Here is a 67,547-nt window from a genome sequence, read left to right on the forward strand (position 1 = left end):
GGCGGGTTAGCTGTTGTATGACAGGTAAGGTACAAGGGACAGAGACACCAAGATACTGTACAGTACTACAGTATTTAAAAGAAGAAACATAGTCAATAGTGTTGTTACCTATCTTGAACTTGGCGGGGCCGCATTTGCGGTTACCAGCTTGTTTGTTGAACCCCTTAGTTTTCTCCGTGGAGATAATAAGACCGAGGGTTCTCACAGGCTGCGTATACATGGTTCAGGGTGGTTTGCATTTCACGATTAATTTAATATGTACAAGAATATAATCAGCATAGCTGATTGTGATATTGCTGGGGTTGTCTGGTATTAAATTTAATAATGCATTCATAAGAACATTGAACAAAGTGGGGCTAAGTACTCCACCTTGAGGGATACCAAGTTGCATATCTTTAACTTCACTTTGTAACCGTGAAACAGTGCAACAGCCCTTCTGTTGGTTTGATAACCACTTACCCAGTGTAACAGCCGACTTCCTATATCCATTTTGGCTAGTTTGTACAATATCAGTTGTCTATTGGCAATATCAAATGCAGCTTTTAGGTCAAGAAATGTGGTGTATCAGTGCCTTTATCACCATGAACAGTTAGGAATGCGGTGATGCAATGATGTACACCTTTACCATGGGTGAAGCCAATAATGGATTGCCCTGCACACGCCTTAGTAGTCTAATGATGTTGTAGGTGACTCCGTCCTCTCCAAGGGAAGTAGACCTACCCCTGGCGAGGGCGGCATGAAGCTCCCACTCAGTATATGGAACATAACACTCATCGTGCTGTTTGCCCGGCATAAAGTTAATAAGAGTACTTCTCTCTACAGACTTCACATCAAGGAGTCCCCAAGTCCTAGCTGGTAACATGTCATAGCTAGACACATAAGCCCACTTTGTTATTAGCTCATTCGACTTTTGCAGAGGGTTTGGATGGGAGACGTGTCTACTGTTTTTACCTCTGATTGTGTTTATGTCTTTCCAGGCTTTGCTGAGGGATGTGTGTTTGTTCAGGCTGTTGACATATGTCTCCCAAGCATTTTGTCTGAGTCCGTTTACACGTTCCCTGGCGACAGCAAGGGATGCTTGATGCAATTGTAACATTTGAGGTGTTCTAATTTGTTTGTAACCCTTACCCACCCTCCTGACTCTAGCCCTGAGTTTTTTTTTTTTCAGTTTAGGGTCATCATAGCACTGCTGTTGCCTGCTCCCATGATGCTGACCATGTTTACTCCTTTTTTATTTTGTGGAAGCATTGTTGGTGAAGTATGTATAAGTCCTATCTATCAGATCATCATGGAAACTTTGGTAGTTGTCAGGCTTGTAGTCCTTGTACCAGTCATGGATGAAGTCTGTGAACTGGCTTTCACGTTCTTGCTTGGGGGTGTCATTGGCTACATGTATACTAGCTTGGATTGGGCTGTGGTCAGACATAAGATCAGTGACAACATCAGAGCTATGAGTTGTGTATGATAGATTAAAACCAGTACACTTGTATAGAGCCCCGCCATAGATGTGTGTTGGTTCATTATTACCTATAATTTGAACATCTTCATATGGGCTGAGAAGTGAGATAAGTCTCCTACCATTGGTGTTAGTGGTGGAGTCACCTAATTTCTTGTGTCTAGTATTCAGGTCACCCATCAGGACAGTGGGCTCAGTGTGTAAAAAGTCTGGGAGATCTGTGTATTGAAGCTGATCTGAGGGAGCATAGGCATTTAGCACATTGAGTGCGGAGTTGTCCAGGTGGATAGTGATCCCATGATACAAAAAGTTGGTAGTCTTTTTGGATACAAGAGGTACATGCAGTAGTAACTTCTTAACATACATCAAACATAAATGAGTATAACTAGGATCATAATACACTTAATTGAGCAGACTGGGTGCGGGCTTACCATTAGGTGTGAGACACTCCTGCAGACACACAATATCGATGTCCTCAGTCACAATTTTGTGGTGTAGGTCAGGGTTTCGTTTTCTGGGGGATGAGATGTTCCAACTCATCACCTTCACCACTCTGTATCTTTGTCTGGTATTAACACTGGCCATTACGAACTATATTTGGAAAGAAACAAAAGGCACTGTATGATACTGTTTTTTTTTCCACGCTGCCTGTCCCTTCGGCAGGCAGTAGGCCATTTAATCTTTTTTAAACATTTCTGGAGCATGTACTGCTCAACAGTTGTTGTATTTCAGTGACAGACAACGACACACTTTGGTTACACTCGACATCATCACCATTTTCAGTTTGTTTTTGTTCATCTTCACTGACCATGTCCACAGAGGCATCAGTAGAACTGTTACCAGTATCACTATTTGCCACTGTGTGGACACTAGTTCCTGGTGGATCTTGAGTTTCCACATCTGGTACTGACATCTGAATGTCTTCAGTTTGACTGCAATCTTTCTGTAGCTGCTGCACTGTGTTGGTGGTGGTCTTTTATCTGTAGTACATCACAGAAGGTCTTTAACAAAGCTGCAAATTGAGCTTTGAGATTTTTAATTTCATTTTTCAAATCATTGATCTCTTCACTTTGTTGTGTCAGTTCGTCTGTGTTGCCCCATGTTGATCTTTCGTTGACTGCTGATGATGATCCTGGAGCTTTGGTGGGGAGGGTGGGGTTGGCCGTAGGGAGTATACTAGCAGCAGTAGTGTTTCTTGAGACCTGCCTGGGTGGCGGGTCTGGGCGCTGAAGGGGTGTAGGAGCTCTAGGACAGTCAGGGTGCCATACAGGAACCCCAACTGTTTTGCAGTTAATACACTTCTGTTGAATGACACCCCCTTGTGCAACTGTATCTCTGCAAGTCTGTGTTGCATGTTGCCTTGAGCAGAGACCACACCGCGGTTTAGTAGAGGGGCATAATCGGGCCACATGGCCCCAGTGTTGGCAATTGTAACACCTCTGGGTAGGGGGCTGATAGAGAGTTACCTTCAGAGTCCGAAAAGCACCACGGACTCGAAGGGTCTTGGGTGGGTCCCCCGAGCCAACCCAGTCTGCAATGACTGCGTTCTTTCCCCTGAGTCGCTTCGTCCTTCTGATGTCGGGATGAGCTTCTAGTAGTGTAGGGGTCTGGTACTGGTCGAGCCCTCTGATTAAGATGGTTTTCTTGCTCGATGGTTGGGATGATTGTTCCATGGTTATTCCCCTTATGCTATTGGTGAGGAGATCCTGTACGCCTGCTGGGTCGCTTCTAATCAGAACATGATCTTGTGTACCGACTCTGAACTGAAACTCACAATCTGGGTGTTTATCTTCTGCATCGTCCAGCCATCGATACTTGACTTCAGGTGGTGTACCTACAGGAAAGTTTAATCTTATTCTCATGGGGGTTTGAGGTTGTAATTGATGGTCTCTTAAGTTTTTCTGCCTTCCTCCATTCTTAATGTTTTAATAAAAGATTTGCAAATAAACAAGTGTAATGCTATTTGACTAATATATTTATCTTCAGTTAACTTTTTTTTTAATTTACTGTGGATTTATTTTAATATTTGAGCCAATTAATAATTTTGGTTTTATTTTTTTACTTTCAGTACTGTACTTGAGTACTTTGTGAATGAGACACTTATTTCTACTTAAGTACATTGAACTTTGGATAATTTTACTTCTACTTGAGTAACATTTTGTCAGTGTAACAAAACTTTTACTTAAGTAACAAAATTTGGTACTTTTTACCACTCTGGTCTTAGGCCAATAACTAACTACGTACTCCAAACCCTTTAATGCAGTAAAGACAAGGTTATGTAAGTCAACATATACCGTATATTGCGGCTTATAAGTAGACCTGGTGTATAAGACAACCTAAATTATTTCAATTGAAATTGTTGATCTAGGCTTATACCTGGCAGGTAAGTCAACCTCCTAAACTGTGTCCTCAATGTCAGCTAAACTTGCCAACATATACCTTTTAACAGTTCTCCCATTTGTTTTGTTTTTCAGGGGGGGGGGGTAATTGTTATTGAGAATTATATGAATATATTGGAACTGCATTTTTAAACAATTTAACAACAAATATTACTTGTTAATGCACCAGTAACGTTTGTTTGTAAGAAACTGTAGATAACACCAAAAGATATTTTAATGTTTTGAAAAGTGTCGGTAAGTGTAGGGGGTTCCCATAATATGACATGTGTAAACACTGACCTTACGCTGAGTTCAGTAACAATTACCCTTCTGGAAAATTGCTTGAATTAAGTAAAATTAGTTTGCGAGTGCTGAAAATTAAGTTGCAACCCAGTAATGATTGACAGACCTAACTATACAGTAAATTTAATGTCCGATAGCATTAGTGGCAGAGCCATACTTAGAGGTTGACATTTTATACCCGTTGTACAAGATGGCCCCTAATTAAAAAAAAAAGAAAAAATGAGCTTCAAAAGTTGACTTATAGCCTGTAATACAGGTAGTCCCCGACTTACGACTGCTTGGATTTAAGTCCATCGGTACTTACGATCTGCTCTGACCTTACGACCGTCGGGACATACGACCGCGGCAGTCGTGACCAAAAATATTTTCAAATGACGCGTGCATTTTCTATACCGAAACGTTTCTGTCCCGGGCGAGAGCGTGGCTCGGGTCGCCGCGTGGGTACACTCACTCAAAGGAGCGCTGAGTTGGTGTTTGGCTATTGTATCCTATACTGATCGCGCTGTGAACTTTCGTTATCGTATTTAATTGACTTTATAATGACTGGAGAGCATAAAAGTGAGAGTGCTGGTGGTGCTCCAAAGAAAAGGAGACAGGCAATTACTTTTGAGATGAAAATGAAGATAATAACTCAGCATGAGAATGGTATAACTCAGCATGAGAATGGAAAGACTGTAGCAACAGTCTCACGTGACCTAGGTTTCTCACACTCGACCATATCCACTATTCTGAAGGACAAGGAACGTATTCGTGATGTAGTGAAAGGAACAACACCTATAAAGGGAACTATAATTTCAAAGAAAAGACAAGGTCCTATTCACGATATGGAAAAATTATTGGTGATATGGATAGAAGACCAGATACAGAAGCGTGTACCCTTAAGCCTTCTAACCATACAGGCTAAAGCAAGAAGCCTATTCCAAAGCCTGAAGGAGCAGGCAGGAGATGAGTGTGATCAAAGCTTTACAGGAAGTCATGGGTGGTTTGATAAATTAAAAAAATGCTACAGTCTACACAATGTTAAGGTGAGTGGAGAGGCAGCTAGTGCCGATGTTGGTGCTGCCGAAGCTTTTAAGGAGGAGTTAGATGAAGTGATTGTGGAAGGGAATTATTTGCCTGAGCAAATATTCAATGTGGATGAGACTGGATTATTGTGGAAGCTCATGCCCAAACGGACATACATCCACAAAGAGGTGAAAACAATGCCAGGACTCAAGGCATTCAAGGACAGAATTACACTTCCGTTGGGGAATGTTGCTGGTTTCAAGCTAAAGCCCTTCATGATCTATCAATCAGAGAACCCCAGGGCTTTTAAACATGTCAGCAAGCACACACTGCCAGTGTTTTATCGCAGTAATAAGAATGCCTGGATGACCTTAGCACTGTTTGAGGATTGGTTCATGACTTGTTTCATTCCACGAGCCAAGGAGTATTGTCTGCAACAACGGATTCCATTCAAGATTTTGCTGATTTTGGATAATGCTCCGGGACACCCACCACACCTGGACGATATGCACCCTGATGTTAAGATAATCTACATTCCACCTAACACTACCTCCATCATCCAGCCCATGGATCAAGGTGCTATTGCTGCCTTTAAAGCGTATTATTTACGCACGACCTTCGCTCAGGCTGTTCCTGCTACTGAAGGTGAGAAAACGCTCAGAGAGTTTTGGAAGGAGTACAACGTTTTGTCATGTAAAAAGAACATTAGTGCAGCATGGGATCATGTTACAAAACATTGCATGAATGGAATATGGAAGAAAATCTTGAAAAGATATGTGAACAGTTTCAAAGGGTTTAATGAAAATTAAGTTATTTCGGATATTAGTAACAAGATAGTGGAGTTAGGTAAACAGCTGGAGTTAGAAATTGATAATGAAGATGTTGAACAGTTGGTTGAAAGTGTAGCAGAAGAGCTCAGTAACGAGGATCTTATTGAACTAGATGCACAGAAAATTGCAGGGGAAGAAGAGAGACAAAATGTAGAAGAAGAACCTGCACCCCCCAAAAAGTATTTGCTACAATTAATAAAGGAATGCAAATGTTTGATGGCATGGATCAAAATTATGAGCATTATGCCAAAGTTGACAGAATGATCCAAGATGCACTTGCTTGCTAGAGAGAAATTTATAATGAAAAGGAAAAACAAACTGTGCAGTCTAAATTGGACATCTATTTTAAGAAGTTCCCCAGTGCTGTCTCCTCACGCCCCACCAGTGCTGCCTCTTCACTCCCTCAAGATGATCCAATACCTTCAACCAGCAAGTTTCCACAGTACATAAACCTGTCTGAAGAAAGCGACATTGATGACCCACCCAGCCCTGTCTCCTCCTCTGCTTCATCCAATTAATATAGTCTCTATGTATCCTGTAAATAGAAAACTATGGGGGCCCTGTGTGCATTCAGCTGACTACATTAAAGGTAAGTGCTCAGTCACACTGTATCCATTCCTCATTATTTATTACTTTTACTGTACTGTATCCATTCCTCATTATTTTTTACTTTTACTGTACTGTATTTCATTGTAGATTTTTTTTTTAATGTATTTTTTTTTTATCCATGTCGGATTTACGACCTGGATTTGGGTCCCTAACCCCGTCGTAAGTCGGGGAGCACCTGTATATGGAACTGTACCTGTAAAATGCACAGATGATAAAACACTTCAGTCTTATACAATACAGTATATCCTGTTAAACTAGACCAAAATTATTAACATTAGAGTGATGCAAAGGTAATGACAATCACCAAGAAATTACTGTACCTTGTAATGAAGTATAAACAATAGACTTGAAACCCCAGACATAACAAGTCACTCTACACACTTCATATAAATCAGTTAAGGGAATAATTGAAAATCTCAAGGGTGTCATGTCTTTCTGTTAATACAGCTCCTCCCCGACTTACGACGGGGTTAGGGACCCAAATCCAGGTCGTAAGTCGAAATGGTCTTAAGTCGAAAAAGCTTAAATAATACATAGAAAATCTAAAATGGGTGTCTCTTTATCTTCTCAGCACCACAAAACTCTCGCTTTTAAGCCTGCCAGCCATTTTAAAGTGAATTACAAACTAAAATTTTGTCAGTACACAGCGCAATCACTGACGTTGGGACTGAGGCGGTCGTATGTCCGGGTGGTCGTAAGTCGAGTAGGTAATAAGTCAGGGAGGAGCTGTAATCAGAGATTTTCAAATACCTGTACAGTGCAGTATCAGTAACTCTTACATGTATATTATCAAACAAAGAATACAATCATTATTCACCTTCTTGCTGTCAATAAGATCAAGGGCATTTACTAGTGACTGGCCATGGATAGTGTGAAGGGAGTGGAGGACTCCGGGTGAGAGCTGACCTGATGCCTGATACTCTGTCTTCACTATCTGGAGGAGCCCAGCCATCACTGACACACCATTAGGTACACTCATCCTACACCTGGAACATTGACATTACCGTATGTATGTATATTATGTATGCTGGATTATGTATTATGTATGTATTTATATTTATTCAGCCTAGCTAGCAGCGTGTGGCAATGTTATTACCATATCCCACACATGCTTAATTAATGTGCCTGGCGACGTATGGAAGCTGCTAATGTATCACTTGCCATACGTCGTCTATGGTAGTTGACCAGGACCTTAGCTAGGGAGCAGTGCTACCCACCTCTGTGTACATACTCTTATCCAGTAAACCGAACCTACAAAACTATACAGGTGTTTGTGTTCTCTCCTGTATATAGAACTTATTACCCAGAACATCTAACATGGCGCAGTGCGTAGTTTTACTGGATTATTACGAGTGATTAGTGCAAGTTTGTGGAAAGCCGGCTGATGGATCCCCGCCTTGGGTCAACCCCGCGTCATCCCTCGAAGAATTTCGCAACTTTGAGCAGTGTCAGTGACAGTGATTTTCTGTGAAGTGTTTAGTGCATTGTGTGTTTCGTGCCATTCATGTGTGACCTTGTTCGAACGGATTTCCAAGGTATACGGCATGTTCTGGGCATTTGTGGGGTGTAGAGCTCAGCGCACCCTCCTCTGACCGTTTACAGAGAGCGACTGAGCTACTCCTATCTCCACCCCCCTCCCTCACAGCGCCGCCTCCACCCCCCCTCACAGCTGGGGCGAGACGCTCTGCCTGCCTGGGACACACACACATACATGTACTAACACTTGCTGACCGCGCGGTTTCTTATATATATTTTATATATATAACCTACTTATCTGTGTATTTAATTAAATTTTTTGTCTGAAATCTTGTTGATACGACGGGCTGACCGGTCAACACTGATTTAAGACACAGTACACAGATAAAGTAGTTATGTCTCATGCCTTACGTAGCCGTGGACCCAGCGCCTGGATGAGTCAAGCGGATGATAGTCCCCCAGAGATGGATGACCAGGCCGGCCCAGCTCCCACAACATCGCGCAGCCCTTCACCTCAACATTCAGCGTTATCTCCAGAGATAATTGCCTTAATGAAGTTTATGAGAGATGAGAGACGCGAGGATGAAGCTCACAGACGTTTGGCGGATGAGCACAGAAGGCAAGCAGAGGCAGAACGAGACCACCAACGGAGAATGGAAGACAGTGCACGGTTTGAAGCCTTGATATCTCGCCTCACTGTTAACCAAGCCCCTGGCTCTAACACTGCCTCGGTACTGAATGGTTCAGATACCTCATCCATGCTTCCTTCACGCCCCCCAGCCCCACCTAAAGCAGCAGCTCAAACGCCGCCCATCTTGGAGCCTGATGTAAATTTCCAGACTTTTCGCGAATGGCGGCGGCGGTGGGCTGATTATGCTACAATGGTGGATCTCCAGAGTTTGTCACAGCCTAAACAACTCATCCAGCTGCGTATGTGCCTGTCCTTGGAAGTTCAGCGTGTCTTAGAACATACGTTGCAGGTACCCCCAACCTCTTCGCTGTCTGTAGAGGAGGTACTGGACGTTCTACAACGGCACATCAAAGGACAGCAGAATGAAGCTCTGCGCAGGAGGGAATTGTTTAGCTGCAGACAGATGGAGGGTGAGTCTTTTGACGCTTTTTATGTACGTCTTAAGAGAGCCTCGGAAGAGGTAGATATATGTTTAGGCCACCACCAGCAGTGCGAGGAGACCCAGTTGAAGCAGGTGATCCTGATGGGTGTTAAGGACGAGGAACTTGTCCAACGCCTCACCTCCCTCGACTCTTCCTCCTCTCTTCAGGATGTGTTGACGATATGTCGCTCCTATGAGGCTGCCAGGTGTGCCACCTCTGCCATCCGAGCTCCCCCTACAGCTGTACGCGCTGTGTCCCGGTACAAGAAGGACAAGAAGTCTGCTCCTACGCCTTCGCCCACCACGTCCACGCCCGGTTCATTTTGTAACAACTGTGGTAAGCAGCACGGAACACAGGTGTGTCCAGCTGCTCAGTCTACCTGCAACAGTTGTGACCGTATGGGCCACTGGTCGCTCACAGTGCGGTGCCCAGCTAAGTACGTACAGTGCAATGTGTGCGGTCGTCTGGGCCACTATGACAAGTGTTGCCCTACCCACGAACCCAAGGGACAGCGTCGGCGGAAGCTTCGGCGCCCTTCTACCAGTGAGGGCCGCCCACAGTCGCCAAATCAGAGGCACGACGACCCGGGACAAAGCCCGACCCATTTTAGGAGGGTGTACTCCTCGCATCCCAGGACCAAAGCCCCCCAGTACATCAGCGTCATCGTGACCTACGGCGGTGTGTCATCCCGTCTTCAGATGTTGCCCGACACCGGCGCTGATGCTACAGTCATCGGTCCCCAGCATTTGCGATGCTTGGGGCTCTCTCCAAGCGATCTAGGACCGCCTCCCGAGGACCTCCGCTTTATGGCAGATGGTTCACAGATGGCCCCAGCCCTGGGTTCACTCTATGCACATGTCACCTTTGGCAACAGGTCGTGTCAGGCCTGGATTGACGTGCATAATGGTGTCCCGACTCCCTTGCTGTCCTACAGACATTGTCAAGAGTTGGCCATCATCTCCCAGGACTTCCCAACACCGATTCTCGAGGTAAATTACGCCAACAGGGTGCACGAAGGGAGCAGCAACTACCCTGCTGCCGCCCTACCCCTACCTCTGGCCAGTGACACCTCTCCTTCGGTAGTTGTCCCTGCTGCATCACGTCCCCACGCCTTGGCTCGCCTTCACGACAGTCACCGTGGAGCTGAGGCCACCAAACGACGTGCACGACAGACTGTGTTCCGGCCTGGCATCGACCCCGACATCTCCAATGCTGTCCAGGTGTGTAAGCCCCGCCACGTATTACAACCCAGCCAGCAGCAGGTACCCTTCATGAGTGACGACAACCCCACCCGCCCCTTTGAGTCTGTGTCGGCCGACTTTTTCTGTGTGTCAGGAAAGTCCTTCCTGGTTATCGTCGACCGTCTCTCTGGTTGGCCGGTTGTCATCAAGGGCGGTAATGACACGACGTCTGCCGCCACCATCAGCAAGTTCCGCCACTACTTCCGTGACGTGGGCGTTCCTGTACGCCTGCGAACCGACGGAGGGCCTCAGTTCACAAGCCGGGACTTTGCCGTGTTCCTCGACCGATGGGGAGTCCGGCATGTGTTGTCATCGCCCCATTACCCGCAGTCCAACGGCCACGCTGAGGCTGCTGTCAAATCCTTGAAGCACCTCATCCTTAAGGTGGCCCCTTCTGGGAATATTGACTGCGAGGCCTTCGACCGGGGTCTTCTTGAACTCCGCAACACACCCAACTACACCGGACGCTCCCCTGCCCAGGTTTTGTATGGACGCCCCCTTCGTTCTTGTGTCCCTGCTCACCCTCAATCCTTCTCCAAGGAGTGGCAGGCCAAGACAGAGGATTGTGATCGCCGAGCCGCCGAACGTGTTCAGGACGTCGTCGCCCGCTACAACGACCACGCCCGTTCTCTCCCCAGGTTGAGTGTCGGCACCCAAGTCCGTGTTCAGGACCCGACCTCCCTACGTTGGGACAAAGTAGGCGTAGTCATGGGTCTCGGCAGGTCACGGGACTACCAGGTGCGGTTACCCAGTGGTCGTGTGTGGTGGAGGAACCGCCGTTTTCTCCGCCCCGTAACAATGCCTTCTGCTGGCCCCGCCACCAGTGTTGAGTCCCATACCCTTCCCAGTGATGAAGTCCCTCGACGCTCAGAACGGATCCAGAAGAAAAGGTCCGCTCAAGACTTTGCTATGAGCGTATAGGGGGGAGGGAGGTGTATGTATATTATGTATGCTGTATGTATATTATTATGCTGGTATTATGTATGTATATTATGTATGTGCTCCATTTATATTTATTCAGCCTAGCTAGCAGTGTGTGGCAATGTTATTACCATATCCCACATGCTTAATTAATGTGCCTGGCGGCGTATGGAAGCTGCTAATGTATCACTTGCCATACGTCGTCTATGGTAGTTGACCAAGGACCTTAGCTAGGGAGCAGTGCTACCACCTCTGTGTACATACTCTTATCCAGTAAACCGAACCTACAAAACTATACAGGTGTTTGTGTTCTCTCCTGTATATAGAACTTATTACCCAGAACATCTAACAATTATATCTGTAACCATTTATCTAATCACTGAAATGTGAAGACTATATTGTACTGTATTTCAGCCACTAAAGGCAGTCTCCAATTTATGAAGATCCAGTTAAAGAAAGAATAATAAAAATAATTGTCCCAGGTTCCAATTAACATAACAAAAATCCCCAAATTTGCTTTTTTCATAATTTCATTTCAGCAGTTACTCATCCTACCACTGAAGCTACAAAAATCAACTTTCCTGCCAAACACTTGCAATGACTGTCATTTGGAAGCATCTGTGCACTTGACTTTGAGACAAGGGAATGCATAATTCCTTAAGAATGACTTCAGTTTTAATGTTAGAAAATCTTCCAATCCTGCTCTCATGTCCCACGAGAGACATTGTTACTCATATTTTTACTAAGAAAACCCAAAGATTTCCTACAGTTCACAAAATGAGCCTACCAGTCTTTAACCAGAATTATGGTTAATATCTGAGATTCAGCATTAGCCTTCTTCAGCCAATCATGTAAACACACAAGATAGACAATTCCTTTTCTAATAATTAAGTACTGTATAATAAAACCCATGTCAACTTGGTGGAGATTGTCCTAGTCATCTTCACCCCAATCCAAAAGGAATAACCTTACACTGATAAAAATCCTTTTCTACACTAAAATATTGAATTTTCTAAAATGCCCAAGATTAGGAACATGCCAGGAAAGATCTTCTAGTCAACAGAGATTTCTTATTATTTTAGGTAACTATAATATTGGGGTTTTCTTGTCTTTGGGAATTTAACCCCGCTTTTCCTACTTATTACCGTATGTTACCTGCATTTGCTATCCGAAAACTCAATATCCAAATACAGTATTGTAGTTTTCAAGTAACCTAACCCATTCTGATAGTGAGGAATGCCTGTAATGTATTAATTTACAAGCAAAACAAACTGAAGATTGATATTAAGCACTTAATTGTCACTTACGCTTCCAGCAAATAGAGAGGACTGAGGAACCTTGTGGACTACAATACTGGACATACTTAAATAGAAGTAAAGTAGTACTTGTTTTTTGTATCATCTTGTTCCTATTTCATAAAATAATTGATATAAAATTAACTACAGCCACTAGACCCAATTACGACTGCAGTGTTGTATATACCTGTATAACAAAATCTATGAGGCTCTGTTGCCCCTGCTATAATACAGTACAGTACAGTATTGTACATCAAGCTAAACATAAACCCTGATGATCTGAGAAACCATAACTTACCAACAATTTAATTACAGTACTGTACCGTATACTGTGCAGTTATAACTGAAGCTGGTTAAAAGGCCATGGTAAGCTTTGGTAACATGAGCATTAAAATATTCATATTTTTACTGACAACCATCATAATACTGTAGATAGAAGGATTCCTACACTAAAGCAACGGTACTGTAAAGGGTATAAAAATATGATGCAACCTGTGTCCTTACCCTATCTTTATTTCTGAATGATGTATAGTACTGTACAGTAGAGTTCATCGAATTCTTGCTTCTATTGTACAGTACTTTTCAGTAAATGGCAAGAATGGCTCAGCATTGTTAAAAAAATAATTCAGAGGGATTTTCACAATAATGTACTGTATGTTATTAAAAAATATGGAATGACAAAATTTATGTGGAATGTAACACTAAAATATAAGAAACCTGGTTCAGAGCTAAGAGGGTTGCTGGGTATTGAGTATTAGTGAGGTTTTGCATAGATAAAGGCCGAGATAGTTCGGGCATGTGGAGAGAATGGAGATCAGCTGGGGAGAGGTTGTACAGCATGGAAACCTGCCATCAAGTAATCACAGGTGTGAAAAATGGCCATAAAATGTTGTTGATAATGATGGGATTCATTATATTATCAATGGAGAAACTACCGTAGGTCAAACTTACTGTACTTTGAATTTACAGTAATACCCCTGTTAGCGCTCAGAATACATTCTTGGAAAATGAGGAACTATCCGAAACAGTGCTCTACGGGGCCATTATACCATTGCAATTATGGATATGCGTTCCTGATGATATTATTATTTACCTTTAAGAACTCTCCTTTATTTATCAAAATGCACTATATCAATATTATTGTCAGTTACATTTTTTTTCTGTGAATACAGTGATTAGATAGGTGAGATAACCACATTTTTTTACTGACAACTTTATTGAACAAGAAAACTGAATCAATTCTTCCTAAATAAAAAATATCCACAATTATTTACATGCAACAGTAAGTATTACTTAAAAGAAATGTGATGACCTATTCTTCCTTTGGACAAATATATCAATAATTCTGTTCATGTCACTTTCAATTACTTTTGTGGAATCAAGATAATGATACCTGTATTACCAAGACATTGCTCTCCCATGGCTGTGTGGAGGACTGGAGGTACTGTATGTTATCGTTCAACATAGTGCACTGAATGATCTCTCTAGTATGCATGATGTGGCTGGAATCATAGCTAGAATTGGAGCAGTTCTGCACAGCTGTGGCATGAAGTCATTCAACTCGTTTTCATACATAAATTCTACAATGGTAGCAGCATTTCCTATGTGTGATTCTAATGGGTTTTCAAACAGAAAATTTTTAAATATATTTTTTTCAGTAGCAAGAATTTCTTGTCTAGTGAGCAGAATATGCAGATAATATCAAGGCTGAAGGGAGAAAGTGAAGAGCTTAATATAAAATCACCAAGAGCACTCAGAACCTCCTGGTCTTTACTTTCAAATCGAGATTCCATGTCCCCAATAACTGTCAAGGCTTCAAAAATATATCGTGACACAGTATTAGTCCTCGGCATTTTGAACTTCGGGAACATCCAATGAATCTCCGATGAGTGCTTGCAAGCGCTGTGAAGGCTTGATTCTTTGTGGTCTCGCAAAATGGAAAGAAAACTTTGTGCCATCTATTTCCTTCTTGATGGTATCAGATGCCATTTGAGCTGTGGACCACAGTTGCTGGAAACTTTCATCATTTCAACACCCACTTAGTGTTTTTATTGTTACCATAGCAGTCCTCCAAGCAGCACCAACATCAATGTTCTTACCTTGAAAATGCTTAATCAGACTGGTCATATTTAGTAAGATGACTTTCAGTAAAGTTAGATTGAATACAAATTCATAGTCACATACTGTATGTAGTAGAGCATTTGCTTTTGCATAGGTTTCTGGGTTGCAATCATCTGAAAAGGTAACAAGACTCCTGATGATTTTAGGCATTTGATCAGTGATAGCCCTCACAGCTGCCCTGCGACACAACCATCTAGTAGCACGTAATGATTTCAACATGAGGTTGATGTCATCATCCTTCACCTCAATTGTCTTTAAAGAATGCACGGCACTTGGGACTCGACTTCAAAAAAATTATACAAACTCTGTATTGTCCCCGAGATATGCTAGGGACTGTCAGGTGGTTGAAAATGTTCAAAGGAGGGCCACCAGACTGGTGCCTGCACTTCGGCACCTCAACTACCCTGAGAAATTGGAGCGCCTGAACTTGCCTAGCTTATACTACAGACAGACAAGGGGTGACCTAATTAAGGTGTACAGTATAAGCATCTCAAGGGGCACTACTCAGTCGAGTGTCCTTACTTGGAGCTGGCGGACGCTCGCCCCACAAGGGGTCACAGCTCAAGATTGAAGAAGCCGCAAGTCCAGAAAACTGAGATGGCAAACTTTTTCGGAGTGAGAGTTGTGAACTCTTGGAACAACCTGCCAGAAAGTGTTGTGATGGAACCGAGTGCGAGTTCCTTCAAGACCAGACTTGACCAGGTCTGGAGCAAGTTCAGGTACATTCAGGAGCCGCTGCATGCCCAGTACCTGCCATTAGTGCGTAACAGAGAGCCAGTACATTCCCAGTACTTGCCAACAGTGCGTGACAGAGACTTGACCGATCGCCCAAGCGGCTAACGAGCCAATCAGTGGTGAAGAGGATAAAAGTAAAAAGTAAGTAAAAGTACAGGTGCCCGGTGACGGTCACCTGCACCAATAACATGAGCCTGCACTATAGCAAATGTGAAACAGATGCTGGAATAAACCAGAATCAGTTACACATGATATTCTAAAAAAAATATGTTTGCCCAAGAACATATTATCAGTAATGCCAGTGGATGTAGCATTCTCCCATGCTAGCACATAATGGACAGACAGCTGTTATCTGTGTTACCTGGCAGCCATAGTAATCCATTAGTATTGTATTTTTTAGGATTACTTGAGCCTCACGTTACATTAAACAAATATGACACTAGTAATATGGATCAGGAAATAGTGTCCTCTGTATAGCATATGGATCCTGTAGGGAACTGAAGTGTTCAAAACACTTCATTCGAATAGCACCGATTCTCACAGCAAAAGGATATGAAGCCTAATTGTGGCTGCTGTCCCTTGGTTGCCTCAGTCTGTCCAGTGCCAAGCCTTGAAAATGGATCGTCGTGAGGCCAAGGTTGCTCTACGAGGAAGAATCGTTGGTACGAGAGATAGTGGCTTTACCAACATGGATATAGCAAGAGAACTTGGAATTAACCGGAAAACTGTTTATCGGTGGCTGAAAAGGTGGGATGAAGAGGAAAATCTGGTAGATCGGCATAGATGAGGGCGCCCCTAAGAAGACAACTCCAGCTCAAGATCAAATGATACATTGAGTTGCAGATCAAAACCCATTTACGAATGCAGTTGTCATACAACAAAGACATTCAACTTAATGTGACATCAAGCACTGTACGAAAGGAACAGCTAACAGAGAGACACCGTCAAAATCGGCTAAGATTTGCCCTGGAGCATGAGAATGAAGGACTTGACTTTTGGGGGCGTGTCATCTGGTCCGACGAAAAAAAAACATTCTGCTCTACCTCCCATGGTAAACTACACTGTTGGAGGAGAAACAACACAAGGTGCTGAAGCTTTCAATGTTAATATTACTTTTCACTGTCCCGAAACTTACTCTTAGATAATCGAGTTAATACATCTGTGTATATAATTTTAATGGATTATTACATGCTCCACATATGAATAATTATAATGCACGTTGTTATTTCCAAATCAGGTATGCTCGAGAAAATATCTTCGAGGTGGCGAGAAGCAGTCACGTCACGACCAACATGTGGGGCTGGGTATACCTCTACAGTGTTGGGGAGCTGGTAGAAATAGAAGGCAGGTTTACAGCAGAGAAGTATATAGAGGTCTTGGAGGAAGTAATGCTGCCACCTGTTAGAACAGAGCGAGTCCTCTTCATGCACGACAACTGTCCAATACACACAGCCAAGGTAGTAACTCGCTGGTTTCAAGATCAAAGAAATATGGATCTTCTCATCCGGCCAAGTAAAACTTGCGATCTGAACCCAATTGAAAATGTTTGGGCGAACATCGTCAATGTGTGGGAATCAGAGCAAGAGCGAACCTCTCGCCAGTTAATGCAACATGTGCAAAGAGAATGGGAGGTGTTACGAAGGAAACCTGAACTTATTTACAGGCATGTGGCATCGGTTCCTGAACGACTGCAAGAGGTAATTGCCAGCAATGGAGAATGGACGGGTCACTAGTACGGTTATTTTGGTAAATTGGGTTGTATTTGTTATACAGTATATGGCTGTATTTTGGATGTGTTAGGTGAGCCAAATAGGTGAGTTGTATTAAAATTGTTGTATAAATTCATTTATGCATGATATAATTGTTTTTTGTTGGATGGGTTAAATATACGAGACAAGTATTTGAGTTTTCTATTATAACCTCCATTTATTTAGTCCCTTGAAATAATAATTAACATCAAAGCACAAATCGTATAAATTAACACCACTTGGGTAAATAAACAACCTAAGAGTCGTTATCAGGTTCTCCATAAACTTATCACACCATATAATATTATAAACCACAGCAATGATGACGTTTTTTATAATGAAAAAAAATATGAGACCATGAATAATAATTTTATGAACCAGAGGCGAAATTAAGTCATTCATTAAATAAATATTTTGACGCAACTGGTTTCATCCTAATGCTGCCCACACTAGAATTCAAAACTGGTTCATTCATATGGATTGGAAACGTACCCTGTTTACAACTCGGGGAGAGACAGTTGCCGGACGTCTCCAGTGGCCACAGCAATGTGGGGCAGAATATTCTTTCGCAACTGTACATCAGACTTAATTCGTTCAGAAACTAGGCTTGCCATGATTTCTAGCAACTTGTTTTGGTCAACAGGTGATGTCCACTGGGTGTGTTTCTCCAAATAGCTTTTCAGTTATATATTTAACCAAGGTACAGTATGTCCTTATATCTATGGTGTAGCAATCCTAAGAAGTTCTATTTATGTCAGAAGTCTCCCTTATGTTTTGTTTATTCTCCTCATAACCCCTATGAGCAATATTCTGAGCACTAGCTAGTTGAATGATTACTGAAGTTTGTCACTTTTTATTTGCTTTGAAATTTACCCACTCTGTCATTGTTGTTACATGATGTTGAATCTGTGCATCTTTTGTCATCCTGTCAGTTCTATTCCAGTTTGTAAAAACAAACAAATCTTCTTTACATGGAAAACATACAAAAGCATTTTTTCTTGTTTTCATAACTAATCCAAGGATACAATTTGAACAATTCAGGGTTAAAATCTCTATAAAATGTCTTTTTCCAGAATTCTTTGGCTCATATTGCTAAAGTACTGTACCTATATTGGCTGTTGGGTTAATCTAAACCCATAATAGATGAATCCTCATTACAAGATTTCATATTTTGTGAGTAATTTGCAAACTTATCGGGTTCATCTTCGTCACTGCTTGAAGTTAAATTCTGTTGACTGAATGAAACACTTCCACCTTCCACAAGAGTTTCTTGCCCATTGACTACTGGCCCAGGGATGTCTGCAACAGAGGAGTCATTAACTAGCACTACTTCAAGGTTTCCTTCAGTAGTATTTTGTTTTAAGTCTAGTTGACAACTCGCCACTGATTTGTATTTCAAAACACTACAGTCTGAGTCAGAGAAATCATGGGGTGCGTAACTTCCTTGCATTTGGCAATTTTTTTTTTATTTCTGATTGTTCCTCGTCAATGTTCCCCCATTTTGACAGTCCTGCACATTTTCTTTATTTACCTGCCCTGGTTGATTTGTATTTGCAAGAAAATTTCACTTAACTGTGACTGTGAGGATTCATGTACAGTATAGCAGAACCTCGAGAGACGTAGAGTGAGGGGCGATATGATCGAGGTGTATAAATGGAAGTCTGGGTTAAACAATGTGATATATTGTACTATATATACCCAAACTAACCAACCAGGAGCGAACTCGTAGCAATGGTTTTAAATTAGACAAATTTAGAGTTAGACGTGAGATAGGTAAACATTGGTTTGGAAATAGAGTAGTGGATGAGTGGAACAAGTTACCAAACATCAGCATTAACTCAAACACGCTGGATAGCTTCAAACATAGGTTGGATGGATAAATGAGCATTAGGGGTTGGGTGTAAATGGGACTGCCCATTATGGGCCAATAGGCCCTCTACAGTTTCCTCCATTCGTATGTTCTTATGTTATGAAGCAGCTAGTAAGCTGTGCTCTCTTTCTCTCAAAAAAAAAATAAAAAATCATCACTGAACTATACAATAGCTGATGCAATACTGTACATTAGGGAGTGACAGTTTGGCAAAAGTTTTCAAAATCTAATTGCTTGGGTTGGATTATTTGTCTATCGGCCACGCTAATTCCGAATATGTTTGAGTTTTTTACATCATTGCATTAGAAGGTTTGTGGATACTTTTGGGTTTGGCATGAAAAACGCGAAAAAACTGTAAATAATAAAGGGACTGGCAATGTGGCACAACCTGTTAAAATCAAGTTATTGAATTGGATTATTCGACTACTGTGTACACTGGTTCATAATATGCTATTGTTTTACAACTCAATGCGCTACAAATTATGCCGATATTTTTGCTGCAAGTCACCACATACGTATATTTCGAAAACCAGGGCCCAATATTACCAACGGCGTGGATAGATTCCGTGGAATGAATTCAGGACATTCCCGCTCATGGAACATTACCAAACTCCGTATATGTGCCAATGGCAGGCCAATGGCAATATTTACAGAGTTTGTTGAGGCTCCCTGGACGGGAATGCCCTGAATTTATTCCACGGAATCTATTCACGCCGTTGGTAATATTCGTCCCAGGACTGATCAACGAATTCAGCCCAAGTAGCTTGACTTGGACAGTTAAGGACAAAATCTCAGTCCGTACTTTTGAATAAAATATTGTTCAATAGGTGGTGATATTGAAGTGCTGAAAGTTGTTTTTTCTGTGCTGTTTTGCAGTTAGTTCAAAGGGCCGCCACCAAGATGGGTCGTCCTAAGATTAGCAACACTCAGCTGCGCCAGGGTAACGATAAGGTGTTCGGGGTTCGGATGCCTCTGCCATCTAACAAGTTGCCTCTGAACAAGGAAGTTGGAAGTGCCCTGGCTTATGAAGCAGAAAACGAGAGGTTAAGGAGAAGAACAAATGCTTTTGATTATATGGATGCCACCAACAAGGTGACTGAGAAGGTACTGGATGTGTATAGGAAGGCCACTGTCCCCACTATCTCTGAAATCAGGGTGAAAATGAGAGTCCACGACCTGTGGAGGATGCGGAGGGAGACGATGATGATGAAGGGAAATGGACAGAAACAGAAAAGGAAGAAAACGAAGAACGGGAAGCTGAAGATGAGGTTCGAGGATATAGCTGAGAAGTTGTTTGATGTGGCAGACGACAGCAAAGTGCACGAACGAGAGAAAAGCTTCCTGGCAGCCCAGAGGAAACCGGGAAGGGAGGGCTGCATTGATGGCGTTGACAAAATTGTGACTGCCAAGCTGAAAGAAGAGAGGGAGAAGGAAGCGAAGAGGGCAAAGAAAAGGGCTGAGGAAGAGAGGAAAACTAAGAAGATGAGGTCAAAGAGTAAGGAGGAGATGGAGAGGATGTCGTGTAAAGTGTCGGCAGTGGATGACAGTGCTCAGGAAGAAGATAGTGATTATAAGGATGTCAATGACAATGAGTTCAAGGCTATGGTCGACAGGAGAGCAAGATCAGAGAAAAGGAAAAGGGAGAAAGAAGCCGAGGACAGGGTCGGAGAAACTGCTGACAGGTTCAAGGTATCCAATGATGCAGTGGCTCATATCGCAAACACCATCAGAGCTGCAGACAACATCATAACTGAAGGGGACAAGTCTAAAGTGACTAACTGGAAGAAAGTGGAGAGAGTCAGGAAGAGGTCACGAGAACAGAAAAAAGAAAAGTTCAGGGGATTCAAGGTCAGAGGTCTCATGGTAGATGAGAGGATCAATGAGAACAAGATAGTGACTGGTGTAGGTGAGAAGAACCACAAGAGATTCGCCATGGAAAAGAGGGAAGACTGTGCAGTGATCGGCTTCCCTGGTGAGGAGTTCCTTGGTCACCTGGTCCCGGTGGTGGGAAAGGGGGTAGACCTGGCCACCAGCCTGCTGGCCTTCCTGGAGGAGCGCGGTATTGACACCACCGACCTCCTGGTTGTCCTTAGCGACGGTTGTAACAAACTGAGTGGCTATAATCACGGTTTCATCGCCGAGTTTGAAAGGCTGTTGGGACGACCTCTCCTCCACATCCACTGCCTGATCCACAGTCTGGAGAAGCTCTTCGGCCATCTATTCAACCATTACGCTGGCCCAACCACTGGTCCCGCCTCCTGGAGTGGTGAGGAGGCTCGGAAGCTGACCGGCAACGTGTGGGACCTTCCGGTGGTTGAATTCGAGGCCGTCACCAACACCTACCTCAGGTCTCTCCTGGATGCCATCCCCTCCGTCGTCTGGGAGGAGTTCAGCTGGGACACCCGGTATCTGTTGGAGATGGCCAAGACGGTGGAGTCCGGCCACATTGAGGAGAGATGGGCCAGGGCACGGGCCGGAGCCATGACCAACGCCAGATGGCAAAACACGGAGAGCAGGGAGCTGAGGGCCTACATGAGCACCACCTCCCCCAGCGAGTCACAGAGACGGATGACCTCCTTCATCATCCTTATCTACGTGCCCTCCTTCCTGGAGATCAGGCAGAGGAATCTGCTACTGGAGGGCCCACGCCACCTCCTCGCCATCATCAACCGGGTGAGGACGTACTGCACCCTGGAGGAAGTGGAGCTGCTTACTCCATACCTCCAGTTCAACGGCTACTTCGGCCAGCACGAGGTGGTGCTGGTCTCACTGCTGGCCTCCATGGACAAGAGTGAGAGGGAGTTGGCCCTAAACATCATCAAGCAGCTGAGGAAGAAGGAAAAAAGGCACAAGAGAAAGACAGTGAGGAAAGTGAGGAACCCTCAACTGAATCTGGCAGCCACCAAGCTGTCAGAGTTGGTTGATCTGCAGAAGGCCAGCTCCTCCCCTCCCATCCTGTTCCAGCACAGTGACCAGGAACTGGAGCAATTTCTGGAGGAACCGTACAGTGAGCCAGGTCTGCCCTGCACCACCACCGCAGTGGAAAGAGGAGTGAAGCTCACCACGGAGGCGGCAGACGTGGCCAGCTCTGCCTGGCAGCAGGACCAGGTCACCTGGAACAAGCTGGAGGCCAGGAAGAGAAACAAGCGGAGGGCTAAGAAAGAGGACTACCAGTGCTAGACTGTAGGGACACTGGGACTGAGGGGACACTGTGGGGACAGCCAATGTTAGTGTGCCAACTGTGCTAGTGTGCTGCTGATAAATTGAAGCATACATGCCAATAATAAAGAATGTCTACCATTATTCTTGTTTTTTTATGTCGAACCGAAAAGTATCCACAAACCTTCTAATGCACTGATGTTAAAGATTCAAACATATTCGGAACCAGCGTGGCCGATAGACAAATAATGCAACCCAAGCCACTTGATTTTGAAAACTTTTGCAAAACTGTCACTCCCTACTGTACATCATTGCAAAAGATTAAGTTCATCCTCCATAGCATGTGAAGGATACAGAGGCAGTGGCCTTCTTGGTACAGTATTTTTTTTATTTAACAAACTAATTCGAGCCACCCCTTTTCGTTAAATTTAAATTTCCACTAAATCAAATTTCAATTTGTTCGCTCGATTTTGTGAACTAGTTCTCTAAATTGAGTGTGATTCCATTAAATTCTGCCACTTGGCACGTGGGGTTTGTTTACATCCATTCAGTCTGTGTCCTGCTGCTACCGCATGTGTTGTTCACTGCCACCTCTCGGTCAACTAACTACTGTGCTTAGACATCATGCCGAAAGTCTCTCAGAAAGGAAGTGGTGTGGGGGAGAAAGTCAAAAGAGTGTGGCTATCAATTGAAAAAAGTTTGGAAATACAGCACCGTAATAGAAAAAATTGAACCCCCTAGTTTAAGGTAAGCCATGAATAATGTTTCTAATGCTTCTATGTACAGTCTCGTTCAAGATTCTTCGAACACTGCTGGAGACAGCTGGCAACTCAAGGCCGTTTGTTTACTATAATACGTAGTATAATATAATACGAAACAACAAAGCCGAACCATTAATTAAGCAACAGGGAACTAAGTAACCAATCACCGATAACCTTTTACATTCATTCATAATTTTTACTACGTACTATAAATAACAAACGGCCTTGAGTTGCCAGGTGTCTCCAGCAGTATTCGAAGAATCTTGAATGCGACTGTACATTTCATGTGTCTGAGGTGTCTCCGAAGGTGTGAGCGTATTAACGGAATTAATCTCGATTTAGCGAACTAGTTACTAAATCGAGTGAAAAATAATGGAAAAAATTCCTTCCGCTAATTCGAGTTCGTTATATCGGATTCTGTTAAATCGAGAGTACAGTATACAGTAAGGTTGGGATATATCGCGAGATAGGGTCCAAGGATGTTCGCTATACTGTATACTAAATCGTGATATACCTGTATAATTATATGTAATTACAAACAGCAACATCAGTACAGTATTTATTTGCCACTAAGCTACTCATTTAAAGACTTTTTCCAATGCTGTAGAGGACAAGTTGTTTATCACAGTACTTTCTAGTGATGATCATGTGCTGTCTGTATGAAAGGTGTTAGCAGCAACTCAGTAATGTGCAGTAAGTTTGGAAGGTGGGCACACACGAGGTGCAGCGGTGTAAACGGCAGACCGCAAGATTTTTGCTGACTTTAAATGTGCTGTATAGTGATATGGTCAGTGCTTGGGGGAGCTGAAGCTAGCTCAATTCTCAATTGCTAGAGTTGAAAGTGACAAGATGAAGTTTTAAGATATATATATTGTCTTTATTGATGGCATGAGGACTTTCTTTTTATGTGAGAGTAAAGATGTATGCAACGGGCATGAGAAGTGTAATGTATGGCAATGAAAGATTGGCAGCTAAAGAGGATGACATAAGCAGTCTTGAGAAAGCTGAAACAAATTGGCGAGGTTATGCATCGAGGAGGGTGAGATGGTTTGGGAATATGGAAAGAATGGAGGAGACAAATGAGTCAAGATATGCACAAGTTTGAATGTGGAAGGGAAGAGAGCTAGGGGTAGGCCATGAGTCACATGGGGAAAGGCTGTAAGAAATTATCTCAGAGATAAGAGCCCACGGAGAGAAGTTGCAACATTAGGTAATTATTGCAGCTAACCCACGAAAGAGAGGAAAAGTGGCCATAAAACGGTGATGATGGCAATGGTAGCTTTGCCATCAGTAACAAAATTATGCACTTATGACGTAAAGCATCCTGAGAAAACCTTGTAAACAAGGAGTATCACTGCATTGGTGTTGATGATACAGTGGTAGCATGCTTGCCTCTCACCACTGTGGCTGAGGGTTAAATTCTTGGGCCATGTGTGAGGAAGGTGTTTTATTTACATTGTGTACAGTACAGTACTTGATACTCAAAATTGTCATTAAAAACATGTTTAGTCACATTTTGAGGCACTTAAAGACTTTTTATTTTTGAGGAACATATCAGAGCTTTTATAATGGGAGTCAATGAAAAAAATGTGCTTCGATTTATGATTTTTTTTTTTTTTGAGGAACAATACCCTCTCATAAATCAGTCTGCCTGTAATTGTAATTACAGTACTAATTTATACAGTAGAAATAGCTTTTGCACCAATACTTTACCAGCAAAGCACTCAAAGTTTAACCCAAATTTTTTTTAATGTCTTGGCCATTTAGTAATCTGTCATAGGCCTCAGTGGCCATGACAGAGTTAAAGCTTCAACTTACTCGCATGTAACAATGATACTGTTGAATCTTGGTCAAACAAAGACTAAAAACACTAAATAATAAAAACCGATTACCAAGACCCGTATTCGTCTCTCAGTTATTGGCAATCACCTTCAGCCCTTGCCATCATGTTATTTATTAATATCGTACCTTAATTCATTTCCAGATATAAATTCAGTCATAAAACAGTAAATTACTGTATCATAAATATTACCTTGGCTTTTCCTCACAGCCGAGAGAATTATACACAGACGAAACACTCTTAGCACTGCCCCCCACCCCCCTGAACCCCCTCTGTGAAAAAAAATTAAATTTCTAACAAAATGCCATAGAGAAAAGTATTGTTAATTCCAGTTGTTTGTAAGTCAAAGTTTACTCCTGTAGATATCAAATATATTGTAAAAGAATGAAAAGATAATGGATATTTAGTACAGCTATACTTTACAATACAGCCTTAAAACCACACTCCTCCTCTTAGGCAATGTATGTTCGTGTATTTTTCATCATTGTCATAAGGCAAGAAAGCATGTTCAATGGTGAAATTTCTTAAAGTATGCAGTTTAGGCACCCAACTGATCTGGACTCTTCCATTCTGATCAATGTGCATTTATATAAAGTTTGAGGTGCTGTAGAGTAAAGGTAATTGCAGTACTGTACTGTGATCACATCTGTTTTATACGATTTATCATAACGTAACATAACCTAACCTACCCTGATCAGGTTGATATTCATCCATTGGCCGTCAACACGTTTCCAATTTTCAATATTACAGACGCAAAGACTATAAAAAAACAAACATACGACTTCATATTCTCTGGTGCAAACCATTATTAACAGTATCTCATAAATTTCTAGGCATAAATTTCTGTACCCGTCGTGTTGCCCATTATGTTGTCAGAGTCACTTGTCTCCTTCTCCTCTTTGTGACATGACAACCAATGATGATCTTCAAGTACTGTATCATGTCATGTGACTTGGCTAACCAGTCCTTTTGAAGCAGCCATTTTGAAGGCTCGTGATGGCGTGCAAAAACTGCTCTCTCCCTTACAGTATGTAACTGTTATTCCGCGAGTTTATCAGAACAATAGTGAAGCAATCCAAATATTACAAGATCACGGTGTCCTACCAACATGATGACTGGGAAATCGCCGTTTTTGGTTGGGGGAGAAAACAAGTCACCTAACCCCTAGTCAGCGGCTCTGCCCCCAGACCCCCAGTAAGCCTGGCTTTAACGAACCTAACCTAAATGTTTCAGTAATTTAAAACTTTGGGGCATGCCATGTCCGAAGGTACGGTACCTTAGTTAGAATAGTATAAATGGGGTTCAAAATGCTCAGAATAAGGCGATCTAAATGTTTCGGTAGTTTATAACTTTCGGGTGCTCTATGTCCTAAAGTAAAATAATACCCAAATGAAAGTGTTAATATTGAAAATTTTCTTAAAATTGTCTAAACATTACGAAATCCATATTAAAAACAGCGAGACCGGTGTACAGTATTACTATAAATTGGCTAAAAAAAACGGGTCCGACTAATTACCCAAATGTAGCCGCAATGAAGTCAAATGATGGTCCTACAAGAATAAATCAGACTGCCAGTCACTTCTCGACTGATATTTGGTGTCACGAAGTCACAAAAAATTGGTAAACTTAATTTAATCTGAGTTAATAGATCGAGTGCATGTACCTAACCTAACCTAACACAACTCAAATTAAATTAAGTTTACCAATTTTTTGTGACTGTGACACCAAATACCAGTCGAGAAGTGATTGGCAGTCTGATTTATTCATGTAGGACCATTATTTGACTTCATTGCGGCTACATTTGGGTAATTAGTTGGACCGAAAAAACCACTACAAGTTTAAAGTTAACTAGCAAAAAAAAAAAGACTCCTTCAAGCCAGCATAAATACTACTAAGAGATGTCCTAACCTCCTTTTCCATACTGGTGGTTATAATACCATAATGATAAAATAAACAAATAAATTTACTTGAAGATTGAAATTCCGCGGCTTAGCCAAGCTTCCCCAGGTGTTGTTGTTATAGCTGGCGGGTGCTGGGAGCTGTAAACCAAACACTCACACGTGGGGCCTCCCAGTGAACCAAGGAATATTATAGTGTCTTTAGTCCCCCTACACGGGTGCCGTCTATTGGACAAGTCATAAACTATACAAAATGGTTAAGGGCAACTCCAGTATTTTCTGTTGTTTAATTTTTCTACCACCGGCAGCCATTTAATTATTAATTTTTATTGTTTGTAATTTCACCACGTATTACCTTATTTGCCGTTCAGGCGATTTGTCTGGTCTTTCTAAGTATCCGAAAGAAATTTAACATCAACTATGAAACGGAATGAAAGTTAAAGGCGGATGAATGTAAAGGACCATCAGGAAAGTACCAATATATATATATATATATATATATATATATATATATATATATATATATATATATATATATATATATATATATATATATATATATATATATATGCAAATAAATCACTGTAGGTGAGCGTGATCCAGGTATATGCTGATAACCTTGTGGTTATCAGCATATATATATATATATATATATATATATATATATATATATATATATATATATATATATATATATATATATATATATATATATATATATATATATATATATATATATATATACATACGGTACACGGAAATGTGGGAAAACAGATTGTCGTGATAAAATGTCAGCAGAATCAGCACTGAAGTCAACTAAAAACTTATCGCCTATTGTGCTGACTCTACTGTCTACTGTAGTACACTCCGTAACCCGATAACCTGCAAGTCGCTAATTCAAGTATTTCTTTAACAAGTGGTAAAAGAAGAACAGAAATAATTAAAGCTCACGTTTCGGTAAATTGTAGCTAGTTAGCAATGAAGACAGTTAAATCATACGATTCACCCAGTAATACTTAACTTGCAGTACTATATCCGCACAGCATATAACCAAGATATGAAGCAAGTTTAACTTTGATAATTTACTGAAAATGTACAGTGTGTTTTGCACTCACAAGAAAACTGTAGTTTAAAAAGTATTGAATGTAGATACTAACATAACATGAGTTTCAAACATTTATTTGAGTAAGAAAGAAACTAGCGAATACACACACCAGTGCGTAACAGAGACGTGACCGTGTGGGGGTATGTTATATTTGTTCACACTCAGGATGGGATGGAGAAAGGAAACTCACAATGTGCTCACTGGATACATATTGTATTGGATGTACAATGCAGCTTGTTGCTGGGTAGGTAGCATGGTAATAAGCGTTGAGTAGAGAGAGTTCGGTGGTGAGGGTGCCCAGAGTGAGGGCACGCGGCTTGAGGGACGCCAAGGTCGCTGGCGGGAGCGGCAGCCGCAAGGCTGGCGCAGAGGAGGTGTTGCTTGCTGGTGGCACTGTGTAGAAAGAGCTGGTCACAGCGGTGTCAGGCCTTATAAGGCGGGGGTAGGCGTGGGTAGATAGTTGACCCCCGCTCCGTGGGCGGCGCTGGAGGCGTAGGCTGGGGAATTCCAGAAGGTTCGGTGCTTGTAGGGGAGGAATCCACTACAATACTCTCCTTCCCCTCCGGGCGCGGCGGGAGGCTGGAGGTTGGCAGAGTTGCGTGCCACATGTGAGGCAGAACGGCGAGGGCGTGGATGAGCCGGCCGCTAGGGGGGGGGCAACTCTGTCTAGATACTCGGGATCTGTGGGAGAAAAGAGGGAGAAGGTGGGTTGTGGAGGCGATGAATGTTGTGCTTCACTTGCGACAGGTACAGAGTCCTCAGATGCGCCTGCTGGGGTGTGTGGGCCTGGGTCAGGAGCAGGGGCTGCGTTAGGAAGAGTGTCCATGACAGCAGCAGGGTGCATGACAGCAGCAGGGCCCACGACAGCAGCAGGATGCAGGACAGTAGCAGGGGGTACCTGAGGGAGAAAAGAGGGGTGTATGGGTCCGCACTCAGGCGCATGGGCCGCGTCGGGAGCAGGGGCTGCATCAGGAGCGGCAGGGGGTACTGCTGGGCCGGGGGCGGCGTCTGAGGTAGGACGTGGTGCTTGGGGCAGGAAGAGGAGCGGCTATCTGCTTAGAGTAGCAGAGCTGCTCTAGGGTGTCTAACCTGCAGTGTAGAGACAGTAGCTGTAGAGCCGATGAGAGCTGCCTCTGTGTGGATAAGCCAGTCTTCCATGTTGCTTGAAGACTGGGAGAGTGATCGGTTTCTCCTCCATCCTGTGTGAGTGCGAATCTCCGGGGGTCACCATTTGTGGGGGTATGTTATATTTGTTCACACTCAGGATGGGATGGAGAAAGGAAACTCACAATGTGCTCACTGTATACATATTGTATTGGATGTACAATGCATCTTGTTGCTGGGTAGGTAGCATGGTAATAAGCGTTGAGTAGAGAGAGTTGGGTGGTGAGGGTGCCCAGAGTGAGGGCACGCGGCTTGAGGGACGCCTAGGTCGCTGGCGGCGGCTGGCGCGGAGGAGGTGATGTTGCTTGCTGGTGGCACTGTGTAGAAAGAGCTGGTCACAGCGGTGTCAGGCCTTATAAGGCGGGGGTAGGCGTGGGTAGATAGTTGAACCCCGCTCCGTGGGCGGCGCTGGGGGCGTAGGCTGGGGAATTCGAGAAGGTTCGGTGCTTGGAGGGGAGGAATCCACTACAACCGATCGCCCAAACGACTAACGAGCCGATCAGTGGTGAAGAGCATAAAACTAAAACTATAAGGTTATTTTTCCATTTGTCTCGTTTAGAAACAACGTAAACAGTGATTACAGGTCCTAGTTGCTGGGGTACACATGTAAATACATAAAATCTCTCATCACTAGTTTAAATTTAAATACTGTTCCAGTATAAAAAGTGGTGAATTTATGATTTTACACCGGACTTTCTTTCGCTGTTATTAATATGTGTTTCGTAATGTTTAGACACTTCTAAGACATTTTTCCTCTTTGGTATTTCCACCGAAAGTTAAGGATAACCGAGATATTAATTTTTCAATATTATTACTTTCGCTCATTCACTAGTGTCGGAGGAAATAGATATCAAATTCATTTGAAACTCCTCAAAAACCAAAAGAAAATACTATTTATAGTATATAAATAAAGTCCGGTGTCAATATCAATTGACCTAAAAAGTTGTCGTCTCTTATAAAATACTTACTAAAATGATAAGAATACCTGGAAAAAATTAACGAAATCGAATAGCTCTTTCTGGTGGTAGTGATGTTCTCAGAAAAAAATGAAAGCCTGACCTAACCTTTTCTAACCCAGAGAACTCCAAATAGTAAAACAAAAAAAATTACCTTATTTAACTGTTTTGCCAGTGTCATTTATTTTTTCGGCATTTAGGTACCAAGGGAGGCCTAAATACATCTAGTAGAATTTTTTCTTTGTACATACGTAAATCTCCCGATAAATGTGTTAGCACATTAAAATTCCGTCAGTAATAATGTATCTTGGTCCCATGTTGGTCACATCCACGAAATGTAAACACAATTGGTTGTGTATGAAACCAGGTTTACCGATTCAGTTATTGCGCGTCTATCACAAAAGGTTAGGTAGGTTTTTAATAGTTTATGATCATTTTTGTTTAACTTCTCATATTCAAAGACCTGGCCACTTTGGGAGATTCATTGTTGTTACTACAACAGTGTTATAGGAAACAAAGGTCATATTTATTTTCTGTATTAGAAAACTATGAAAGAGAAAGTGATAAAATTAACATCTCAGTCGTGCACATATTTCCGAAGGTCAGAATCGTTGAAAACACATGAAAAACCATTGGAAAAACATTATTTTTTTTCGGCCATGCAGCAAGTTTTGGTTTAGTTTAGGTTAGATTACGTTAGGTTGAAATTCTAATACCGAAGAACCTATTTGAGTAATCAATTTCTCCATGTGGTATTAAACGAATAATTACCCACTCTAATATACAGTATGCTCCCCCCCCCCCCAAGTTAGCGGATTTTTACTTCGCTGTTCTCAGTTATTCACGGATGACATCTTGGATGTACCCAAGAATGTCTGTGGGTAGTTGTCAAGTTGCCTGCATTTTCGCGGCTGAGACGGAACCATTCGTTCTAGAGACAGTAATTTCCTTTACCTGTATTGTAAATATGTGTGTTTATTGGAAAGATCGTTAGTTCGAATTCTCAAAAGATCGAGTTATTTTTTTATCTTAAGTTCGAACTTACGATCTTTGTAATTATCAAAAGATCGTAAGTTCGAACTTAAGAGAAAAAAATAACGTACGAGTAGATGCTTACGATATATATATATATATATATATATATATATATATATATATATATATATATATATATATATATATATAGAGGATAAAAAAAAGAACTGTCACGGAACTAAGTAAGTTTCTCTTTTAAAATATCGCATATACCTAGATCACGCGCACCTACGGCGATATTTGCATATATATATATATATATATATATATATATATATATATATATATATATATATATATATATATTGATAAAATCACACAGGGAAAAGGGAAACAATGGAGCACCTTAGCTTTCGTCTTTACTCAAGACATCTTCAGAGTTGTCTCTGAAGATGTCTTGAGTAAAGACGAAAGCTAAGGTGCTCCATTGTTTCCCTTTTCCCTGTGTGATTTTATCAAGGTTTATCTTATCCACATTTTCATTGTGGATCTCTCTCTCTCTCTCTCTCTCTCTCTCTCTCTCTCTCTCTCTCTCTATATATATATATATATATATATATATATATATATATATATATATTCGCGCAAATTATATTAATTGTTTATCTTGTTTTACATCGTCAGCTTTTACCTGTACATAACTAAATAGAAGACCCGGGAACACACCCAGGAAAAACGTTTTCTCTGACGTTCGTATTAATGATGCCTGACATATCCGAATATGTGTACTGTACTGTATAATGAGTCATAAGAGAGATAGATAGAGAGAGAGAGATCCAAATTTGGTAATATCTCTAGTTGTATTGAACATAAACGTGCTATAGGTTATGTACAGGTAAAAGCTGGCGATGTACAAGAACATAAACAATTAATACATTTTACACGAATAAATCCAAAAGATTAGATTTCAGTGTAGTTGTGTCAACCTATAAGAGGAAAATATAGGTTTCAAGGGAATCTTTTCGGGTGGAGGGAGTGTGGTATAGTGGAGTGTCTGCCGTTGCGCCATGTCGCGTCACTCGACAACAGCGCTAACAAATACACTGTCTTCTCACCAGTGGCTACACACCAGTCTGGGTGCCGCCAGTGAACACGACGGACACGCTGCCTCTCTCCAGGTATTCTCATCTGGGATGTCTTTCAGATTTCCCCAAGTGCTGTAATAGGTGTATTATAGTGCAGTGATTATGTGGTGAATGTGGAGATGCCTACGTTATCGCCTCCCAAAATACCCACCAGGAATATAAACAGGATGGCGAAAAATAACCTCCCGAATACGACGCATATTTCGTGTTTGGCAGGATAACTTAGCCAGTTTATAAGTTTTCACGTGAATTTTTGAAACTGGACTGTTTTTTCCGAAAAGGTGCCCAAATGAATTACAGAACTAATGATTTAAAAAAACAACATTATTGTAGGATGAGTCACGACGTGGCGATAAATAGCCAAATTACAGTTGCGTAGTAACTCAGTGTTTTTATTTCATGTGAATATTCTATGATTGACACATTTATATATATGTATGCACTTATACAATGAAAAGTGACACCATACCCCCATAAATATAACAGTTCGAGAATATGGCACCTCAAAAAATATGGTTGCTGAGGAGGGATATGCACTCTACAGTAACTAGTGTAAAATAAATAAAGAAAATTATGCGGTCGACAGGAAAAAATCTCGCTTTATTCATAAATATTAGATAAATGCAATAATGTGTTAAATTTAGAAGACCAAAATACTATAAACAAATCGTTCGAGTGGCTGACTATTGCATGATGACACTCCCTATGGGCGGGCAGATAAATTAATAATGCAACGGAATATGTCGGGTTGATAGTTTTCACCGCCAAATATCAGAAGGAGTCACGGTCATTGTTATTTATGTCCTTGGTAACTTAGGTAAAAATGCAGCTGACTGGCATGAGATTAGGAATGCATTGCGTCATTGTTTGCAATGGAGTAAACATGAGGTGGTTCTTAGTTCCCCGTGGGGCGAGGTACACGGTCTTTGTTACTGAATCTTACTGAATAAGCCATGACCGATAAAACTGAATCCACACAAAAACAGTAATGTTAGAAACCATAAAAAATTAAGATTTACAGTATAAGTAATGACATTCTAAAATAATAGTTCTTCATCAAGAATGCAGTATGTACAGTAGATGTTTAAGACTTATTGTACTGTATATTTTCTGGTGACATTTAAAGAACATATGTCTATTTTATATTTTTAGAAGTATTTTGACCTTCCTGGGAACTGTAGGAATACTTTGTTAGTGTGGGATGGGTAGACGAGTCAAAAGGCAAGGGCTATGTTGCCTCACCGTCGCTAGAGTTGAGTTCTCTCCTTTTCCACTAAACACTTGACCCTTGTGTATAAACGAGACAGGTTCCATCATTGCATCATCTACCACAGTGAATTAACTTAATACTTATTTTTATTTTTTTCTTGATAAAGCACTTGAGCGATTTTTGTTGTTACTTTATTTAAAGGCACACGATTTTTCAGTGACATTTTATAAATGATTAGTCAGAGCACGTTATTAGGAAGAATTAGTTTACTAAATTTTTAATAGTTTTTATTGAGTGTTTTTACCCACCTCAGACTATATGTTTAAAGATCCTAGTTGTTGAAATGCATATAGCTTAAACAGCAAAAATGACCGAGGCTGTCTAATGGTGCATTTTGATTAAGTGACTTTTGATGCGCTTGCAATCTTTTCCGTGGCAGACTCCTCAGAAGGTAGACAAAGATCATATCACAACAAATAGCTTACTTAACTATTTAGTCATTAAAAACGGAGAGGATAAAAATAAATGTAATGTAAAAGTCTTCTGTCCCCTAAAAAAATATATTTTAGAGCGGTGTTCATTTTGATACATTTTCTATGATCCCGCTAGCACCCAGTTTCAAAACATGACGTCATAATCTTATCACGTGATCGCAACCACCAATCGATGCAAGGATATGTACTGCAGTTTTAATACTTTTCTTAATCCATTCTAATTGTCGATTGGCTACAGTATTTTTGTTTTCTTATGAATCGTTGGTAAAATATTTTAGTCTCCTCGGGTAATGATTGGGCTTAATGGTTTTCTTTGTTTATCATTTCGTGTAATTGTTCTTCGAAAGGCCTATTAGGGAGATTATGATTATATGATACCACTTCTGGTGTTTAAAAAAATCACACACACACAGGTCGTATTTTATTTATAAAGTATGTACGTGTTCTCACATTAGAGAGGGGTGGATTTTATGTGACAGTATGCTTTATCAACCGCCTACTTCAGATCGAGCAGACTAATGTAATGAACCATTGCTGTTGGGTGAAAAAAAATTATTGGTTGAAAATAATGGGTACTAGCATATATTATGGATAGAAAAGCATTGGTACTAGCAGGGCCGGATTCAGGAGTGGGCAGCTGCCCAGGGGCCTCCACAATCTGGGGACCTCCACAATCTGGGGACCTCCACATATTACATCTAACCTTGGACTTAAAGAAGCCTATACTGTACATGCATTCTTGGACAGAACCATTATTTGAATAGAGGTTTATCTTTTTTTTTTTTTTTTTTTTTTTTTTTTTTTTTTTTTTTTTTTTTTTGCATCCCCCTACATCCTTGTGTAAGGTGAAGTGCAGAAGCGTTTACAGCGCCCAACAGGGAAGCATGCTAAGTTCATGCTTGCCTTCATGTCTCATGAGTTAAGGGCCTAGAAGCCTGAAGAGTCAAGGGCGTAGAAGCCTGAAGAGTCAGTGGTTTATGTCATCAAGTTATTGGAAGCTCCAACAACTTGTCCCTGAATACGAATTCGCAACTTTCGACTTACACCAGGTACCTACTTTACTGCTAGGTGAACAGGGACTAATGGGGGCTAGGAAGTATGTCCAAACAACTTCCACCGGCCCGGGAATCGAACCCGTGACATCTCGCTTGCGAGGCAAGAACGGTACCGCTTCTACCACCGGTCCCCCATTTATCTGAATAATAACGCAAAGAATCATCTCTCTGTAATAACTAATAATATATTCTTTTCTGTGAAGTCTTGAAAATTTTTGACATGTGCGGTAGTAGCTATATCAGGGCTGGTCAACTTGAAACCACATGAATGACTCCAGTCATGTCTCACTTTTGTGTGTGTGTGTTGGGAATTTGTACACTGTCAATAAATATACAGTTAATTAAAAATTTCTCAATGTTCTAATTTCCTCAATATAACTGCATATGGCTTCAAAATTCTCCAAAGAAGTGTTCAAATTTCAAAATTTTCCCGGGGGGGGGTCTTACAGCGCCCCCCGGAACTCCCAGATGTTTAGGCTCGCTTCACTCGCCACCCCACCCTCTTAAGTAGTTATAATGAGGGGGGCCTCCACAAAGAGGCTGCCCATGGGCCTCCACAGGTCTAAATCCGGCACTGGGTACGAGCATGTATTACTGATTGACAACTTTGGGAACTAACATGTATTATTGACTGAAAAGGCTGGGTACCATTACTTATTATCATTGGTGTTCATAGCATGTATTATCTTGGTTGAAAAGGCTGAGTACTGTACTAACAAATGGGGAAAATGAGGTTGGTTGAACGTTAGATGAGGCGATGCTGTTTTTCCATTTATGAGGGGTTTTCAAGGGGAAACCGTTATCGTGTTGGTGAGGTATCTCAAATATTTTAAATTTAATAGAAATTAAGATAAGATGAAAAGTGGATGTTTTTCTTAAAAGTCAGGAGTAAATTGTTAGGTATAAAATTAATGGATAGAAACTTTCAGCTGCATACAATCAATTTAGGTTTTCTGTATACTGCATTTACTTTTTACTCTTATCCTCTTCGCCACTGATTGGCTTGTTAGCCGCTTGGGTCACATCTCTGTTGGCAAGTACTGGGCATGCACTGTCTCCTGAATATATTGGAACCTGCTCCAGTGTTGGTCAATTCTGGCTTTGAATGAGCTCACATTGGGTGCCGTCACAAAGCTTTTCTGATAGATTGTTCCAAGGGTTCACAACTTGCACTCCAAAAAAGTTTGCTCTCACAGTTTTCTGGACTTGTGGCTTCTTCAACCTTGAGCTGTGACCCCTTGTGGGGCAGACATCCGCCAGCTCCAGGTAAGTACATTTGATCGATTAGTGCCCCCTGAGATGTTTATACACTTCGATTAGGTCACCCCTTGCCCGTCTGTAGTATAAGCTAGGTAGTTGCAGGCATTCTCCTGTTTTTGTACAACAGTTCTACAACACCTACTATATTGGGTTGATGTAACCTCAGCAGTGTTTCAAACTCCACTCTCTTGTCAAGAACGTGTACATGATTTTCAAGCAGGATTTTGTTTTCGATAATGTCCCTGGTCTTGACTCCGGCCCCCCTCCATTCTTTTTAGCTGCCTCGTTTACTGTATCATGTGTGTTTTGTGGGGTGTGGTTAGAGATGACATTGTTTACATGGCGCTTGGATAGGAGCGGATGGCGAGTGTTCCCCTGGCTCTGAACTGGTGCACTTGCCTCCACTACCTTCTCCCTGTATTTAATCCATGTATGTCCGTCCCCATTCCTCATCAACTCCTCCCTCTTCTGCTTCAAGGACTCCCATGAGTTTTTTGTGCCGTTCCCTCAGCATTACCATGCGATCTGGTTTTATGAATATACCCTGAAATGCATCGCTCCTTGCTAAATATTTTGCTTGCTGAATAACTTCTCATTTCTTACCCTCACTCACTCGTGTGATCTGAGGGGACAGGGCTTGTCCTCCTGCCTTTGCCCTAGCCTCCTCACATCCTGAGTGGGAGCTGATAATTTCAGAGCCTCATCACAAATATTCTGAAATTTCAACTTGTCGTGCATTTTCCTAGTTTCAGCTGCTTCCAACTGGCTCTCAGGGACTCCAAACACTATTATGTTGTTTCTACGCTCTGAACGTTACCATTTCTCCTCTTCGCCCATGTCAGTAGGTCTACTAGTTGTCAACTCTTCAACACACTTCTGCAGAGTCCCTAGTCGTCGGAGGACCTGTTCAGATCCTGCAGTACGTACTCTCCGTCACCTTGTGTGATCCTGCTACAACCTGAGCATAGCTCCTCTTAACTACTACTGTTGTCAGCTACTTTCCCAGTCTTAGTGAGGATCTCTTTCCCAACCTGCTCCAGCTTGGCAACCAATGCAGATTTAGCTTACTCTATTTTTGTCTCTTAAGTATCTCTTTCCCATGTGATCTGCAAATGCCTCATTTTATTTTGATTTTGTAGTTAGGGCAATACCAGCAACAGCCTTCATGCTTTACCGTATTCAGCAACGTATTCAGCTGTCAAACCAGTGTTTGACAGCTGTCACTGTTGTAGAGTGTGGTGGGGTGTGCAGACTCTGTAAGAATCTTCGTAGGGTGTTTGGTTCCAGTTTTCCTTGACGAGATTTTGGTATCTCTATGTGCTATCACTGTACACTATCTTGTCATGAATGGTGGATCATATGCACAATCACAGTCCTTTAGAAAACACAGAAAAATTAAATAAAACTTTCTTTGTGGTGGCAACAATGCCTTCGAGACAGTTTGGCTTTTTTCTTTTTTTTTAACTATTACCCTGTATTCACTTATGTTCTCTTTTCCAGTTCTCATCAACGAATTTATCTCTATGTACTATCACTGTATACACTGTATCTCCCTATGACAGGTGATTGTAATCACAATTACAGTCCTTGAGAAAACACACACACAAAAGAAAAACTTCCTTTGTGGCACTAAATAATATGTCTTGGCTACCACCAGGCACTGGTGCCTGATTCTTTGTCCCAATTTTATTTTTCATTTCAATTTATTTACAGTCTCCACCACATCCACTGTTGTCACTATGGACTGTCTTAGCTAAAGGCACAATACTACACACTGATCGGCCTTTGGATGGTCAATCACAGCCATGAGCGCAACTCATTTAGAATTTTCTGGATAAATCGTGTCATATGGCAATGATTTTGTGGTTGTATACCTCCCAGCCTATTTCTCTGGTCAGTAGAGAGTTTTCAATATACAATTGCGAATAACGTTAAAACTCCTACATTGATTTACACATTCACATCACTAAGACAATCTTGATGCTCTTATGTCATCACTGTCTAATTGCCGGCTCTCAACAACAAAGGCCCGAGTGCCAACATGTTACAGAGATGCGACATGACCCTCACAACCCTAGCTGCAAATAACCTTAATCTCTATGCATGCATCAAAGATTTATAATAACATCATCCCATAGCTTATAACAATGGTTATTTAAGAATACTGTACTCCACACTGCCTAAATGGCCGACAAATATATATTCTTGGCAATAAACTGCAAGGAAATGATTCTTTTAAATTGACTTTAAATTAGTTTATTTGCACATTCTTAACTTATGGAGATCTTGGAAAAAATAGGCATTAATGAAGGAGATATTAGAATTTAATTTTGTTTTTACTGGCAACATGAGGCTGCAATTTTAGTAAATAAAACTGTACAGTAATGAACTCATTAATTGGTTTACAATGAGACAGTAATAGAGTAATAGACAGTAATAGAGGCTGTGTTCTTTCTTCAACATTGTAAAATATACCTGAATATTCAGAATTCTTAATGAGAGAAGGTATAAGTGATAATGAAGGACTAAAAGTTAATGGTAAAGTATTATCAATATACATTATACAGAGGATACTGCTCTTATCAAAGATAGTAAAGAGGCATTACAAAAACTCTCTAACATTAGTGGAAAAAGGTGAAAAATATTCTTTCAGAGTTAATGCTGTAAAGACTAAAGTAATGGTTGTTTCCAAATTGGAAATTAATCCTAAAATAAAAATTATTGTAAGCAACTGGGAACTTGAACAAGTTAAAGTTTTGTGCATTTGGGAAGTAACATTAGCTGTGATGTTAGATGTGTGGAAGAAATCAAAACAAGAATAGGGCAAGCAAAAACAGTACAGTGACCCCTCGTTTAACGAACACCTCGGTTAACGTAATTTCGATTAACGAACTGCCTTCCATAAGGATCTTCAATTCGGTTAACGAAAAAAAATTCGCTTAACGAACTTCTTACGAACCGACCTCAACATGTTTTCGCTTGCACTGACCGGGCAACCAGCTTTAGTATCAGTCCGCCAATACATTAATCGGTTCTAGGGCTTAAATTCCTTACTATTTTTGTAAATATCAAGAAGTTTATACTATTCAATAATTTTAAAAGTTTAATATTCAATTTTTTAGTCATTTTAACAATTATTGAACGAAATTGAAGGTAAAGTGACTAGTTTAATGCGCGGCATCCAGCCTCTTAACACAGCAAACAGGCGTCAGTCTCTCTCTGTTTTCACTGGAGGTAACATCTTGCTTGAGACTCTCTTCAACTAAATGCTTTTTTTCTGTGTTTCCAAGCAAATTATTGGTCATTTTGAAATATATTTTATATATTGACAATATATAATGCAGTGCAGCATTGATTTAAAGAAAATAATCTTGAATTAAACCAGAGAGCTAAAATTTTATGGGTGAAATGGCACCATGGGGTGACTTCTCTTCCACCCCAATGCCTTCTCTTCTTCCTTCTCCTCCACCCCCATTCTAAATCCCATCATCATCATCATCATCCAGGAGCCTTCTACATACACACCTCAAAGTAAGTGAACTTTTCTACCATTTTTGTTGAATTTAGGAAATTTTCGGTGAGCTGGAAAATTACCCAAAAACCCATTGAAACAATGGTTTCGTGAACGTTTCGGTTAACGAACGACCTTCTGGAACGGATTGAGTTAGATTAACCCGAGGAACTCTATTTATATCATGATCTAAAAGACCCAATGAAAATAGACATTAACTTCAACATGAAAAAAGTGCTACTGAAAGGCTTCGCCGTACAGTATAAGGCAAGGACTCGTGTATGGGTCAGAAGCATGGACACTTTCAGCAAACACCAGAAAGAGGTTGGAGGCTTTTGAAATGTGGTACTATAGGCGAATGCTAAGAATAAGCTACACTGACAGGAAAACAAATGATGAGGTACAGGTACTAAGATTAGCAAAAACTTCAAGAGAAATACTTGAAATGTACAGAAAAAGACAAATTAGATGCTTTGATCGCATAATTAGGTATGAGGAGATAATAATAGAAATTAATGGGCATAGTTGAGGGTAGGAGGGTCAGGGGAAGGCAGAGACTGGAATAGATGCATGAAATTAAAAACTGGATCTCCAAAGAGATAAAAAACCTTAAGACTGGCTTTGAGGATTGGTAAAAACAGCCCGAGAACATTTACAGTGAAAGACTGTGGTCACTAACCCTCAGATATGAGGGCGATACTCTGATGGATTGATCTGCAATACAGCAAATCTTGGTCAAAAACCAATACAAATAAGTGCTTCAGATAGATTATTTAGTGAGCATTATTGCAATAGTAGAGTCACTTATGCATAATTTAGATATAGAAATTACACATTTTTGATGATAATTTTTAAGGGTGTTCTTCGCAGGTGAGGCAGCAGTCCCTGGGACATACAAGAAGCAGGTGGCGTCAGTGACATGGGCGTCGCCTGCATGAAAGAGGACCCTGATCCAGGCCCCAAGAACATGGCCCTCCACGAGTCTACCGATGACGCCACCACCACTCCAGAAGTAGCCAAAACAAGAAAAACAGGTGACGCAGAGTCATCAAACACAGCCATGACGAGTAACGTGACTAAAACCAGTGTAAGTGCGGACGGGGAACTCAGACCTACAGCCCAAACGAATGAAAATGTAGGACCTCACCCAGCCACAACCTCTGACACGAATGTAGAGGCATCACAAGTGTCATCCTCAAGGGGAGATGTGAGTGTAAGTGATGGCATTGTCGATAAGGCTTTGACCATTGACAGTGAGAATACAACCCTGGCAGCAACTGGAGGTGATGATCAGTCAGTGGCTGGTGGTAGTCAGTGCTCATTTACAGCCAGTGACAATACTGACTCCGCTGCAATCAATAGAAATCAAGAATCAGCCAATGACTATCATGAACAAGAAGGGGCCATTGGCAAACAAGAACCAGCTATAACTAATGGCTTTCACACCCCAAAAGGAGCTGGCAACCAAGAACCAAAAGTAGCCAATGGTAACCAAGAACCAGCAGGATCCAATGGCAACCTAGGTCAAACAGTAGCCAATGGCAATCAAGAACTGACAGTTCCCAATGACAGCCAAGAACCAGATGAAGTCAGTGGCAACCAAGAACCAGCAGCGACCAATGGCAACCAAGCAATAGCAGCAGCCAATGACATGCAAGAAGTAGATGAAGCCAGTGGCAATCAAGAACTAGCAGTAATTAATAACAACCCAGAACCAGCAGTAGCGATTGGCAACCAAGAACCAACAGTGACAAATGGCAATCAAGAACCAGGAGCCAGTGGCAACCAAGATCCACCAACTCCCAATGGCAACCAAGAATTAGCATTAACCAATGGCAACCAAGAACCAGCAGAATCCAATGGCAACCAAGAACCAGCAGTGACATCCGCCGACCAAGCCACAACAACAGCTCGAGAGATGGCAAGTGAAGACACAGACAGCGAAAGTGAGGAGGAAGATGACGACGATGAGAACAATGAAGAGGCTCGTAGAAGAGAGGATACACGGAGAGAAGAGCTGGAGAGTAAACTGTTGTGGCTGAGGAAGGTCGAGGACAGGGAGAGGTTTATGAAGAACATGGCACCTCAGTACTTCCTCCTGACCCTCAAATCCAACGCTCCACTGGAGGAGGAGTCCACCGGCGTCAGGATGGCTCTCACTCACCTCGCTGGGTAAGTGGTAAGATTAACCACACTAATGATAATCTAAGTTAACCTAATCTAATCAAAATTAATCCCCACCTTATTTCTTCTTAAGTTAACCACATTGATGCTAACCTAATCAAACTTAACATAATCTAACCCCCAGCTTTCATCTGCAGTAAGATTAACCACCTTGATGCTAACCTAACTTAACTTAATCTAAGCTTGTCTAACTTAGCTCCCCCCCCCAAGGTAGCGCAAGAGTGCTTAGCCACCAGGTAAAATAAGCTGGCGAGCTAATCTTCACAGATACCAAAGTTTTTCTTGGGTGGACGGATTTATGAATTGCATTGTATATATGTCTGGTATTTTTTTCATCTGGATTTTTCTTGATTACTGTATACTGTAGTAGATACTATATATGATAATTTTGAATATCAACCAAGTTAAGCAATGTTGGGTCTGGGTAGTACTTGGATGGGTAACTGCCTGGGAACACCAGATGCTGTTACTTTTACTTTTATCCTCTTCGTCACTGATAGGCTCGTTAGCTGCTTGGGCAGTCAGTCACATCTCTGTTACTCAATGTTGGCGAGTACTGGGCATGCACTGGCTCCTGAATGTATCTAAACCTGCTCCAGTGCTGGTCAGGTCTGGTCTTGAAACAGCATTTAAACTAAAGGGCCATACTGGAAATAAACATTTGATGGCTTTGTCGGCTATCCTTGGTCAAATTACCTAAATATCCTTGATAGGTTGCTGAGTGAACATGGTTAATTGACAACTAACTTATTTTTGTACAAGTTATCACAAAAAATACACACTTGGGTAATGTCTGGGCTGATTTGGGGGTCACAGAAAAAGTAAATATGATAAAAGATACAAGTCTATCAACAATCTCAGCATGTGCCAGCCCACAGGCCTCAACACAAGTAACCATTGACCAATAGATGAATTGAGGTGATTTGAGCCTGGTGGTCATGTAGTGCCTCAGTGGGGTGTTTGGTGGCAGAATATGGCCATGGTTTTCTATCAATAAGGATATTGTATACAGGATATGGTTGTAATTACTGCAGTAGTGTAATTGCTGAATTAGATGACTATGATTGTATCAGTAACCTGTTTTGTTACAGGAGATTACTGTGGTTAGCTCAATAATTTTTTTATTACAGGAAGTGGCCATGGTTAAGACTGAGTTTGAGACTCCGGGGGAGGGAGAATGTACCTTGGATATGCACCGACACGGAACACCCCATACATTTCCATGTTAGTAAAGAACAAGAGGAAACACATATTCCTCATTCTGTTGTTTCTTTTAACGGTATTATAAACTAAACCTGGGTAAATATTATAAGTTTTAGGGGACTTGGTATTTTTAATTTATTTATTTACCTTTTAGATACCTGTACTAATTTTGAGTAGGATTCATTTGGACAAATGGTTATGTAGTTGTGAAAGAAACACAAGTTCAGAAAAACAACTTTACTCCGTGATGAAATGACAGGAGTAAAGTTGTCTCTCTGACCATGAGTTTCCTTTGTTACCATATAACAATACAAGTTTTGTAATGCCAATAAAGTTAATATCACTATGATCTACTGTACAGGTCGCCCTAAGAGATGACAGCGTCAGGGTCGTGATGGAGGAGGTGCAGCTGCGACACAGGAACTTCAGGGGATGTCCCTTGAGTACCTTCACCCTATTGAAGGATTATGCCCACAATGTTGATGAAGGTTCGGCCATCACTACCCCAGTTGTTGATGGTCACACAAACACTACTCCAGCCTCTGATAGCAACACAAACACTACCCCAGCCTCTGATAGCAACACTAACACAACCCCAGCCACTGGTAGCAACACAAACACTACCCCAGCCACTGGTAGCACCACAAACACTACCCCAGCCTCTGATAGCAACACAGACACTACTCCAGCCTCTGATAGCAACACAAACACTACCCCAGCCTCTGATAGCAACACTAACACAACCCCAGCCACTGGTAGCAACACAAACACTACCCCAGCCACTGGTAGCACCACAAACACTACCCCAGCCTCTGATAGCAACACAGACACTACTCCAGCCTCTGATAGCAACACAAACACTACCCCAGCCTCTGGTAGCAACACACCCAGCCACTGGTAGCAACACTACTCCCAGCCACTGGTAGCAACAAGCCACTGGTAGCAACACTACCCCAGCCACTGGTAGCAACACTACTGGTCCCCAGCCACTGGTAGCAACACTACCCCAGCCACTGGTAGCAACACTACCCCAGCCACTGGTAGCAACACTACCCCAGCCACTAGCAACACTACCCCAGCCACTGGTAGCAACTACCCCAGCCACTGGTAGCAACACTACCCCAGCCACTGGTAGCAACACTACAGCCACTGGTAGCAACACTGTAGCAACACTACCCCAGCCACTGGTAGCACACTACCCCAGCCACTGGTAGCAACACTACCCCAGCCACTGGTAGCAACACTACCCCAGCCACTGGTAGCAACACTACCCCAGCCACTGGTAGCAACACTACCCCAGCCACTGGTAGGTAGCAACACTACCCCAGCCACTGGTAGCAACACTACCCCAGCCACTGGTAGCAACACTACCCCAGCCACTGGTAGCAACACTACCCCAGCCACTGGTAGCAACACTACCCCAGCCACCAACACTACCCCAGCCACTGGTAGCACACACAAACACTACCCCAGCCAATGGTAGCAATGCAAACACTACCCCAGCCACTGGTAGCAACACAAACACTACCCCAGCCACTAGTAGCAACACAAACACTATCCCAGCCACTGTTAGCAACACACACACTACCCTAACCTCTGGTAGCAACACAGACACTACCCTAGCCTCTTGTAGCAGCACAAACACTACTTCAGCCACTGGTAGCAACACTGACACTATCCTAGCCTCTGGTAGCAACACAGACACTACCCTAGCCTCTGGTAGCAACACAAACACTACCCTAGCCTCTAGTAGCAACACAAACACTACCCTAGCCTCTGGTAGCAACACAAACACTACCCCAGCCACTCGTAGCAACACAGGCACTACCCCAGCCACTAGTGGCAATGCAGAGACTACCCCAGCCACTGGTAGCAACACAATCACTACCCCAGCCTCTGGTAGCAACACAAACATTACCCCAGCCACTGGTAGCAACACAAACATTACCCCAGCCACTGGTAGCAACACAAATACTATCCCAGCCACTGGTAGCAACACAAACACTATCCCAGCCACTGGTAGCAACACAAACACTACCCCAGCCACTAGTGGCAATGCAGAGACTACCCCAGCCACTGGAAGCAACACAATCACTACCCCAGCCTCTGGTAGCAACACAAACACTACCCCAGCCACTGGTAGCAACACAAACATTACCCCAGCCACTGGTAGCAACACAAACACTGTCCCAGCCACTGGTAGCAACACAAACACTACCCCAGCCACTGGTAGCAACACAGACACAACCCCAGCCTCTGGTAGCAACACAGACACAACCCCAGTCACTGGTAGCAACACAAACACTATCCCAGCCACTGGTAGCAACACAAACACTATCCCAGCCACTGGTAGCAACACAAACACTATCCCAGCCACTGGTAGCAACACAAACATTACCCCAGCCACTGGTGGCAACACAAACACTACCCCAGCCACTGGTAGCAACACAATCACTACCCTAGCCACTGGTAGCAACACAAACACTACCCCAGCCTCTGTTAGCAACAGCACCAACTCGCCAGCTTTCCCCTACAAGTACCAGCTGCTAATCAGTGTTCCACAACCCTTTGTAGACGAGGCTATGATGGTGGAGATCTGTGATACATTTCTTAAACTTACTGATGACATTATAGCTAATCGTATTACTATGGTGTATGAAAAAGAGTTGCTTCAAAGTGACCCAAATACACAAACAACAGTTTACGATGAGCAGCTTGAACTAGTGGAAGCCTCGAGGTGCAATAGTCAGGCTAGTGACAATAATGCCAGTGTTTTGACGGGCGGCTATGATGGTGAGGAAAATGAGGATGAGAACAACGGTTACATTGAGAGGACAATTGATTCCTTAATCAGCAAGAATTTCATAAACAAGTGCAAAGCGGAGAGAGTGAGTTACATCAGCGGCTTCACGACATGTGTGAACGCTGCAGCCACTAACCTGGTGTTAGAGGCTGGCGATGGCCCTCAGTGTGAGCAGTTTGATGTCAACCACAGGCTCAACATTCATTACAACTGGCCTGAACCTCCCTACGAATGGCATGACAATGACGGTGAAGAAGAAGAAGATGAGGACGAAGACGACTCATCTCCCACGCGTCCTACTATTACCATCACGGCCACACCCAGGGGCTGGAACAACAACTTCTGGAGAACAGCCAGATCCGTCCATACTAAGCAGTGGGAGATGCCAAAGCGACTCAGATCTGCTGTGCCAAAGATCCTTGAGGGCTTTGAGAGTGAGAACGAGGTAGAATATGACCCACCACCACGGTACCCAGATGTCCACTTGTCTATATCCGACATCAGCGTGAGGGAGTCTGGAGAATTCTGCAGGTGCGGGGAACACATCAAGGCCACCAGCCTCCACAGAGTCTCTCTCCTCCGGCACCTCTTCCTCACTCACTCTATCGACCTCCAGATGCATGAGGAATCTCAGAGCCTTCGCTTCAACCTCAACCACTCCACACTCTTCCTCCCCACAGCCACAGGTCGACGCTTTGCCGACGAGATCGAATCTGTTGTGAAAAGTTCCCTCAAGTTTCGGTAACGAAGGTATCATGTAGACCTAACCTGTTACATGTTGACAAAGGTGCCCCCGTCACCCTCGCTCTCCTGTGTTACAAGCTAAAACTATGCTTGTGCATGTCACTTTAATATGCGTTTTTTTGTAATGCAGTCTATTCATAAATTATTCATTAGTTTGTGAAAAAAGTGTAGTCAATATTTGATACTGTGTCAGTTATTTACTAATACCATAATGTACTATACTCTAAATGTCTCGGTAATAAATTTCATAATTTGTTACCGAGGTTATTAGCGCGGAGGTCGAGTGGATACAGTGCTCGTCCCCAATTCTGGGGGTTGTTGGATTAATTCTCAGGCGCTCCCAGTTCACCCAGCTGTAAATGGGTACCTAAGTTTACAACTTGGGGGGGTGATGGCGGTCGAGAGCAGTACCGGCCATGCTGCCTCCTTGTGTAAGGAAGGCTTAGTTTACAGTGTGCTGTATTCACACTGTTCCTAACGGGCAGTCATGCCTATGGGAATCACTTTCACTTTATTCTATTGGTAAATGCCTATTCACAGGGAATAATTGAATCTAACAAATTCTGGCCAATGAGAATTAAATAATTTGTCAGTAACACTCACTTGTCAAGGGAATACTTCAAACTGAATAGCAAAGACCATTTCTTATGAATCATCAGATTTACCTTCTTTCTTACCCATTTCTGTCTTCGGCTTCCCTCTGCCACCGCCCACTCTTAAGACCTTTAGAGGGCAATCTAGCCCTTAGGTATTTTATTCTGATTAGCACCAGGCAATTATATTCAGCTGAGAGAAACCCCCTCCTCCTTAAAGGGTTAATATCTATCTTGACTAAACCTTTAAAGGGCAATGTAGCCCTTAGGTGTTTTATTCTGGATAATGCCAGGTAATTTTATTCAGCTGAGAGAAACCCCTGCCCCCTAAGGGATTAATAATATATCCTACAGTACTTTTTACTATAAATCTATATATGTTACTGGTTTCCTCTGGCAATAGCAAGACATACTTTGTTAAAAAGTATCATGAACTGTATACCGATAAACTGTGTGTGTGTAATATATATATACACGTATATATATATATATATATATATATATATATATATATATATATATATATATATATATATATATATATATATATATATATATATATATATATATATATATATATATATATATATATATATATATATATATATAAAATTTCCGCCTCCAAGTCATTAATTTTTTAATTAGGGTCTTGTTGTCTACAATATTAGAATTATGTTTCACCCGGTTTGGTTCTATGTTTTTTCTGGAGCCATTTACAATAGACAGGTTAGCTAAACCTGATGTAACACCATTCTGATTGGTTTGTAATCTGATAGGCTGGGGAGGTCACTGCATTTATGAACTAAACCAAATTATTCCTATTTGTGTGAAAGCCATTCTGTATACTGTACAGTGCGACATTCTTAACTCTAGTGGAAGTAACCTGAGGGCTGGCCTCAGGTTGGCAGCCACTGTGTATGTAGCACTCCTCATCACTACTGTCTTGACGCTCTTTTTCCTCGTATTCATTGCATTTTACCAGGCCTGATATTGACTCGTAACATCACGGTCACATCCGGTTCATGGTTGGGATCTCAAAGGTCAGTACAGTATATTCAATTTTACCCGTGACTGGTTATGAGAGACCAAACCTAACTGGCTGGCTCTCTTACAGACATGATGCGAAGAAGTTAATGTACAATTCTTGGCGACTCCTGGCAACCTTCACAATTATGGGTGCAGATCAATAACAGTGGTATGGTTGGGGCTCCATTTAACCCATCATCTCACTAGAAGCATTACCAATATGGCCGCTCTCAGACTCGACAACCATTATGTGTGTTTACAGTATTCTAGAGCAGCGAGATACACAAATCTTTCTACATTAGAAGGAGATATTTATTTATTTTATAATACTAATGTATCCTAGAACTTTTTTTTTATAATCTAGTCGTTGACAAGTATATGATCTCTTGTATACTGCTGTTGTTGGGTGGTTCATCAAGGTGGATGAGAAACGTACTGTTTTCTTGACCCTGGATCTCCGGTTTTGAGAGTGAGGACGTGGTGTGTTGAAAAATCTGAATTCAGGTGTATTCGGAAGTGTTTTATTGTTATTGTTGTTTATTATGTGCGAGTGTGTGTGTGTGTGTGTTTGGATAAATACCCTATAGTGTATAACATGAATGTTGTAAGTTACAGGAGAAAAACAAAATTTTTTTTTAAATAAAACTTTTATATGGACAAATCTGTATTTTAATTAACCCTTGATATATTTAAGATAGTTTTATCTCGAGGTCTGGACAATAATGATAGTAAATAAAATTTACCTATCATGAAATGAGATGAAATAACATAAGAAGTAACGAAGAGGTTAATTTGGATCTCAGGTTTACTGTACCTTTATCCTCTTTGCCGCTGGGTGGGTCGTTAGCTTCCTGGATGGTCGGTTACATCACTTGTTACTCACTGTTGGTCAAGTCTGGTCTTGAACGAGCTCACACTCGGTGTCATCACAACACTAGCAGATTGGTCCAAGAGTTTACAATTCTGGCTCTGAAAAAGTTTGCCCTGACAACTTTCTGAACTTGTAGCTTCAACCATAAGCTGTGACGCCTAGTGGAGCAGGCATCCGGCAGCTCCAGGTATGAACGCTCCACTGAGTAATGACCTCGTAGGTGTTTATAGACTTCAATTAAATCACCCCTTGCCCACCTATAGTATAAGCTGTATGACGATTGGAACTCGAGTTTATTTCACCTTATGATTAAACGCCCCAATGCTACTTGGTGGGTTAGGTAACCATTAGGGTGTTTAATGATCAGGTGAAATAAACTAGGTTCCCAATCTTCATGATATATGTATTAAGCTCTTCATTTCATTCTTCAATTATTTTAACCTCATTTCACCATTAATATTTTACTATAAGTCAATTTCCTTGTCATGTTGTTGAAGTGTAAGAGTTGTTTGTGAATTGGTATCACTTATTGCACCTTAAGATTAACCACCCCAATGCTAATCTAACCTGATCATCAGATATAAGTAATTATGACCATGATACTGATCTAATAATACAGTCACACATGTTAATATCTCTAACCTGTACTATACTGTACAGTACTGTGCTACTTCACCACTGCTATTACTACTACAGTCATTTCTGCTACAACGCGATAGTTGCGTTCTTGTGAAACCTCGCGCTATAGAAATTCGCGCAATAAAATAACAGGGCTTCTGGAGAAAATAGGGTTAGGTAAACGAACAATATCACATGTTCTTTCATTGCGTTCAAAATGCTTAATAGCATTGAGCTTCTCTTCAAGTGTTATACCCTTTCTTTTACATTCACAACCGTTAATTCGATCACCAGAATGCTTCTGGAAACATTCTTCTTACCTTGTCTTTCCATATTTATGTGTAACAAAATTGGAGAAAACAGCGAAAATCACAGAGGACACTTCACAGAGCAATCGACAGAAACCGAACGATTCCACTGATCACGTGATGTAAACAGAGAGCGCTGGTGTAAACCGTTATTAGTCTGCACTGAGAAACATTCTTTTTATTTATTCTTTTCATATAGTATTTATGGGTAACAGCTAAATTTGCAAAAAAAGAACAAAATTTACAGAGTACCTCTCAAAAAACACTTCACAAACAAAATACACGAATCATTTGAACATGTGATGTCGAACGTGAACTGTAAACATTGCATAAACCCGCACCACGCTACACTTAAAACGTTGAGGATGGAATCGTGTTATAGCCAACATTCGTATGCAAAAGTTCGCATTTTACAAACAGCGTTCCCTTATTCATCAAACGCGTTGCAATCAATTCGCGTTGACAAAACACGCGTTATACCAAAAATGACTGTACCTGTACTTACAAAAACTGAAACCGTAACAAAATGGTGCACAGAAATAATTAAAAGTTACTTTCTGGTACATACTGTACAAGGTGTTCCAAAAATCGCTTTGCTTTACTAGTTAACTCCACCTCCTCCCCCAGAAGCTCCAGACTTAATGCTTACAAAAGACTGAAATTCTCTTTACAATTTAACTTTAAGAGCAAGGTGTTTCAAAAGTTATAAAGTAAAGATAATTTCACAGACTTTATTAAGCACTGAAATGTATTTGTAGAATGACATTTATGAGGGTGTGAATGAGTGGATTAGATAATGTGTAAATTAAAATACGAGCGTTTACCCTGCACGAGGGTCAGCTTTTTAAAAGTAAGTACTGTACCATGGACGCTACAGCTAAAGTGTTAATTTCCATTAATATTAAAGCAGATGACAAATCTAACTTAGAAACAGACCTAGCATTTCTAAGCCAGTTTGAGTTACCTGAATTTGATTGGATCGTATCGAGTGGAAATTCTTATAATAGTTACGGGGTGGTACAGTATAGCTGTAGCATGTGTATCTTTCACCAGTGTCCTGGGACTGGATACTCAAAAGTATTTACAATATTGTATCTCCCAGTTAGGGTTCAGTCCAAGCCCTGGACAGATGTGAGAAGGGTGTTATCCAGTGTAACCCTACCAAACTTCGCAGGTTTTCTGTGGGTACTACCATTTCCTCCTGTACAGGTAGTCCCCGACTTACGACTGCATGGACATACGTCCGTCGGTACTTACGACCTGCTCTGACCTTACGACCGTCAGGACATATGACCGCAGCAGTCGTGACCAAAAATATTTTCAAATGACTTGCGCATTTTCTATACCGAAACGTTTATGTCCCGGGCGAGAGCGTGGTGCGGCTGGGTCGCCGCGTGGGTACACTCACTCAGTAGAGCGCTTAGTTGGTGTTTGGCTATCGTATCCTATACACTGATCGCGCTGTGAACTTTCGTTATTATCGTATTTAATTGATTTACAATGACTGGAAAGCGTAAAAGTGAGAGTGCTGGTGGTGCTCCAAAGAAAAGGAGACAGGCAATTACTTTTGAGATGAAAATGAAGATAATAACTCAGCATGAGAATGGTATAACTCAGCATGAGAATGGTATAACTCAGCATGAGAATGGAAAGACTGTAGCAACAATCTCACGTGATCTAGGTTTCTCACACTCGACCATATCCACTATTCTGAAGGACAAGGAACGTATTCGTGATGTAGTGAAAGGAACAACACCAATAAAGGGAACTATAATTTCAAAGAAAAGACGAGGTCCTATTCACGATATGGAAAAATTAATTGTGATATGAATAGAAGACCAGATACAGAAGCGTGTACCCTTAAGTGTTCTAACCATACAAGCTAAAGCAAGAAGCCTATTCCAAAGCCTGAAGGAGCAGGCAGGAGATGAGTGTGATAAAACCTTTACAGGAAGTCATGGGTGGTTTGATAGATTTAAAAAACGCTACAGTCTACACAATGTTAAGGTGAGTGGAGAGGCAGCTAGTGCCGATGTTGGTGCTGCCGAAGCTTTTAAGGAGGAGTTAGATGATGTGATTGTGGAAGGGAATTATTTGCCTGAGCAAATATTCAATGTGGATGAGACTGGATTATTGTGGAAATGCATGCCTGAGCGGACATACATCCACAAAGAGGCAAAAAAATGCCCGGATTCAAGGCATTCAAGGACAGAATTACACTTCTGTTGGGGGGAGAATGTTGCTGGTTTCAAGCTAAAGCCCTTCATGATCTATCATTCAGAGAACCCCAGGGCTTTTAAACATGTCAGCAAGCACACACTGCCAGTGTTTTATCGCAGTAATAAGAAAGCCTGGATGACCTTAGCACTGTTTGAGGATTGGTTCATGACTTGTTTCATTCCACGAGCCAAGGAGTATTGTCTGCAACAACGGATTCCATTCAAGATTTTGCTGATTTTGGATAATGCTCCGGGACACCCACCACACCTGGACGACATGCACCCTGATGTTAAGGTAGTGTACATTCCACCTAACACTACCTCTATCATCCAGCCCATGGATCAAGGTGCTATTGCTGCCTTTAAAGCGTATTATTTACGCACGACCTTCGCTCAGGCTGTTCCTGCTACTGAAGGTGAGAAAATGCTCAGAGAGTTTTGGAAGGAGTACAACGTTTTGTCATGTGTAAAGAACATTAGTGCAGCATGGGATCAGGTTACAAAACATTGCATGAATGGACTATGGAAGAAAATCTTGAATAGATATGTGAACAGTTTCAAAGGGTTTAATGAAAATGAAGTTATTTCGGATATTAGTAACAAGATAGTGGAGTTAGGTAAACAGCTGGAGTTAGAAATTGATAATGAAGATGTTGGACAGTTGGTTGAAAGTGTAGCAGAAGAGCTCAGTAACGAGGATCTTATTGAACTAGATGCACAGAAAATTGCAAAGGAAGAAGAGAGACAAAATGTAGAAGAAGAACCTGCACCCCCCAAAAAGTTTTCAGTGAAACAAATGGCAGAGGCATTTGCTACAATTAATAAAGGAATGCAAATGTTTGATAGCATGGATCAAAATTATAAGCGTTATGCCAAAGTTGACAGAATGATCCAAGATGCACTTGCTTGCTACAGGGAGATTTATAATGAAAAGAAAAAGCAAACTGTGCAGTCTAAATTGGACATCTATTTCAAGAAGTCCCCCAGTGCTGTCTCCTCACGCCCCACCAGTGCTGCCTCTTCACTCCCTCAAGATGATCCAATACCTTCAACCAGCAAGTTTCCACAGTACATAAACCTGTCTGAAGAAAGCGACATTGATGACCCACCCAGCCCCGTCTCCTCCTCTGCTTCATCCAATTAATATAGTCTCCATGTATCCTGTAAATAGAAAATTATGGGGGCCCTGTGTGCATTCAGCTGATTACATTAAAGGTAAGTGCTCAGTCACACTGTATTCATTCCTCATTATTTATTACTTTTACTGTACTGTATTGCATTGTAGATTTTTTTTTAAATTAGTTTTTTTTATTTTTTATTTTTTATTTTTTTATCTATGTCAGACTTAAAACCTGGATTTGGGTCCCTAACCCCGTCGTAAGTCGGTGAGAGACTGTACTTACAGCTGGCAATAAAGGACCTAACATCGAACAAACCAACAGCCCAAACGGCTATTAAGCTGATAGGTGGTAAAATTACAAGTTAAGATGAATGAATAAAGTTAACAGTAGCCATCCTGGACTGTTTGCAATAATGTGGACAAGAATGTGTGGTGTGAAGGGGGGTGTGCGGTCATTAGGTTGATTTATTTAAAGAATGCTCTGTAGATAGGTATACAGTACTGCTAGATAGAGTCAGTGAAATAATCATGCAACTACACATTGATTCAGCATGCGCATAGATAGTGCAAGTATGCAATATAAATAGTGCAGGTATTCTATGTAGATACAGTGCAGGTATACAATGTAAAGTGTAGGTACACAATGTAGATAGTTGATATAGGTATAAAATGTAAATAAGCTGCAGGTATACATTGTAAATAGACAGTGTAAGTATGCAAAGTAGTTAGACAGCGCAGGTATACAGTATGTAGACAGACAGTGCAGGAATATGTAGATAGACAGTACAAGTAAATGTAGATAGATGTTGAAGGTATACAGTAGGTACAGTCACCCAAAAAAGTCATGAACCCCGAGATTCAGACTCTTGAATCCGAAGCATTTATGGACAGACTAATGTATCAGTGTCTACTGCTTCGGGTTCACAAGTCTGAATCTCGGGGTTTGTGGTTTAGGATGAGAGGTGACAGGACTTTGTGTTGGTAGTGTGGTGGAGGTACTGTGGTGTTGGTAGTGTGGTGGAGGTGCTGTGGTGTTGGTAGTGTGGTGGAGGTGCTGTGGTGTTGGTAGTGTGGTGGAGGTGCTGTGGTGTTGGTAGTGTGGTGGAGGTGCTGTGGTGTTGGTAGTGTGGTGGAGGTGCTGTGGTGTTGGTAGTGTGGTGGAGGTGCTGTGGTGTTGGTAGTGTGGTGGAGGTGCTGTGGTGTTGGTAGTGTGGTGGAGGTGCTGTGGTGTTGGTAGTGTGGTGGAGGTGCTGTGGTGTTGGTACTGTGGTGGAGGTGCTGTGGTGTTGGTAGTGTGGTGGAGGTGCTGTGGGTGTTGGTGGTGTGTGGTGGAGGTGCTGTGGTGTGTTGGTAGTGTGGTGGAGGTGCTGTGGTGTTGGTAGTGTGGTGGAGGTGCTGTGGTGTTGGTAGTGTGGTGGAGGTGCTGTGGTGTTGGTGGTGTGGTGGAGGTGCTGTGGTGTTGGTAGTGTGGTGGAGTGCTGTGGTGTTGGTGCTGTGGTGGAGGTGCTGTGGTGTTGGTGGTGTGGTGGAGGTGTGTGGTGTTGGTGGTGTGGTGGAGGTGCTGTGGTGTTGGTAGTGTGGTGGAGGTGCTGTGGTGTTGGTAGTGTGGTGGAGGTGCTGTGGTGTTGGTACTGTGGTGGAGGTGCTGTGGTGTTGGTGGTGTGGTGGGTGTTGGTAGTGTGGTGGAGGTGCTGTGGTGTTGGGTGTGGTGGAGGTGCTGTGGTGTTGGTACTGTGGTGGAGGTGCTGTGGTGTTGGTAGTGTGGTGGAGGTGCTGTGGTGTTGGTGGTGGTGGAGGTGCTGTGGTGTTGGTGGTGTGGTGGAGGTGCTGTGGTGTTGGTACTGTGGTGGAGGTGCTGTGGTGTTGTGGTGTGGTGGAGGTGCTGTGGTGTTGGTAGTGTGGTGTGTGCTGGGGTAGTCCTGCCGTGAGCTGTGTGTGTCTGTGGGAGTCCTGCCGTGAGCTGTGTGTGTAGAGAGTCCTGCCATGAGCTGTGTGTGCTGTGGAGTCCTGCCGTGAGCTGTGTGTGCTGTGGGAGTCCTGCCGTGAGCTGTGTGTGCTGTAGGAGTCCTGCCGTGAGCTGTGTGTGCTGTAGCAGTCCTGCCGTGAGCTGTGTGTGCTGTAAGAGTCCTGCTGTGAGCTGTGTGTGCTGTGGGAGTCCTGCCGTGAACTGTGTGCTGTGCGCGTGGTACCGTGAGCTGTGTGTGCTGTGGGAGTCCTGCCGTAGGCTGTGTGTGCTGTAGAGTCCTGCCATGAGCTGTGTGTGCTGTGTAGGAGTCCTGCCATGAGCTTTGTGTGCTGTAGGAGTCCTGCCGTGAGCTGTGAGCTGTAAGGAGTCCTGCCATGAGCTGTGTGTGCTGTAGAAGTCCTGCCGTGAGCTGTGTTGGCTGTAAGGTCCTGCCGTGAGCTGTATGAGCTGTGGGAGTCCTGCTGTGAGCTGTGTGTGCTGTGGGGTCCTGCCGACTGTGTGAGCTGTGGAGTCCTACCGTGAGCTGTGTGAGCTGTGGGAGTCTGCCGTGAGCTGTGTGAGCTGAAGGAGTCCCCGTGAGCTGTGTGAGCTGTGGGAGTCCTGCTGTGAGCTGTGTGTGCTGTGGGGTACTGCCGTGAACTGTGTGTGCTGTGGGGTCTGCCACCAGTGGCTGTGTGTGCTGTGGAGTCCTGCCGTGAGCCGTGTGTGCTGTAGGAGTCCTGCCGTGAGCCGTGTGTGCTGTAGGAGTCCTGCCGTGAGCTGTGTGTGCTGAAGGAGTCCTGCCGTGAGCTGTGTGCTGTAGGAGTCCTGCCGTGAGCTGTGTGTGCTGTAGGAGTCCTGCCGTGAGCTGTGTGTGCTGAAGGAGTCCTGCTGTGAGCTGTGTGCTGGAGGAGTCCTGCTGTGAGCTGTGTGTGCTGTAGGGTCCTGCCGTGGTGTGTGTGCTGGGGTCCTGCCGTGGTGTGTGCTGAAGGGTCTGCTGTGGGGCTGTGTGCTGTGGGAGTCCTGCCGTGAACTGTGTGCTGTGAGTCCTGCCAATAGCTGTGTGTGTAGAGGTCTGCCGTGAGCTGTGTGTGTGTGGGGTCCTGCCGATGCCGTGTGTGCTGTAGGAGTCCTGCCGTGAGCTGTGTGTGCTGTAGGAGTCCTGCCGTGAGCCGTGTGTGCTGTAGGAGTCCTGCCGTGAGCTGTGTGTGCTGAAGGAGTCCTGCCACAGGCTGTGTGTGTTGTAGGAGTCCTGCCGTGAGCTGTGTGTGCTGTAGGAGTCCTGCCGTGAGCTCGTGTGTGCTGTGGGAGTCCTGCCGTGAGCTGTGTGTGGTGTGGGAGTCCTACAAACTGTGTGTGCTGTAGGAGTCCTGCCGTGAGCTGTGTGTGTTGTTGGGTCCTGTGACCTGTGTGTGCTCTAGGAGTCCTGCCGTCAGCTGTGTGTGCTGTGGGAGTCCTTCAGTGAGATGTGTGTGCTGTGGGAGTCCTGCCGTGAGCTGTGTGTGCTGTTGGAGTCCTGCTGTAAACTGTGTGCTGTGGGGTCCTGCCGTGAGCTGTGTGTGCTGTGGGAGTCCTGCCGTGAGTGTGTGTGCTGAAGGAGTCCTGCCGTGAGCTGTGTGTGCTGTAGGAGTCTTGTCATGAGCTGTGTGTGCTGTGGGAGTCCTGCCGTGAGCCGTGTGTGCTGTGGGGAGTCCTGCCGTGAGCTATGTGTGCTGTGGGAGTCCTGCTGTGAGCTGCTGTGTGTTGTAGGAGTCCTGCCGTGAGCTGTGTGCTGGGAGTCTGCCGTGAGCCGTGTGTGCTGTAGGGAGTCCTGCCGTGGCCGTGTGTGTTGTAGGAGTCCTGCCGTGAGCTGTGTGTGCTGTAGGAGTCTACCGTGAGCGTGTGTGCTGTGAGTCCTTCCGTGAGCTGTGTGTGCTGTGGGGAGTCCTGCCGTGAGCTGTGTGTGCTATGGGAGTCCTGCCGTGAGATGTGTGTGTATGGGAGTCCTGCCGTGAGCTGTGTGTGCTATGGGAGTTCTGCCGTGAGATGTGTGTGCTATGGAGTCCTGCCGTGAGCTGTGTGTGCTGTGGGAGTCCTGCCATGAGCTGTGTGAGCTGGGGAGTCCTGCCGTGAGCTTTGTGTGCTGTGGGGTCCTTCAGTGATATGTGTGTGCTGGTAGTTCTTCCGTAAACTGTGTGTGCTGTGGAGTCCTGCCATAACCTGTGTGTCTAGGAGTCCTGCCGTGAGCTGTGTGAGCTGGGGAGTCCTGCCGTGAGCTTTGTGTGCTGTGGGGAGTCCTTCAGTGAGATGTGTGTGCTGAGGTGTAGTTCTTCCGTAAACTGTGTGCGTTGTAGGAGTCCTGCCATGACCTGTGTGTGCTCTAGGAGTCCTGCCGTCAACTGTGTGTGCTGTGGGAGTCCTTCAGTGAGATGTGTGTGCTGTAGGAGTCCTGCCGTGAGCTGTGTGTGCTGTTGGAGTCCTGCTGTAAACTGTGTGTGCTGTGGGAGTCCTGCCGTGAGCTGTGTGCTGTGGGGTCCTGCAGTGAGCTGCGTGTGCTGTAAGAATCCTGCCGTGAGATGTGTGAGCTGTAGGAGTCTTGTCGTGAGCTGTGTGTGCTGTGAGTCCTGCCGTGAGCCGTGTGTGCTGTGGGAGTCCTGCCGTGAGCTATGTGTGCTGTGGGAGTCCTGCTGTGAGCTGTGTGTGTTGTAGAGTCCTGCCGTGAGCTGTGTGTGCTGTAGGAGTCTGCCGTGAGCCGTGTGTGCTGTAGGAGTCCTGCCGTGAGCCGTGTGTGTTGTAGGAGTCCTGCCGTGAGCTGTGTGTGCTGTAGGAGTCCTGCCGTGAGCCGTGTGTGCTGTGGGGAGTCCTTCCGTGAGCTGTGTGTGCTGTGGGAGTCCTGCCGTGAGCTGTGTGTGCTATGGGAGTCCTGCCGTGAGATGTGTGTGTGCTATGGGAGTCCTGCCGTGAGCTGTGTGTGCTATGGGAGTTCTGCCGTGAGATGTGTGTGCTATGGGAGTCCTGCGTGAGCTGTGTGTGCTGTGGGAGTCCTGCCATGAGCTGTGTGAGCTGAGGGAGTTCTGCCGTGAGCTTTGTGTGCTGAGTCCTTCATGAGATGTGTGTGCTGAGGTAGTTCTTCCGTAAACTGTGTGTGCTATGGGGTCCTGCCACCAACCTGTGTGTGCTCTAGGAGTCCTGCCGTGAGCTTTGTGTGCTGTGGGAGTCCTTCAGTGAGATGTGTGTGCTGTAGGAGTCCTGCCGTGGGCTGTGTGTGCTATGGGAGTCCTGCCGTGAGATGTGTGTGCTATGGGAGTCCTGCCGTGAGCTGTGTGTGCTGTGGGAGTCCTGCCGTGAGCTGTGTGTGCTGTAGGAGTCCTGCCGTGAGCTGTATGTGCTGTGGGAATCCTTCCTTGAGCTTTGTGTGCTGTGGGAGTCCTCCAGTGAAATATGTGTGCTGCGGGAGTCCTTCAGTGAGATGTGTGTGATGTAGGGAGTCCTGCCGTGAGCTGTGTGTGCTGTAGGAGTCCTGCCGTGAGATGTGTGTGCTATGGGGTTCTGCCGTGAGCTGTGTGTGTTCTGGGAGTCTGCCGTGAGCTGTGTGCTGTGGGGTCCTGCCGTGAGCTGTGTGAGCTGCAGGGTCCTGCCGTGGTGTGTGAGCTGTGAGGGTCCTGCCGTGAGCTGTGTGGGCTGTGGGAGTCCTGCCGTGTGCTGTGTGTGTGCTGTGGGAATCCTGCCGTGGTGTGTGAGCTGTGGGGTCCTGCCGTGAGCTGAGCTGTGGAGTCCTGCAGGCTGGCCTTGTGGGAGTCCTGCCGTGAGCTGTGTGTGTCTGTGGGGTCCTGCCGTGAGCTGTGTGTGCTGTGGGGTCCTGCCGTGTGTGCTGTGGGGTCCCCGTGCGCTGTGTGTGCTGAGTTTTCCCTGCCGTGAGCTGTGTGTGCTGTAGAGTCCTGCCACGGGCTGTGTGTGCTGTAGGAGTCCTGCCGTGAGCTGTGTGTGCTGTAAGTCCTGCCGTGAGCTGTGTGTGCTGTAGAGTCCTGCCACAGGCTGTGTGTGCTGTAGGAGTTCTGCCATGAGCTTTGTGTGCTGTGGGAGTCCTTCCGTGATCTGTGTGTGCTGTGGGAGTCCTGCAGGCTGTGTGAGCTGTAGCAGTCCTGCCGTGGTGTGTGCTCTGTGGGAGTCCTGCCGTGAGCTGTGTGTGTGCTGTGGGGAGTCTTGCCGTGAGCTGTGTGAGCTGTGTGAGCTGTAGGAGTCCTGCCGTGAGCTGTGTGGAGCTGTGGGAGTCCTGCAGTGAGCTGTGTGTGCTATGGGAGTCCTGCCGTGAGCCGTGTGTGCTGGGAGTCCTGCCGTGAGCTATGTGTGCTGAAGGGTCCTGCCACAGGCTGTGTGTGTTGTAGGAGTCCTGCCGTGAGCTGTGTGCTGTGGGGAGTCCTGCCGTGAGCCGTGTGTGCTGTGGGAGTCCTGCCTGAGCTGTGTGTGGTGTGGGAGTCCTACCATAAACTGTGTGTGCTGTAGGAGTCCTGCCGTGAGCTGTGTGTGTTGTAGGACTCCTGCCATGACCTGTGTGTGCTCTAGAGTCCTGCCGTCAGCTGTGTGCTGTGGGAGTCCTTCAGTGAGATGTGTGTGCTGTAGGAGTCCTGCCGTGAGCTGTGTGTGCTGTTGGAGTCCTGCTGTAAACTGTGTGTGTGTGCTGTGGGAGTCCTGCCGTGAGCTTGTGTGTGCTGTAGGGTCCTGCCGTGAGCTGTGTGTGCTGAAGGTCCTGCGTGAGCTGTGTGTGCTGTAGGGTCTTGTCATGAGCTGTGTGTGCTGTGGGAGTCCTGCCGTGAGCCGTGTGTGCTGTGGGGTCCTGCCGTGAGCTATGTGTGCTGTGGGGTCCTGCTGTGAGCAGTGTGTGTTGGAGTCCTGCCGGGCTGTGTGTGCTGTAGGAGTCCTGCCGTGAGCCGTGTGTGCTGGGAGTCCTGCCAGGCCGTGTGTGTTGTGGGAGTCCTGCCGTGAGCTGTGTGTGTGGGGAGTCCTACCGTGAGCCGTGTGTGCTGTGGGAGTCCTTCCGTGAGCTGTGTGTGCTGTGGGGTCCTGCCGTGAGCTGTGTGTGTATGGGAGTCCTGCCGTGAGATGTGTGTGCTATGGGGAGTCCTGCCGTGAGCTGTGTGTGCTATGGGAGTTCTGCCGTGAGATGTGTGTGTCTAGAGTCCTGCCGTGGGCTGTGTGTGCTGTGGGGAGTCCTGCCATGAGCTGTGAGCTGGGGAGTCCTGCCGTGAGCTTTGTGTGCTGTAGGGGAGCTTCATGTGTGTGTGTGCTGAGGTAGTTCTTCCGTAAACTGTGTGTGCTGGGGTCCTGCCACCTGTGTGTGCTCTAGGAGTCCTGCCGTGAGCTGTGTGTAGCTGGGGTCCTGCCGTGAGCTTTGTGTGCTGTGGGTCCTTCAGTGAGATGTGTGTGCTGAGTAGTTCTTCCGTAAACTGTGTGCGTTGTAGGGGTCCTGCCATGACCTGTGTGCTCTAGGAGTCCTGCCGTCAACTGTGTGTGCTGTGGGAGTCCTTCAGTGAGATGTGTGTGTCTGTGAGGAGTCCTGCCGTGAGCTGTGTGTGCTGTTGGAGTCCTGCTGTAAACTGTGTGTGCTGTGGGAGTCCTGCCGTGAGCTGTGTGTGCTGTGGGGTCCTGCAGTGAGCTGCGTGTGCTGTAGAATCCTGCCGTGAGATGTGTGAGCTGTAGGGGTCTTGTCGTGAGCTGTGTGTGCTGTGGGGTCCTGCCGTGAGCCGTGTGTGCTGTGGGAGTCCTGCCGTGAGCTATGTGTGTGCTGTGGGGTCCTGCTGTGAGCTGTGTGTGTTGTAGGAGTCCTGCCGTGAGCTGTGTGTGCTGTGGGGTCCCCGTGAGCCGTGTGCTGTAGGAGTCCTGCCGTGAGCCGTGTGTGTTGTAGGAGTCCTGCCGTGAGCTGTGTGTGCTGTGGGAGTCCTGCCGTGAGCCGTGTGCTGGGAGTCTTCCGTGAGCTGTGTGTGCTGTGGGAGTCCTGCCGTGAGCTGTGTGTGCTATGGGGTCCTGCCGTGAGATGTGTGTGCTATGGGAGTCCTGCCGTGAGCTGTGTGTGCTATGGGAGTTCTGCCGTGAGATGTGTGTGCTATGGGAGTCCTGCCGTGAGCTGTGTGTGCTGTGGGAGTCCTGCCATGAGCTGTGTGAGCTGAGGGTCCTGCGTGAGCTTTGTGTGCTGTGGGAGTCCTTCAGTGAGATGTGTGTGCTGGGGTGGTTCTTCCGTAAACTGTGTGTGCTATGGGAGTCCTGCCATAACCTGTGTGTGTGCTCTGGAGTCTGCCGTGAGCTTTGTTGCTGTGGGAGTCCTTCAGTGAGATGTGTGTGCTGTAGGAGTCCTGCCGTGAGCTGTGTGCTATGGGGAGTCTGCCGTGAGATGTGTGTGCTATGGGAGTCCTGCCGTGAGCTGTGTGTGCTGTGGGAGTCCTGCCGTGAGCTGTGTGTGCTGTGAGTCCTGCCGTGAGGATGTGCTGTGGGAATCTTCCTTGAGCTTTGTGCTGTGGGGTCCTCAGTGAAATATATGTGTGCTGCAGGAGTCCTTCAGTGAGATGTGTGTGTGATGTAGGAGTCCTGCCGTGAGCTGTGTGTGCTGTAGGAGTCCTGCCGTGAGATGTGTGTGCTATGGGGTTCTGCCGTGAGCTGTGTGTGTGTCTGGGAGTCCTGCCGTGAGCTGTGTGTGTGTGGGGAGTCCTGCCGTGAGCTGTGTGAGCTGGGGTCCTGCTGAGGTGTGTGAGCTGTGAGGTCCTGCCGTGAGCTGTGTGAGGCTGTAGGAGTCCTGCCGTGTGCTGTGTGTGGAGGAATCCTGCCGTGGTGTGAGCTGTGGGAGTCCTGCCGTGAGCTGTGTGAGCTGTAGGAGTCCTGCAGTGAGCTGTGTGTGCTGTGGAGTCCTGCCGTGAGCTGTGTGCTGTGGGGTCCTGCCGTGAGCTGTGTGTGCTGTAGGAGTCCTGCCGTGTGTGCTGTGGGGTCTGCCGTGCGCTGTGTGTGCTGAGGTTCCTGCCGTGAGCTGTGTGTGTGCTGTAGAGTCCTGCCACGGGCTGTGTGTGCTGTGGGAGTCCTGCCGTGAGCTGTGTGTGTCTGTAAGTCCTGCCGTGAGCTGTGTGTGCTGTAAGAGTCCTGCCTGACTGTGTGCTGTAGGAGTTCTGCCATGAGCTTTGTGTGCTGTGAGTCCTTCCGTGATCTGTGTGTGCTGTGGTCCTGCCGTGAGCTGTGTGAGCTGTATGATCCTGCCGTGAGGTGTCTGTGGGAGTCCTGCCTGTGTGTGCTGTGGGGAGTCTTGCCGTGAGCTGTGTGAGCTGTGTGGGCTGTAGGAGTCCTGCCGTGAGCTGTGTGAGCTGTGGGAGTCCTGCAGTGAGCTGTGTGCTGTGGGGTCCTGCCGTGAGCTGTGTGTGCTGTGGGGTCCTGCTGTGGGCTGTGTGTGCTGTAGGGTCCTGCCGTGAGCTGTGTGTGCTGTGGGGTCCTGCTGTGAGCTGTGTGTGCTGTAGGAGTCCTGCCGTGAGCTGTGTGAGCTGTGTGAGCTGTAGGGTCCTGCCGTGAGCTGTGTGAGCTGTGGGAGTCCTCGCCGTGAGCTTGTGTGTGCTGTGGGAGTCCTGCTGTGAGCTGTGTGTGTCTGTAGAGTCCTGCCGTGAGCTGTGTGTGCTGTAGAGTCCTGCCACAGGCTGTGTGTGCTGTAGGATTCTGCCATGAGCTTTGTGTGCTGTAGGGGAGTCCTTCCGTGATCTGTGTGTGTGCTGTGGGGAGTCCTGCGTGGCTGTGTGAGCTGTGATCCCTGCCGTGAGGTGTGTGCTCTGTGGGAGTCCTGCCGTGAGCTGTGTGTGCTGTGGGAGTCTTGCCGTGAGCTGTGTGAGCTGTGTGAGCTGTAGGAGTCCTGCCGTGAGCTGTGTGAGCTGTAGGAGTCCTGCCGTGAGCTGTGTGTTCTGGGAATCCTGCCGTGACTGTGTGTGCTGTGGGGAGTCCTTCAGTGAGATGTGTATGCTGTGGGAGTCCTTCAGTGAGATGTGTGTGCTGTGGAGTACTGCCGTGAGTTGTGTGAGCTGTAGGAGTCCTGCCGTGAGCTGTGTGTGCTGAGAGTCCTGCTGTGAGCTGTGTGTGCTGTGGGAGTCCTGCCGTGTATTGTTTGTGCTGTAAGTCCTGCCGTGAGATGTGTGTGCCTGTAGGAGTCCTGCCGTGAGCTGTGTGTGCTGTGGGGTCCTGCCGTGTGTTTGTGTGCTGGAGTCCTGCCGTGAGATGTGTGCTGTAGGGTCCTGCCGTGTGTGTGCTGTAGGAGTCCTGCCGTGAGCTGTGTGTGCTGTGGAGTCCTGCCGTGAGTGTGTGTGCTGTATGAGTCCTGCCGTGTATTGTGTGTGCTGTAGGAGTCCTGCCGTGAGATGTGTGTGCTGTAGGAGTCCTGCCGTGTATTGTGTGTGCTGTAGGAGTCCTGCCGTGAGCTGTGTGTGCTGTAGGGAGTCCTGCCGTGAGATGTGTGTGCTGTATGAGGTCCTGCCGTGTGTGTGTGTGTAAGTGCCGTGAGCTGTGTTGTGTAGGAGTCCTGCCGTGAGATGTGTGTGCTGTATGAGGTCCTGCCGTGTGTGTGTGTGTGCTGTGGGGTCCTGCCGTGTGTGTGTGTGCTGTAGGAGTCCTGCCGTGAGTTGTGTGTGTGTATGGTCCTGCCGTGTGTGTGTGTGCTGTAGGGTCCTGCCGTGGCTTATGTGTGCTGTGGGAGTCCTGCCGTGAGGTGTGTGCTCTGTAGGAGTCCTGCTGTGAACTGTGTGGAGCTGTAGGGAGTCCTGCCGTGGTGTGTGCTCTGTAGGAGTCCTGCCTGAGCTGTGTGTGCTGTAGGTCCTGCCGTGAGCTGTGTGTGCTGTAGGAGTCCTGCCGTGAGCTGTGTGTGCTGTGGGGTTCTGCCGTGAGCTGTGTGTGCTGTGGGGTCCTGCCGTGAGCTGTGTGTGTGCTGTGGGAGTCTGCCGTGGCTATGTGTGTTGTGGAGTCTGCCGTGAGCTGTGTGTGTAGGGAGTCCTGCCGTGAGCTGTGTGTGCTGTAGGTCCTGCCGTGAGCTGTGTGTGTTGTAGGGTCCTGCCGTGAGCTGTGTGTGTGTGGGAGTCCGTGGTTGGCTGTGTGTGTTGTTCCTGCCGTGGGCTTTGTGTGTGGGAGTCCTGCCGTGAGTGTGTGCTTGTGGGAGTCCTGCCGTGAGTGTGTGTGTGTTGTGGATGCCTGCCGTGAGCTTGTGTGTTGTGGGAGTCCTGCCGTGTATGTGTGTGTGTGTTGTGGAGTCCTGCCGTGAGCTGTGTGTGCTGTGGAGTCCTGCGTGATGTTGTGTGTTGTGGAGTCCTGCCGTGTGCTGTGTGTGCTGTGGAGTCTGCCTGAGCTGTGTGTTGTGGTAGTCCTGCCGTGAGCTGTGTGTGCTGTGGAGTCCTGCCGTGAGCTGTTGTGTGTGCTGTAGGAGTCCTGCCGTGAGTATGTGTGTTGTGTGTCCTGCCGTGAGTGTGTGTGCTGTAGGGAGTCTTGCGTGAGTTGTGTGTGCTGTGGGATTCCTGCCGTGTGTGTGTGTGCTGTGGGGTCCTGCCGTGTGTTGTGTGTGTTGTTGAGTCCTGCCGTGAGCTGTGTGTGCTGTAGGGAGTCCTGCCGTGTGTTGTGTGTGTTGTGGGTCCTGCCGTGAGCTGTGTGTGTTGTGGGTCCTGCCGTGAGCTGTGTGCGTTGTGGAGTCCTGCGTGTGTGTGTGCTGTGGAGTCCTGCCGTGAGTTGTGTGCATTGTGGAGTCCTGCCGTGTAGGTATGTGTGCTGTAGGAGTCTGCCGTATGATGTGTGTGTTGTGGAGTCCTGCCGTGATTGTGTGTGCTGTAGAGTCCTGCCGTGAGCTGTGTGTGTTGTGGTGGTCCTGCCGTGTGTGTGTGTCTGTGGGGTCCTGCCGTGAGCTGTGTGTGCTGTGGGAGTCCTGCCGCAGTGTGTGTGTTGTGGAGTCCTGCCGTGAGCTGTGTGTGCTGTAGGAGTCCTGCCGTGAGCTGTGTGTTGTGGGATTCCTGCCGTGTATGTGTGTTGTAGGAGTCCTGCCGTGAGTGTGTGTGTGTGAGTCCTGCCGTGAGTTGTGTGTGCTGTGGGAGTCTGCCGTGAGCTGTGTGCGTTTGGAGTCCTGCCGTGAGCTGTGTGTGTTGTGGAGTCTGCCGTGTGCTGTGTGCTGTGTAGGGAGTCCTGCCGTGAGATGTGTGTGTGTTGTGGGTCCTGCCGTGAGCTGTGTGTTGTGGAGTCCTGCGTGAGCTGTGTGTGTGTGGAGTCCTGCCGTGAGCTGTGTGTGCTGTGGGAGTCCTGCCGTGAGCTGTGTGTGTGTGGGAGTCCTGCCGTGAGCTGTGTGTGCTGTGGAGTCCTGCCGTGTGCTGTGTGTGCTGTGAGTCCTGCCGTGAGCTGTGTGTGCTGTGGAGTCTGCGTGAGCATGTGTGTTGTGGGTCCTGCCGTGTGTGTGTGTTGTAGAGTCCTGCCGTGAGCTGTGTGTGCTGTATGAGTCCTGCCGTGAGCTGTGTTCTGTATGAGTCCTGCCGTGAGTGTGTGTGTGTTGTGAGTCACCGTGAGCTGTGTGTGCTGTGGAGTCCTGCCGTGAGTTGTGTGTTGTGGGAGTCCTGCCGTGAGCTGTGTGTGCTGTGGAGTCCTGCCGTGAGCTGTGTGTGTTGTAGGTCCTGCCGTGAGCTGTGTGTGTTGTGGGGAGTCCTGCCGTGGTGTGTGTGTGTGCTGTGGGGTCTGCCGTGAGATGTGTGTGTTGTGGGAGTCACCGTGTGTGTGTGTGTTTGGGAGTCCTGCCGTGAGCTGTGTGTGCTGTGGAGTCCTGCCGTGAAATGTGTGTGTGTTGTGAGTCCTGCCGTAGCTGTGTGTTGTGGAGTCCTGCCGTGAGCTGTGTGTGTTGTGGAGTCCTGCCGTGTCTGTGTGTGCTTTGTGGAGTCCTGCCGTGAGCTGTGTGTGTTGTGGGAGCCCTGCAGTAACTGTGTGTTGTAGAGTCTGCCGTGAGCTGTGTGTGTGTGGGGAGTCCTGCGTGAGCTGTGTGTGTTATTGGGAGTTCTGCCGTGCAAGTTGTGTGTGTTTGTGGAGTCCTGCTGTAGGCTGTGTGTGTTGTGGGGTCCTGCCGTAGGCTGTGTGTGTGTTGTGGAGTCCTGCCGTGAGAGGGCTGTATGTGTTGTAGGAGTCCTGCCGTGAGTTGTGTGTGTTGGAGTCCTGCCGTGAGCTGTGTGTGCTGTGGCGGTCCTGCCTGAGTACCGTGTGCTGTAGGAGTCCTGCCGTGTGTATGTGTGTACAAGTCCTGCCGTGATCTGTGTGCTGTGGGAGTCCTGCCGTGAGTTGTGCTGTAGGAGTCCTGCCTGAGTTGTGCTGTGGGAGTCCTGCCGTGAGCTGTGTGTGTTTGGGATCCTGCTGTGAGCTGTGTGTGTTGTGTGTGCTGTGGAGTCCTGCCGTGAGTTGTGTGCTGTGGGAGTCTGCCTGCCGTGGCTTTGTGTGCTGTAGGGAGTCCTGCCGTGAGCTGTGTGTGTGCTTGGGGTTGGGGGCTGTGTGTGTTGTGTGTGCTGTGGAGTCCTGCCGTGAGCTGTGTGTGCTGTGGGAGTCCTGCGTGACTGTGTGTGCTGTGGGAGTCCTGCCGTGAGCTGTGTGTGCTTGGGAGTCCTGCCGTGAGCTGTGTGTGTTGTGGGAGTCTGCCGTGAGCTGTGTGTGCTGTGGAGTCCTGCCGTGAGCTGTGTGTGCTGTGTGGGGTCTGCCGTGAGCTGTGTGTGTTGTGGAGTCCTGCCGTGAGCTGTGTGTGTGTGTTGTAGGAGTCCTGCCGTGAGGCTGTGTGTGTGGAGTCCTGCCGTGTGTTGTGTGTGTTGTAGGGTCCTGCCGTGAGCTGTGTGTGTTGTAGGAGTCCTGCCGTGGCTGTGTGTGTTGTGGGAGTCCTGCCGTGAGCTGGTGTGTGTGTGGGAGTCCTGCTGTGAGCTGTGTGTTGAGATGTCTGCAGTGAGCTGTGTGTGTTGTTGTGTAGGTACTGCCGTGACTGTGTGTGTGTTGTAGGAGTCCTGCATGTGAGCTGTGTGTGCTGTGGAGTCCTGCTGTGAGTTGTGTGTGTGTGGGAGTCCTGCCGTGAGCTGTGTGTGCTGTGGAGTCCTGCCGTGAGCTGTGTGTGTTGTTAAGTCCTGCCGTGGGATGTGTGTTGTGGGAGTCCTGCCGTGTGTGTGTGTGTGTTGTGGGAGTCTGCCGTGAGCTGTGTGTGTTGTGGAGTCCTGCTGTGAGATGTGTGTGTTGTGGGTGTCCTGCCGTGAGCTGGTGTGTGTTGTGGAGTCTGCCGCTGAGCTGAGCAATACATGGCTTCTA

The 67,547-nt window shown here is 45.0% G+C and overlaps 1 protein-coding gene across 1 annotated transcript; it reads left to right on the top strand.

The window, feature by feature from the left end:
- Positions 1-32,023: 32,023 nt before the first annotated feature.
- Positions 32,024-48,848, top strand: LOC121853469 (mucin-22-like). The gene is made up of 6 exons (XM_042347612.1): positions 32,024-32,137; positions 40,505-41,806; positions 42,949-43,042; positions 43,383-43,907; positions 44,019-44,078; positions 44,332-48,848. The coding sequence occupies exons 2-6, from the start codon at positions 40,554-40,556 to the stop codon at positions 46,567-46,569; spliced, it is 4,170 nt and encodes a 1,389-aa protein (XP_042203546.1). The 5' UTR covers positions 32,024-32,137; positions 40,505-40,553; the 3' UTR covers positions 46,570-48,848.
- The last annotated feature ends 18,699 nt before the right edge of the window (positions 48,849-67,547 follow it).

The sequence above is a fragment of the Homarus americanus genome, unplaced genomic scaffold (assembly GCF_018991925.1).
Source record: "Homarus americanus isolate GMGI-L3 unplaced genomic scaffold, GMGI_Hamer_2.0 scaffold4896, whole genome shotgun sequence".
NCBI lineage: Eukaryota > Metazoa > Arthropoda > Malacostraca > Decapoda > Nephropidae > Homarus > Homarus americanus.

Excerpts from the sequence above, each read along its gene's own strand:
- LOC121853469 (XM_042347612.1), top strand. The coding sequence starts at position 40,554 with ATGGGCGTCGCCTGCATGAAAGAGGACCCTGATCCAGGCCCCAAGAAC. Across the intron at positions 41,807-42,948 it reads GCTCTCACTCACCTCGCTGG|GAAGTGGCCATGGTTAAGAC; the intron begins GTAAGTGGTAAG and ends TTTTTATTACAG. Across the intron at positions 43,908-44,018 it reads CAGCCTCTGGTAGCAACACA|AACACTACCCCAGCCACTGG; the intron begins CCCAGCCACTGG and ends GCCACTGGTAGC.